Source organism: Denticeps clupeoides, unplaced genomic scaffold (genome assembly GCF_900700375.1).
Source record: "Denticeps clupeoides unplaced genomic scaffold, fDenClu1.1, whole genome shotgun sequence".
NCBI classification, from domain to species: Eukaryota; Metazoa; Chordata; class Actinopteri; order Clupeiformes; family Denticipitidae; genus Denticeps; species Denticeps clupeoides.
In genome coordinates, this window is record NW_021629835.1 from 1 (window position 1) to 72,089 (window position 72,089).

Below are 72,089 nucleotides of genomic sequence, written 5' to 3' on the forward strand. Positions count from 1 at the left end.
AAGAATTCTGCCCCATTCCATAGTGTCGCGCTCCATAACGCGACAACGTCGTGCAAACTCCAGCAGAGCTTCGCGCGACACTTCGCTCCTCTGGCGCCTTCAACTTTTCAGCAAACGATTTTTGGTTCGCGTAAACGCGGAACTTTAGAGAGCAAAGCTGCGAGAACGAAAGCGCCATCCATCACCGTCCGGCCACCGGTTCCTGCGCGCGTCCCACCTTGTCCAGGCAGCTGACTTTCTCCGTCGGATAGACGATCTTCCCGCAGCGGGCGCACGGCGGGTTCATGGTGGCTTCTCCCGCGGATCCCGGGTCCCTCCGGTCGGCACTTAGTTCCCCCGCGGAGAGGTGCGGTCCTGCGTGACGCTGCGCTCTCGCCGGCCGCGCCGTTACATTCCGCGGCGGCGAACCAACGTACAAAAAAGAGGAGAGGAGAGGAGAGGAGAAGAGAAGAGAAGAGAAGAGAGCAGAAGAGAGGAGAAGAGAGGAGAGGGTGGGTGGGTGGGTGGCGAGTGACGGAGGGTCCGCCAGTTCCCACGGCTGCGCCCGTGACTCTGCACCTTAGAACCAGCAGGCAGCGCCAACCCTGCAGCACATGATCCACTTTTACAGCTGAATGGACGAGAGAGATTGATCTATTAAACAGATCTATTAGATAGATAGATAGATAGATAGATAGATAGATAGATAGATAGATAGATAGATAGATAGATAGATAGATAGATAGATAGATAGATAGATAGATAGATAGATAGAGTAACGGGACGGGTGGGAGTATGGCCGGTCGGATGGGTACAGGTCACCTTTGTGTGCAGTTGGCAGGTTGCTGTCCCATTGTACATTGTGAGGCTTCGCTCCTCTCGGGTTTCTCACCTGGAGATGCAGGCGGCAGTATTACTGCTGGCAACGTGCGTGCGGTTCGTATAGCTTTTAATGGGGAAACTTGAAAAAAAAAAAAAGCTTTATCGCCACTTTCACCGTTGCGCGTCGGTTTGGAAACTAGGTTCGGGCGCTGTGCCTGCGTGCTTGGCGCAAAACGCGAAGAAGGAGGTTGCATAACATGCGCTTCGGGGGGAATCACAGAATCAGCTTTCTCTCTGGAGATTTGGAGATTCGTAAATTTGCTCTGATTTTAAAACCACGAAAATATGACCGTACGATCAAACACCAGAGAGTTTGCGAACACGCTATTTGCGTCAAAACACACAAGTTTCGCTCAACGAGTGTAAAAAAATATAGATGTACGCATTGCTCCCCCTAGTGTCAGACCATTACTACAAAATTCGTTCTTTTGTGATTCCGTTGTATTTATTGAAATTCAAATGCGTTATAGATTAACAACGTTCTCTGGTGTTTGGCTATTAAATAAAATTTGGGTGTTCGATTGCATTTAGAAACCAAATACCCGGGTAACCTTTGAAATTCTTTTAGTGCAATATCACAGAGACAGACATAGCACCGTTGCACACGTTCAAACGCATTTAAATGCCACCACAACGCGTACACATTTTATGATAATGAGGACTGTCCCTGTAACTGTCCCTGTAACTGCTGATTGTAAGTCGCTCTGGATAAGGGCGTCTGATAAATGCTGTAAATGTAAAAATAGATTTAAAAGGATGCGCTGAGAAGGATGCGCCGAGGACCACCACGACATATATAACACCAGACATGTGGGCAGATATAATACACCGTTGCAATGTTTAGTCGCTGGCCTTTTTTTTCCTGCCATAGCGCTTTAAGAATTCGCGGTGAATGTTTTGTACGCGCCGAAACAGTCACAGACGGGTGAATGAGGCGTCGCCGACAAGGAAATCTACATATTAACCAGCATGCATTGCGGCGTCCAAGAGCGAAACTGTGAAACGCGTGTTACTTCGATACACCTTCTTTTAAAGAATGTTTAGTAATAACACACCAAAGCGAGGTTTTCTCGACACTGAGCTGAAACGACTTTGCAGAGAAAGTGTGAATCGCCTCACCGTTAGGAATAATTATGAGCCGCGGTGCACGTCATAAATTGAGGTCTGAGTCGCGCTGCATTAGGCCGGTCCGAAAGCACTGGGTTCTCACAATTGATTGCTTACAGTCAGTTTCAGAAATCCTTGTTTCTTCTCTCCCCTCTCCCATTGCTGACTTTGACCGGCCTTTTATTACTCTTATTTTCAATTTACTCTTAATAGTTCACGGTACAATTTGTTTCTTTTACACGATTTACAGCATTTATCAGACACCCTTATCCAGAGCGACTTACTATAGTTACAGGGACGGTCCCCCTGGAGACACTCAGGGTTAAGTGTCTTATTCAGGGACACAATGGTATTAAGTCGAAGTCGGAGCGTGTTACCCAGTAGGCTACTAACTACCACCCAACCTTGAAACAATCCACCTGCATTAACATTTTTGAGGGATGTTCAAAGGATTTTCCCCTAGGGGACTTTAAAATGTAGTCTCTTATTTTAAGATTGTTGTACTAAACCTGTACTAAATATTTCAAACGTACTGAGAAATCAAAGAGAAATCAAATACTTGGGTACGGTTTATTTAAAATTGTAGAAGTCCAGTCTTATGATCTGAAAAATTGTGAAATACAAGTCATTAAACAGTAACATAAACAAGGCATCTTATATAATATTTAATAAAAAATATTATTAGAGCTGTCCATCCATTAAGACAAATGACCATCTATTCAAGAGTGCTCTATTAAACTTTAAGCCTGCTTTGTTTCCACAAACTGAGGGAAAACTGAAGTACACTAACAGAAATGTATTGGGCCCCATGTAGAAACATCACCACCAACTGTTTTGATGACATTTATAAACCATGCAGATTCATGCCCATTGCTCATATTAAGAAATTAAGGCAGTAAATCAAATGTCCACAAGGCAACACTGCTCCTGGCTTTCCATCTCAAGCCACAGCTGGGATGAAGTATTGAAGAGACATGTCTTCCTGCAGCAAAATCAGGTGCACAATCCGATTATGAACAATATCTGAAATGTACAAGGGAAAGCACATTGACTTCAAACATTTCACAACAGTGCGTTTCAGCTGGGTTCCTAGCATTGCTCAGATCTGCTCATGACTTACTGCACATGGCTTTGCTTGGGTTGATCTGCTGGCCAATGAGGAACTGCTGTAGCTTCCTGACGTCTACCCGAGCGTGGGCCATGGCCTCAGGGTCCCAGCTCTGGCTCCTGCTTTGTGATGCACTGTCACCTTCAGAACACGGAGGGTGTGAAAATTAAGGCAGCAGATCACAGTTTAATTCTTTCAAACATTTACCATTTCTTTAATTATTTCTACCATTTACAGAAATCCTGTAAAGAAACCGAAAGGCCTTTAATTCAGAACAACATCTTTGGACTGAATGTTGATAAATTCAAATTCAATTTTAAAGAGAAATTTTCCTTATTTTAAAGTAGCATTGTCATTCTGTAACGTTAATATATATGTATATAGATATTTATGCTACATTTATGTAGACCATGCCATGAACTGATAGTGTGTGTGTATGTATATATTTTCTCCAAAGCATTTATCTAATTTCAACCAACGCGAGACTGCCATATAGGAGGTGTGCGTCTCTCTAACAGGACGTACCCCAGGGTGGGTTTCCCAGGTCTTTGAAGTGTGTAGTAACAGACACCAAGTCTGTTTCAATTTTCAAATTCATCTCACCACCAAGGTTGGCTTCCAATACCTGAAAGAGATGCACGTTAACTCAAAAACCTTTAAAAGCCTGACCGAATCCATGCGGAACTGCATATTGGTTTAATTTCACAATTAAAGTAATACAGGCGTCTCACCAAAATGTTGGAAAGGTTCTTCATTCTGTCAACAACGTTTTTCATTGTCTTTAGAGGTGGCAAATATATGCTGACCTACAGAACAAAAATTGTAGTTACATTCCATGTGAACAAATAAGTATTTTTTTTTTTAAATCATAACGCTGTATGTGTGGAACGTGACTCACATCGAAGTCTGGCACGGTGGGCTCTTTAAATTCATGCCAAAGTCTTCTGGGAATTACTTCAACTGGAATGTCATGTGTCACAACACGGCTAATACTGGACAGTGAAGGCTTGTAAAATACAACACAATGGACAAAAAAAAAAAAAGAGCAAAAGCTTGTGTGACATTTTTAGGTCCATCTATGACAGAAGGATTCTTGGTCGTGCTCAGCTGTGGAGCTTACCAACTCTGCGGACAGGGTAAGACATGGACAGTGCTTCTTCGTCAACTTCACTTTGACAGCCTTGGCATTCTGGGCCGTTTTCAGGGCCCTGGAGATGTTCTCCGGTGCCACCTCGAGGCAGATCTCGTTGGCCTCCGGCGACAAGCCTTCCATTTGGTATTCATCGAAGAAGTTCACCTGCCAAGGGGGGCGTGGGGGAGCCGATGGTTATCACCACCGTATCAGGTGATCGGTGGCAGACACACAAAAACGTTGAACACCTGGAGCAACTCACACCACATGCTGACCCGCCATTGGCAACTTGCCCGAAAGGACAAAGTAAAGGTTGTCCGGCGTGAGCCTAAGAACGCAGCTTTTGGTCAACTTGGCGATTGTGTTGACGACACCTGTCAAGTGAAAGGAACGAAATCAAGATTAAAAATGGATCTTGACGTGGATTTAACTTTAATGTCAGGGTGACTAGAGCAGCTAGAGCTTGGAAGTGATGAGTAAGCTGCCTAGTGGGTAACACACTCGCCTATGAACCAGAAGACCCAGGTTCAAATCCCACTTACTACCATTGTGTCCCTGAGCAAGACACTTAACCCTGAGTGTCTCCAGGGGGGGACGGTCCCTGTAACTACTGACTGTAAGTCGCTCTGGATAAGGGCGTCTGGTAAATGCTGTAAATGTTAATGATTGGTCAGCCTCCGCCACGCAAGCGTCAGCAAAGGTTCACTTCGTCGAGAAAAGGCCCAGCAATCGACCCCTTTCCCCGCCGAAATGCGGCCCCCAACAGACACAGCCCAGTGAAACGTCACAGGTTCGCACGATTAAAATAGCAAATTCTCCACAAAATGGTGTGTGATCGTTGTTTAAACCATTAACGCCCTTACGTGTGAAATGGTTCAGGCAGCCCAAGTCTATCATTTTCGCTCGGAACTTCATGACTAATTAACAAGCAAGAAAGCACAATCTCCGGATAATTCCCTTTAAACAGAATGTCCGTCTGGCATATTGTTAGCCAGAGTTGATTTTAACCCGCGCAACTTGATGGCAAACTTTATTTTTCTTCCCCCTAAAAACAAACGTGGTTAATAAAGGTTCCCACCCGCTGGACCTGCTGCGCTACCAGCTACGGGCGCTAGATGGCGCCATGCAAGTTCTCCGTATTTTTAGTAGAAGCCTGGTTCAGAGCCCAGGTCCCACCGCGACGCCTCGTTCGCTGGTGTGTGTATCTTAACCAAAGACCACTCGGATCCAGAATATTTAAACAGCAACATACACATATATACAAATATATATGTATCGACATTGGTCAACAAATCGAAATATCAATGCTGAAACAGAGCAGTTTCATCCCGTTGCAATATGTCTCACCACTCATACTGCTGATAGAGTTTGACAACTTATCCGAGACCTATTGCATAATATTGCAATAACGGTGTAGTCTGTGGTTTCTTTGGCATTGTGTAATTTTCCCACGCGAGATAATATGAAGCGGGCGCGCGATGCCAATGATGTTACAGTAACAGCTCTCCAGCTCCCAGACAGCGACGATCCGACCAAAGCCAAACCTAAAACATACCGAGGCTTCGTCGTGCGTCGTTGTCTGAGGGCTGCACTGGACCGGCACAGGCAGTATTGGTTCATTTATGCACTTCAATCCGGGTCGGTTCTATCTCTCCCTCTCTCTCCTCTCTCTCCCTCGCTCTCCTCTATCTCTCCCTCTCTTTCTCTCTCTTTCTCCCTATTTCTCCCCCTCTCTCACTCTCTCTCTCCCCCCATCTCTCTCTCTCTCTCTCTCTCCCCTATCTCTCTCCTCTCTCTCTCTCTTCCCCTCTCTCTCCTCTCTCTCTCCTCTCTCAAAGAAGAGAGAAATAGAGAAAAAGAAAAGGGAGAAAAGATAGAAATGATATAAGTAGAGATGAAGTAAGAGATGAAAAGAGAGAGAAAGAGAAACGAGAAATATAGAAATCATTAAAACTCTGCGAAAGATATCGAAATACACCCCGGTCTTCCCTCTCTAATCTCAAGTATCTATAATATACAAAAATCTCTGATCCACACTCACAAATGCTCTCCCAATGTATAGATCCTCTATCACCCTCTCCCCCCTTCGCTCTCCCTACTCTCCCTATCTCTCTCTCCTCTCTCTCTCTCTCTCCTCTCCCCCCCTCTCTCCCCCCCTCTCTCTCTCTCTCTCTCTCTCTCTCTCCCCCCCCTCTCCTCTCTCCTGCTGGATGCGCCTGCCGGGTACGTACTAGTCGCGTTAAAACCGGCTTGACCGCGGTTCTCTCTCCTATTTTGCGGACCTTAACAAGGCACCAAGTTTCTGTTCGAGTGCGGATGAAGAAGATCGATGAAGCGCACGTCAAGTTCTCCCGGGCGGTCCGTCCTGGTTCTGAGATCCCACTGATCCCGACTCTTCTCGTCCGGCGATTATTTCAATGATGGATATAAACGCACCCGCGGGGCTGAAAGTTTTCATGGTGGGAATTTTAGGTGAGTGGCTCATTTCATTGTGTTAATATCTGTTCACAAAAATTTACGCACGTTTAGTAGATATCTATTAATGATCAGAAGCAAGTCATGTGATGTGTCTACATTAAGCAACTTAGTATATTTTAGATGAATTTATATACATCTGTTCATACTCAAAAACAGCACAAAGACATGGAAATCCTGGGAAATTTGAATATTCTTTTTCCAAAGAAGTGTAGGGTAGTGGCCTTGAACAGCCCCATTAATCTTTAATTGACCTGGTTCATTTTCCATGCCTGTCTTGGACCCTGGTTGAAAGAGCATGAGCCAGGGCCTGCGATTTCGCTCGTATAAATCCCTGCTGCTGCTGCTGAAAGCCCTCAGGTCCCGGAGTCACGGTTCACCCCTATCTTCGGCTTCGAGAAGATCATCCCTAATTCATCGAGCGATGACTCCCGTGGAGGTGGGAGAGGCTGCAGTCGATATTGTGCGGCCCCTGTGGGGTTCACCCCGTCCGGTAACGTTATTCTGTGTTTCCCGGGGACTCGTCAGCGTTCACCCTGTCACAGCAAGAGGGCAGAGTTGGAACATGTCGGGGTTCTCGTCCGTACAGCAACCTTGTGCAGCTGCTTGAGACGAGCGGGGGATTTGTGGCAACAAAACCCGTCTAAAATGCCTGATGTGCGTTCGTTTGATGTGAAAGTGGATTGATCGTCAATGTGAAATACTGCAGCACGGCCACAACGAAATGTGTCCTTAGATGGGCAGCCATGTAAGGTGCCCGGGGACCAGTGGGACTTGAACCCGCAACCTTCCTTAGCCGTCTGGTGCTATAGAGTCGGACTGGTGGGAAACACCTAGCGGGTAAGGAATTGGATTCAAACCCCAAACCGCCAAGGTGCCACTGAGGCCCCCTTGAGCAGAGCACCGTCCCCACACACTGCTCCCACGGGCGCCTGTCATGGCTGCCCACGGCTCACCAAAGGTGATGGGTTAAAAGCAGAAGACAAATTTAATTGTGTCACTGTGTGCTGTGCTGAAGTATCGCAATGATAGAAACAATCGCTTTCGCGTTTCACTTTCACTCGAAAACTCTCCCCAAGTTAATTGTGACTGAAGTGCCGCTCTTTAATCTGTCCTAAGTGAATGAACGATGCTCCCTCTAATCCTGGTGTCTGACGTATCTTTATGATATACGCCAGTTTCTCTTCCCAACCCAGAAGTTTCTAAACAGTCAGTTACACCATGCGGACTGTGCACGTGCCACCTGGGCGCAACTGATAAACTGATATAGGGCGCTATTTTCAAACTGGCCCAGTGCAGCTATCTATCTATCTATCTATCTATCTATCTATCTATCTATCTATCTATCTATCTATCTATCTATCTATCTATCTATCTATCTATATATATATATATATATATATATATATCTATCTATCTATCTATATATATATATATATATAGATATATATATATATAGATATATATATATAGATAGATAGATAGATAGATATATATATATATATAGATAGATAGATAGATAGATAGATAGATAGATAGATAGATAGATAGACAGACAGACAGACAGACAGACAGACACACACACACAGTACAGGCCAAACATTTTGGACACACCTTCTCATTCAATGTGTTTTCTTTATTTTCATGACCATTTACGTTGGTAGATTCTCACTGAAGGCATCAAAACTATGAATGAACACATGTGGAGTTATGTACTTAACAAAAAAAGGTGAAATAACCGAAAACATGTTTTATATTCTAGTTTCTTTGCTCTGATTACTGCTTTACACACTCTTGGCATTCTCTCGATGAGCTTCAAGAGGTCGTCACCTGAAATGCTTTTCCAACAATCTTGAAGGAGTTCCCAGAGGTGTTCAGCACTTGTTGGCCCCTTTACCTTCACTCTGCGGTCCAGCTCACCCCAAACCATCTCGATTGGGTTCAGGTCCGGTGACTGTGGAGGTCACGTCTCCACTTTTTGTTAAGTACATAACTCCACATGTGTTCATTCATAGTTTTGATGCCTTCAGTGAGAATCTAAGTGCTAATTAGAAAGTTGTGGCCATGGTGCTTTAGACGTAGACGATTATGATATTTGATGTTTGAACATGAGGTTGATGTTGCTTGATGGGTTGTTACTCCATCTCATCACAGCCACAACTTACTGTCAATCTGCGCTTCCACTTTTTTTGGTGTGTATTTGTTTTAATGAACTTAGAATATGTACTTGATACGACACTAGAGAACATGGTCAGCGTGATGTGTTATTTATGTAACAATAATAAAGTGCAGTGATTGTCACGTGTGATACACAGTGAAATTTGTCCTCTGCATTTATCCCATCACCCTTGGTGAGCAGTGGACAGCCATGACAGGCGCCCGGGGAGCAGCGTGTGGGGACGGTGCTTTGCTCAGTGGCACCTCAGTGGCACCTTGACAGATCAGGATTCAAACCGGCAACCTTCTGATTACGGGGCCGCTTCCTTAACCGCTAGGCCACCACTGCGAGGGTAGCAGTGTTCATGTGTGTGATTTCTATTTAAGGAGCCTTCCTAGCAGCCCCGTGCAATCATGAGATAGTTAACATTTCTTCAGTAGTTAACATTTCTTGAAATGTTAATCGGGGTTGGAAGGATTCTTTGCAAACGAACCAGTTCACGCATCTCATCAGTTTAGCACCCAGGATGCCCCCACAGCAATGAGCTGAGAGAGAATTTAGATCTCGGGAACTGGAGTCGCGGTTCTGTTTTCCTTGTTCCTGCATCGCCTCGCATTTCCCAGGACAAAGCGACAGACGAGGAAGCGCTGCATTAATTTGCCCTAATGGAAGGGGCTAGACGGCTCCCACCGTGCCGTACCCCACACATTGTGAAATCCAAACAGTGGGGCTGACTGGCACCCGCACTTGTAAGCTGAGAAGACGCGCTCCCGCCCTTCCTTCTGCTCGCATGTGTTTGCTAGTGCACGAATGAATTAGTTATGCCTTCCCCCTCACCTATTTCCTCCCCAGCGGTGCCAGCCTCAGCATGGCCCATTCTGCAATGTTACCATGCAGCTGTTTTTGAAGAGCTGTGCAGAGTGCGATGCTTTGGCGCAGGTCACGGTAATTCGGCCAGATGCTCTAGACATTTGTTGCAAAGACGTTGGTGCAGATAGCCAAGGGAGCATGTTCAGAACATCCATAATATCTTTCCTACATTACAGCCATTATAAATCTTTGTGTTCTCCAGCTTTGTGTTTTTATCTATAGTGTACAATAATCAACCCGGCGAAGCAGCAGATACGTGCGGGTTATTTTGAGACGGGCTTGTGTTCCGCGGATAATATGCACCTTTCGCATCAAGCTTCAGCTCCCAGACGGCTGCTTTATCTCCACGTTTGAGGCAGAGTTCTGAAACTTGGCCTGCCACAGCTGTCAGTTTGCTGATGGCGGGGGCGATCTGTTTTTCGACTCGGTCCAAGAGTTGCAGCCTTAGGTTAAAGGTGGTGGGAATGCAGTATTCCTGCTGGAGGAGCCAACGTGACACGAGTTAATGAGCACACCGAGGCTGCTCCGCAGGGCCACGGATCTCCGGGTTTTTAAACACGGTCAGCAGGCCTATCGGCCTCGCTTTCATCGGCCACTCAGCAACTGTTACTACTAACAGAGCTTTTTACCTGCAATGGCAGGTGGAATGTTAGCATTTGTGCTGATTTGCTAAATTTGCGTCATTAAAAAAATATGCATATATTAAACAGCTTTTTATAACAGCTGGCTACTCAGAAAAAATCATAAATGATTAGTCAGTCACCAGCAGTGTGATCACTATCTAACACAGATCTCTACAGATCAGGTGTGTTGGGGCCCACACTCCCTTTCCTGCATTTTAACCCTACATCCTTCTATGTATTACTTGATGTCGAGCGCCTCCCTGGCCTGACAAGCAGCAGCGCAGCTGAATTATGAAATTATGAAAGTGACGTTATTGTCCTTGTGGTGCAGTGCAGCTTGTGGTGTGGTCCTCTGCTTTTAACCATCACCCAGCCATGACAGGTGCCCGGGGAGCAGTGTGTGGGGACGGTGCTTTGCTCAGTGGCACCATGGCGGATTGGGATTCGAACCAGCAACTTTCTGATTACAGGGCTGCTTCCTTAACCGCTAGGTCACCACTGCCTAGGTCACCAGCAGCACAGACATGTCAAGGAAACCATTCAAATTTACAGTGATAAGCCCTAAAACCTGTGCAAAGTTCCCCTTATGCTGTTTAAACAGCCTGTACTGGATGAGCTATGGGCTCCACAAGGTCCCAGAAGATGTCCTGTGGTAGTTGGCACCAAAATGTTAGTAGAAGATCCTTTAAATCTGCCTGGTTGTGGATTTGGTTTGTTTTCCTTACAGATGCTCAGTTGGATTGAGATCTGGGTGATTTGGAGGCCAAGTCAACAATTCCAGTTCTTTGTTGTGTTTCTTTAGACAGTTTGGAGTGTGGCTAGAAACACTGTCCTTCTTAAAGAGGCAACTGTCATCAGAAAATAATGTTGCAACGAATGGGTGTATTGTCTAAAACAATTTTATGTCAGAGTAATTTTCACAGTAGCTCTTCTGTAGGATCTGACCAGACTGTCTAGCTTCTGCCCTCAACTAAGATCAAAGGTTGACATTTTGTCACCAGTACGGGGCACCTAAGCCCTCTGCGGTGTCAATGTCGTGGCAGGAATAAACAGATCTCTGAAATGGCATTCAATCAAAGTGTTACTGCAGTAAACATTTACTACAAAATAGACGTTTTATGATCTCAGGACTCCACATTATTTCCAAACTGACCTTTCGGGAAGGAACAGGTGCTATGACTTTAATCTCACTGGCCCCTGTGCAATTTTCTCTGAAAATTTCTCAGTCTCACACATCTAGGTATCATGATTTTATTTATGCCCCATCGTGGCCATCTATGCACCATGCCTTCCTGCTCTTGATTTCCCTACCTGGAAGCCCTGTGCTATGTCAGAGTACCGAAGCAATCAGTCTAAATTGTAATGGTGACGCAGCACAAATAAGAACATGCTCCTGCACCCATGTTGACCAGCCCATGACCTTGTTCTTCTAGCTTTGCTGCGATAGAGTCCAGTGAGCTCGGCCTGGATAAGTGGGTTTTAGAAAATGGATAGAGGGTTGAAAAGATTATACTGGGGGACCCAAACATTATGGACTGCAGCTCGTCTGGTCAGATAAGTCAATGCGAACGGTCTGATCCTTTTTTGGATTTCAGCCATGGGCTGAGAAGTGGAATGGAGTATGGAGATTGGGCTCTAGAAAGCTGTCAACAGCCACATTGCCTCTGGGCTCAGTGGTATAAATGTCCGTCCACAACCCAAGAAACAGATGAATCGCCCCAACTCTGCACTGTACTGAAACTGTCCTCACTGCCATTGAGCCCCCATAACTGTCACACTGTCTGCAGATTTTTGTTGACTTTGTGCTCATTAGTGCAGTGAGGTGTTGAGCTGTGATAAAGCTCTCAATTCTTAGGTCTTTGCAGAAATTCACCAGAAACTACTGGCTCTGTAGCACTCAACGTGCCTCGCGTTCACTGTATGGTGGTCGGTGAATGTTCTGGAAGCTTTCACGAAAGCCTAAGAGCACTGAATTTACATAAACTATTCTGGTAATGCATTAGGTGCAGCTGTCTGGAAGAATAGGGCTTCTTTGCCATTTCTCAACATTTTATGCAGCTCTTGAAAGATCAAATCAGCAACACTTACAGACCATATTAAATGATTCATCGTGTTGATAAAAATCCATATTCAAGCTTGGAGTTGTATACAGAGAGTATTTTTTACATTTTGTCTGCTGTATGCTCATGGTAAAGAGGGGGTCCAGTATTAGTCATGCTCCACACAATGCCAACCCTGAGTACCAGTTCTGCACTAATGGAGTTCAGAATTACAGTTTAGTAATTACCGTGGTGTACGTTTGAAACACTGCATTTAGAAGATCATTTATGGATTTTGGGACTCAAACATTATGGAATGCAGCTCGTCTGGTCAGATAAGTCAATGCAAACTTCTTATTTCATGGTCCATTACTGATTATGCAAGTAGCCACATTGCTATGAGATTATTGGTGATCATCGAAATGCCATTTTTCATTTTGTGCATTACATCTGATTAGTTACTGTCAATTTTTATTCTAAGCATTTTTTTTTTCTGTCATCAGAGATAAAAACAATAGAAGGTGGCATTGTGACCATATTAGGTTACAATTAGATCGATCTGCTGCTACTAGATCACAGAAATCCCAAATAAATTCAGCCAGTTTATAAAGCGAGAGCAGCACTAGTAAAAAATAGTGATTACTGGCCAGTCTGGGAAGTAGAAAGGACTGACATAATTCAAACAAAGAGCCAGTGGCCAACATTTGTTTTCTGGAGATTGCAGCACGATGGCAGAAGTTCCTGAATGAAAATGGACCAGCTGGACCTGGTTTTGGCAGCTTCAAGGACAATTAACTTTGTTACATTGTAACACAGCAAATAAATTTATTTGCATTAGTTCAGACATCTGGTTGTGTTTTAGGGCACAGCACCTAGTTGAAATAGACTTCAAGCTCTCTGCTGCAGTACAGAAGATAAAAAGAAAATGCCTAATTCCTTTGGATCTGGTGCTAGTCATGCTGCAAGATCACCAGCTGCTGGCTGCAAGCAGCACATGCCAAATATTCTCCAGTTGTCTGTTTCCTTAATGGCTGTGGCATATTGTGCTGAGTGTTTATCCAAGCACCATTTTCATCTGTTTGAATTAGTTTTTATTTGCTGTGCCGATGAAGCATGTTGAAGAAGAATGACGAAACAGGACGTTTTGTGGGTATTCGGATTATTTGCAGTCCCTTGCCAGGCTGGTAGCTTGGTCCCCCAACTCCAATTGAGCCAGCGATTTTCCAGGTAGACCGACACAGCGTGACACTGACAGACGGGTGGTTTTGCCGCCTGTAGGAACAGGGTCACGCCACTGTGCCCTTTCACCCCTGAACTTTCCGTAGCTCGAGGAGATTGCATTCAGGCCGGCTTCCCTTGTGCTTTCACCTGACGTGACATGAAGAAATTGCAGAAGCAAATTGGAAGCGGCTCCATCAGGAATCGAGTGAGGAATTTAATTCCAGTTTTAATTGAGTCCATTAAATGCCTCCTCATTGATGGCATTTCAAGAATAATATTCAGTGTTATCAGGGAGCACTGACAGCACATAGTGCAATCTAATGACTTTGTGGGGCCATAGAATATGTCTTTTACACAGGAACTACAGCAATAATACATTACATATGGCTTACATCCCCATATTTATTTCTTACTGATAGGTACTGCATTCAAAATGTATGCTTAATATACAGTGATTTGGTTGTGGTTTCCTTTGAATAAAACCAATTTGCCGTGGATTTTGTTCCCCTGACATGCTATTCTCACTGGTTTGGTTGCTGACAATGTAACAAAAGGAACACACAAAATATTTAAGCTTTATGCTATATGTAATGTAAGTGTCTACTATATTACTCACAGTACATGAACTCAAGAAGGCACAGAGCTGAAAATGTCTATTCCATCACACATATAATTTACATGTGTTTTCCTCTTCCCACAAGGCACACAACTGCAGTCTTTGTTGCCAAACTGTCCTTGTGGGACTGATAAAGGATTATTATCTAATAAATTAATGATGGCATGAGAACGCCAGTCACCTTTCTGGAAAAGACACAGCTTTGTGCTCTTCTTGTGTCAGTGGTGGTCTGTGGCCTGCTGTAAATACGCTGACTGACACTAAATGGGATATGTGGTAGACAAAGTCAGCAACAGCAGACCAGACGGGAAGTACAAATATCATACATTTATGACCCAAAATACAGTGATATATGACCCTCCGGCACCAGCAGTGGGGATCGGACCCTGGTCACTGCAGCAGGGAGTCAGACCATCTGTTTATGGGTTTGGATTTATGATTGAACTTCAGGTTTGTTCTATTTCCCTTATGCCTGATGGTATATGTTAGATTCTTCGACTGAATCCTAGTAGTGTTGGCAGAAATCCTTCATTGTATGGGTGGATATTTTTGGTGGCCAGTATTTGCTAGAGTGGATTTTAACAGAGACCAAAGCATAGTATAAAAACATCAGTAAATTAACACCTTCTGGGTGATAGAAATAAATACACAAAACAAAAAGATGTCTTCAAACAGTCCTTTCTTTTTTATCTGTTTATTTCTGTAAATCCAAAAGAAATACTTCATATGAAATCAGCTAACACTCCTCATGCACTACATCTGGATGTAGTTGTGAGTAAGTAAACGAACACGTAACCGCAAAATTGCAGATTTGAATCTGGAACTGCCAAGGTGCCACTGAGGTGCCACTGAGCTAAACACCGTCCCCACACACTCCTCCCCGGGTGATGGTTAAAAGCAGGGGACACATTTCGTTGTGTGCACCGTGTGCTGTGCTGCAGTGTTTCACAATGACAATCACTTCACTTTCATCTGAAAAACTCTCCCGTGAACTTTTACATTTTCATTTCACCACATTATCTTATGTGTGCTGCATTCTGTGTGCTTTGACAAATACTTCACTGATACTAACAGCTCTTCATTGATTACAGGCTCATCCGATTGGTCAGAAATTATACATTTTACATGTCATGTCCAGAATTTATCCCTGACTACAAATCATTGTGTCATTCTGACGTGTTGTACCTTCCACAACTAATCTCTTTACCTACATGCTGCATTGTGGGGCTATATACCTTCATTTTGTTAATATCATTTTGCCAAATCAATAATATCTGTGTTTTACCCAAGCAAGATGAGGAGGGTTGTGTTTTGAGGTATATATATTTATCCAAGACCACATAGTGACACCTCAAACAAGTCATGCAGCAGTAGTCACAACCCAATGCTTCTAAACAAAGAGAAGGCGGGTTCCAAAACAGCCCCGTTTTTATTGAGATACAGGAACAACTGTTCCACTATCTGAAACAGAAGAGCCTGGAGTGGGCTGACTTTCTATGCAAAAGCAGAGCATGCATAGGATCTTAAAAATACACATGTACACATAGACATAAATATGCCTTAGTGCAGAGGGTCACATGCACCAATGTGCATGTTAGACACCATACACATGTCACAAAGGACCGCATTCCTGCATTTTTGCATGTTCTCCCTGTGATCTCTATTTTCCCCCTATCTAGAGACATTTGAAATAGGCGCCCTGGCAGTGGTCCTACACTTCAATCATATCAGATCACCCTGCGGTGGAACATTTTCCTGTCCAGGGGGCTGTTCTTCTCTGCATATATGCTATGGATGAATACACATAGAAAAAGTGGTTGAGATTTGTTTGTGTGTGTGATGTTCCCTCTTACTTTCCTTTGAATTTTATTAACAGCAGCAAGTGCTGTTCCTGGAAATCACTGAATTTAGCATGTCTACCTCAAGGGTTTATGGCAAGCCATGCTGAGAATCATGGGATTGCTTTTTTCTGTTTTTGATGGGGTTTTTTTTAGGAGATTTTTTGGGTCACCTGCTGACCCCTGATGTTTTATGTTTGTCAAAAAATTGTTCTGGTTCAAAAATGATTTCTAAACATGGGCAGAGACCACATAACAGTAATAAAGTCCAATAAAGAGAACAGAAGATTCATTGAGCAGCCATCCTGACGAAATTGCATTGTTCTCAGTGCCAGTCTGCAGTGGTTGAGCAATACAGAAAAATTCTGCATTTGCACTGAATCTCTTTTCCGTTGGTCCTTTGAATCTTCACGTCTCTGGCCTTTTAAATATTCATAACTGGACCCCTTGCTGATAGAGCACTAGACTGACAGGTATTGTCCTCACAGGGAAAATACCTGAATAAATCAGCAGCATGTGAACCATGTGACAAAGTCAAGACGAATGATGCCGCTCTGGGTTTTTCACAGAGCGGCAAACACTGACACAACACATAACTCACATAAGCCTGTGATTCTTTCTAAAGCCAAACTATTTCAGCTTCAGGAAATCAAGGTTAGCATATACAGATACAAAGAAGCCTGGAATGATTAATGTCTGAACCTTTTCACTAGAGATTTAATTTTTACATTTTCGTTTGGCGATTGTGTGGAACAACAAAACAGCCACAATTCACCATAGGGGTGATGAAATTAATCTCATAATTGATGCACCAGTCAAAGTTGAAATTTGTTGAACTTATTTTGTTACGTATTTTCACATGACTAATAGAGTCGAGACGGACTAGTGTTCAGTGTGCACACAAAGCAGGACTGGGGGAAAGTCTTATCAGTCTCTGAGTGTACAGAGATCTGCAGCACGACATTATCATCATTTGTTCAGCGCTAAAGTACTTCGTATGTAGATTGAACTAGTGAATAGAAATGTGTTAAGCAATGTTAATAAACATCTTTTAATTTTAAAATGTTACATATACTGTGTACATACTGTGTACCATACAAATAATTAATACAATATATGAATAGCATTTGTCATAAATTATGGATCATATGTACATATATGTAACTGTATAGTTATTTTTAGTAAGCAAACTAATTCAAAATTGTGTGTTCTTGACATTTTATTTTAAAGTTGTTTTCTTTTTACTTACAGTGAACATTTTATTGACAACTAGCTTATCAGGTAAGCTTAATTTATTGAAATAATGTAATACATGACGGCACATTATGTGCAGAATTGAACGGCATGCTGCCTTTATATTGCTTGCATTATTCATTCGGCTCTGTTCCCTCTCTATGGGAAATGACCAATTTTAGCTTTGACAGAGCTTGTGTTCGTCATTCTTGACTGAACATTTTAACGTCTTAATCAGCTGAAGGGCCATTGAAATGTTGGAGAGCTCTCCACTCACCTGAACTTTTACGTAGTTTTCTTTTGCTTCCGCCCAGCGGCGGAAAATTTGGGCTTCCCACACAGCCCTGTGCCTCAGTGCAATGAGACCAGGCTGCTCCTGGAGATCGAGCATTGCGGGGAGATCTTCAAGAAACAGATGGCCCACGTGGATCCTCAGCACTGGTGCAACCTGACGCACTTCATCAGGTAATACAGACCCACTTCTACAAACATCCACATTGAGCCCTTTTACTGCTTTGTTATGAATATTAGACTGCCTGCTATTACTGAAAAAAATGTTTTTTTTTGTGCTCACTGGAGGAACAGATTTAATAATATACAATAAAATTTCTTACATCACATCGCTTGTCCATCCTGGATGATTTGGAGCAAAATGGAGTGTTGCCAGATAACATTGCTTCAGTCCACAACTGTTAAAGAAGTATTCAGAAAAAAAAATTCTTCCTTTCCCCTTCTTTGCTCATAAAACCTCTTCATCATGGTGCCAAAAGCAGGTATTACAAACACAATCTCTGTTGCAGTCATCTTGGCACCTCGTCTATTATCCAGACTAAACAAAATATTTGACTGGAGAATTAATAAACTTTCTACAATATAATCAAAGGTCTAAAGGCAGCAAATGGATGGGTTCCTTGCAGGAACTGCACAGTTTTTACCAGTTGCTTGCAAAAAGTATTTTTCACAGGCAGGTTGGCACAGAGAGTGATGGTGTCATGTTGGCCTGGGGGATTTCTGTGCTGTAGATCTGCATAATGAAAGAAAAAAAAAAAAACAATGGAAAAGTGCGACTGGAATTAACCATTAAGATGCTGAGGAGATTAGAACCCTCAGAGATTAGAACCCCATCCTGATGCAGTGCACTCCTGCATTAGAGGTGCATGATTAGGCCTCGGTGCTAAAAATATTCCGAGCCGTAGAGCAGTCCCACATCACTTTTCCTGCACCGAAAGAAAAGCTGTGTTCATGCCTGTGTTTGTACAGAATACTGGTGTGTGAACTCACTGTCTCAGGTCAGACAGCAGCTGCAGGCGAATTCTGGCAGATATATAGGTCAGCAAGACCTATATTCAGCCAATAGGCATCCAGCGCAGTCACAGCGGTCTGGCAATGAATTGTACATATGTACAAAAAAGATTTGCCATTTAATTTTTTCATCTTGTTTGATGGATGAGTTATATTAAGACCCTTACACACAGAGAAATAAAGGTGCACACAGGGTACAATATTGAACCTCCAGGTACAAAACTGTTCCTTTTAGTTGATTGTACCTCAAAAAGTACATGACAGGTCCTTTGTGACACCATGTTTAAAGGTACATGATTTGGGAAAGTACATAGTTGTACCCATGAACCTGCACCACATGAAAATGATCCCAACCAACCCAATGTACTGACAAAAATGCTTGTAAATTGCTAGATTTCAGCTGTACAAAGGTGATAAAATGGCTAGTGGATCTGACCAATTTTTCCACAAGTGGCTGATGTTCATGTTTGTAAAAATAATTTATTAACAGCAGCATAACAATACAAAGGACTGAACATGAAAATACATCAATGACAGATAAAAAAATATTGTAAAAGACAGACATAGCAGCATATAGCTCAGTGGACTAAGACTGAGTTGAAGGTTGCCGGTTCGAGCCCAGCCTCCCCTTGTCTGTGGTTCCTTATGCAAGGTCTTTAACCCCAAGCTCCCTGGGCAACACAACCAGTGTGCGGCCATTTGCAGACCATTACATCATACTTATATGTAAATATAATTTTAAATTATAGTCATGACAGGTACACAGTTGTGCCTGCGAGGATCGGTACATTATAATTCTTCAGAAGGGTACTGTCCCAGCTACAAGCCATATAGGTACACAGTGGTACTTCCATTTCTCTGTGTGTAGATGGAAAACGGACATTTGCAGACATTTTCAGAATGGACTGAGGTTACGGGATGCGGGACAGTATGGTTGGCACTCTGGGTTTGCGTTGGTTGGATTTCTGCCCACAAACACAAAGGTTAAGTAAATTGGTGAAACTGGTGTGTTTGTGTCTGTGTGTGAGTGTGTGTCTTCAGCCTACAATTGACTGGCATCCTGCCTGGGCCTTGTTCCTGCCTTTCGCCACAAATATTCCTGGGATTTGTTCCAGCCTCTCTGAAACCCTGTCACGGGTAGAAAATGGATGGATTTGTCGGATAAAAAGTGTAGATCCTGAGTGTGTATGCCATGCAACACTGGTGCCATGCAAAATAGAAAATAAGTCTGTTTTCTTGAATACAGACTAGTTAACCTGCATGAAAGGCAGAATGTTCTCCACAGCAGATGTAAATTACGTTTCTGAACTGGTGGGATCTGGGCTGCCATTCTTATTTGGTCAATTAATGCACAAGGCGGCTCTAGTGGCACTTTGTGTGCAAATCATTTAAAAAAGGGAAGCCAATGGAGGTCAAACGCATAGCTGAAAATAGATCTTAATGACGTAACCTTGTTCTCAACAATGTTATTAGAGACCTTGAGGCAGATCTTTTACAAATCTAACTAATGTGGCAGTGACCTTTTTTGAAATCCATGTTTTTAGTTTATAAGCCACAATACAAACTGAATAGCACAGTAGTTTTTTCTTGTTAGTTATAAAATTCCTTTTATATGATACACCGGTATTTTAAAATTGTTTTTAACCTATTTTCAAATACACTATATTGTACTGAAATATTTTAATGAAATCAGGCAGTGCAGCAGGCAAGTCATAATGTTTATATCCACACTGTGCTTTCAAATGCAATTCCAGCATTATCTTTTACTTTTCTTTTTTTGCCCACATTTGCAACACGTTGTTCGTGTAATCGCCCATCAGCTCATGAAAAGAGCTCAAGCATTTAATTGGTACATCAATTCATTATTTCCAGCGCAGTGGGGGGAAAAAAAGCTTCAATTTGCTGCTCACTGATTTTTTTTCTTTTTGTGTCCAAATTATTTGAAATGACAGAAGCAGCCAAATGCTTCAATGTTGCAATGTTTTGCACTTGCAATTTTAGATTTCAGTTCATTTAAATTGATATATCTACCTCATAACTGGTTTAACACATGAATACGTTTTGTGTGCATTCTGTATTAATTGCAAATTAATACTGTTTTTAGACATCCTACTGGCATATACAGGGTTTCTGTCTACTAGTACATCCAGTGAGCTCTATTAAAGCCCGCATGATCAATCACTCCCTAGGCAGTGTTTTTTGGTGAAATGAAAGGCCTCACCAGGTAGCAGCTATACACTGTCTGCATCTGTGGTAAGAGCCTACTAACTAATGCCTCAGTTCTCCAGCTCTGCTGGAAAAGAGGCAGCTTTAAGTGCACTTAAGGGACGGGGGGGGGATGGCATAACGCTGAGTTGCAACTGTTTACAGTGAAGATCAGTGTGAGAGTGTGGCTTTCATGAGTGAAGGCCTCATGGCTAAATGTCCCTTTTATTAAACATTGGCAGTTGACGATATGTGCTAAAGGATATGTTTATTTCTTGGATAACATGTCGTCACATCATTCACTGCGATCATTAGCATGCGCTAAAGCCTTAAAATGTTTACAGATTTCTTGCGAAAGGCCCAATTATGCTGAACGTGGAAGAGCCTTCTATTCATTCTCCATCATGGAGGCAGCTTAGCCAACTCTCTTAATAAATGATTTTTATTGTAAAAAAAACTCCCCCCTATTAGATGTGTTACTTTACATTGGTCTGTGGATGGTTAAAACTTTTGAAAAGACATCCTCATTTTTGTACAAAAATAGAGCATGAATGAGCCTCAATTTATTTTTCATATGACGTATCTCATGAGTACAGATTCCACACCCACGCCTCTCTTCCTCTCTCCCACAGCGAGTACAACTTCTTCTCAGACTGTACTGAGGCCAAGGCCCAGGCAGTGGACTGCTTCTGGCCCAACCCCCTGGTGGAGAACTACATCATCCAGATCCACAAGCACTTCTTCTTCAACTGCACCCTGGAGACTGTGGTGTGGGTGGACCCGTCGGACGACATGCTGGCCGTCCTCATCCTCATCCCCATTCTGCTGACTCTGGCCATGATCGCGCTGGTGGTGTGGTGCAGTAAACGCAGCGACATCCTGGCTTAGCACCCCGGCGCGCCGCTCCCGCTAATTAATCATGACTGGAAAACATTCTTCATCTGGAGTAATGTTCTGGTTGCCAATCCGTTACATCACTGTTTTCGTGCTAAGCCGTTTGAGGGGACAATGGACTCAATGGAGGTGCTATGGGAAAAAAAGACTGTGGCCCATCTTTTCATGAAACAAGCATTCCAATCTAACCCCGTGGAAACAAGCGAACCCTTTCTGATGACACCCCAAATCTCATTCATGTCTGTGAACTGCGATTTAACTTAGTTTCTCAAGTCAACAAGAATATCCATGACAATAGTATGTTAAACTGTACACACGTCTCAAACAAGAAATCGGTGGACGTGAGAAAGTGACAGTATTTTTTCTTTCACTCCCATGATGCACTTTGACCTTGGGGACTTCAGCCCGACATACCAACTCCTGTCTCATGTCTTGAGAACTTCCTTTGCCAAAAATGCAGCATCGTCAGCACACTGTTCTACTGTTCCAAAGCGTTGAAGAGCTTTTCCCTATGTCTTGTCTCCTTGTGGATTATATCCCTACATTATCAAATTATAATTTGAATATGTTGTAAATAATAATAATAATAGTAATAATAATAATAATAATTTAAGTCTTTGCATCATGATGTTTCTTTCACAAGTGTTATGGCAAATCACTGTAACTGAATCATGGTCTGTAAAGCTATTTAAAAACTTGTTGCAGCAGTGTTCATCTTTTCCATAACGGAGCCTCTGTGTGCATTCTGTGAAGACCTGCACGCAAGGTGTGTGTGTGTGTGTGTATTCACTCTAAATATGCTGTGGACCTAACAAAGTTGTTTTGTTGGTAAACAATTATTTTTACTTGTCTTATGCTCTTGAAGGTCATAAGGCACAAGTTCTAAAGTGTGGAGGCATAAATAAATAAAACAGATGGAATGTCCCAAGTTCACCTTAAAAATGAGACATCTGAGGGTCTGAGGAAACAAATCATAGAACCATTTATCTGGGATTGGCAGGAACTGAAATGCCCTGCTGGTTTAGCAAGCAAGCTTTACTGTCACTGGGAACAATATGTATGTATGTATGTATGTGTGTGTGTGTGTGTGTGTGTGTGTGTGTGTGTGTGTATATATATATATATATATATATATGTGTGTGTGTGTGTGTGTGTGTGTGTGTGTGTGTGTGTATATATATATATATATATATATATATATATATATATATATATATGTATATATGTATGTGTGTATGTGTGTATACAGTACTGGGCAACAATAGATGTTGATACCCTTTGTCTATTTGAGTAATGTTTGACAGGATTTTTGTTACGTTAACAAAAAGTATTTGCATCTTACATGGTTGTGTTTTCACTGATTTGTATAGGTGCCTAAGACTTTTGCACAGTACCGTATAGAGCGAGTGAGATCAAGAAACAATGCTGTATTGGAAGTATGCTTTAGGATGTAAACAGTTGTAACAGTATGAAATTATGTCTTTAAAGGCCGCTTCGAAATTCGTCAGGCTACAGGGCTTTTATGCAGGAAGGATGTTAAAGTCGTTCCCAGAGCAGACAAAGAATTATAGGAAGTGGGCCGGCTGTAAACGAATGGCCGTATTTTCCCTTGTTTACATTGTTATGATTGGACCACCGACTCTTACGACTCCAAATGTTTATACAGCCAGTGTCTTGTTTCATAAAGGTATATTTCATAAAATGTATATTCCAATGGATAAAAGTAGTACTATTTGTATGTGTGTGTGTTTTTTTTACTCCAGGTTCACTTATTACTAAATGAGGTTTAATAAATAATTATGCATTATTTTAAACAGTTTTTTGTAGGCTCATTTAAACTATCTTTTATGTACTGAGAAAATAATTTGTGAACTATAATGATTCCGTAAAGGAAACCATTCATGTTTTATTGACATTTTAATTATTTGTGTACAATTAAAAATCAGTGAGGGCTGTGAGAATTTTTTTGCACAGAGGAAACCCCCTCAACCATGGGAGTATTTCATTAGCTTAGGTGGTTAATGGCTTTTATTTTCAAAGTGATTAATTATTAATGAAGCTATGCATCATTTGCTAACCACAAGATAATAAGTGAACCTTGAATTTAGTTACCGATTTAGCTGTAGTAGAATTCTCATGGTTGTAGCGTGTGGGAGATGCAGTTACACAACAACACAGATTAGTCACAAATAAGGAAAGTAAGGAAACTGACTGTTTTGTCATTATGACAGACAGCAAGCACAGCACACTGTGACACAATGAAATGTGTCCCCTGCATTTAACCATCAGCCTTGGTGAGCAGTGGGAGGGGAGGGTGTTCTGCTCAAGGGGACCTTGATTAGACAAACACAGGTGAATACAACCAGGATCAAAAGGTCATGGGGGCCGGAGCAACACTATAACATGGTTCGGTCTGGGACCCCAGGCATTACATAGTTGTTAATAATTACCATTTCTAATAAGCACTGATAGTTATAAAAAATAACTTTTACCTTTAGAACTTTTAGAACTGTCCGTTGTAATGCTAATTAGTGCTTCCAATGTGTTTCCAGGTTAATATACGTGTATTTGTTAAACCAGCATCACATTGACCTCTGGCTGTACTCTGCTACCCTCTTTCCCACAGTAGTGCAGCTCAGCTCAGATGACCCAAACAGGACATGGCCTCCTCTTCCCTTTCCCTGAGCCCCTGCTCCTTCTCATCCACTTCAGATAAGAGCTACAAGTGCTTTGACAAGCCTAGCTGCGCAGCCCCCCGTGAGGAGGACCAAAACCATGAAGGCACAGGCCTTTTGCACAGATAGACTCTGGTTTAAAGGTTGGTCTGAGGAATGAAGCACACATTAATTTACCTTTGAAGTAAACCAATTAGCTTGTTTAGCTAGTTAGGTAGGATAAATGCTGTATTTGCAATGACACTTCATTGCTACATGTGTCTTGTAAAACCAGACCTTTAAAATAATGTTAATTTGTTAACCAGAATGAAATTGGACTAAATTGGACTAACAATCATAGACTATGTGACTATCAAGCTACTCCTGCACGTTCATGTTGAACTGGGCTCTACGCTGTAACACCTAGTGATCTTATTTTCATAAAAAGCTAAATACCACTACCAGTCAGAGCGGAGTTGGACGAACAGCAAACCGATTTCCCTCCCATGCATACATACTGGGACGAGGAAGGAGGTCTGATTAAATGGCCAAGTTGTGCGTTAAATGTGGAAAATGTCCAGCTGCAAAATGAGAATGGAAAACAATTTACACCAAAAAATATGTGTATTTTTAAAAAATATTTTTCTTTGTAACTGAGCCGGATTGCTTCCACAGGAAAACCCGTATCACAGATCGAGTCCCTGCTATTTTTTGCCTTCCGCACGGCACAGGATGACAGGCCTAACAATGACAGGGACAAATTACCGTGGGTCAGCAGCAACATTCAACCCAGCCTCCCAAGGAATGAATCAGCATGTCGACAAATGACAGAAAACAGCACTGCACAGGACAGCAGGGCAGAGGTGGGTTTGATAGACCCCACGCTGCCACTTCCACCGGGCTTGTCCTCACCTGGTCTCTGTCAGTGACCAATAAACTAAAGCTCTGATTGTGTTGCCGGGCAACTAACAGCAGAAGAAGATTTTGCATGCTAATTTCTCTGTTGTCTCTAGACGTTTTTATGGGGGCCATTTTTAGTACATGCTGGTATGAGGGAGGGAACTTTAATATTACACCTTCACCAGAAAAAAGGAAAGTACAGCAAATTTACTTCTTAAGGCCAAATGCTGAAACCACTCTTGGCAGTTAAACTGAGTTGTGGTTCATTAACCTAAACTTTTTTCCAGGTTAAATAAGATTGAAATAGACCCTGAAGGTGTAAATGTTTATTCTTCAAAGCTTCTTACAAAATGGTTCATTTCCTCAAACTCACAGAAGAATTTTAATTCATAGAAGGATAAATGGACGTTTTTTTACCCATGTACGTCAATCTCAGTCAAACATAAGGACGTTAACAAAGTATCCACAGAAACGAATTAGCATTTTGTTTCCTGCTCATAATTAGTCAAAATTTTTTCATGATTTTGGTGTAAAAAATTTAATTTGTTAAAAATGAGTACGGCACAACAATCAGATAGTTTTTAGTTTTTCAAAGGCCATATTGTTATACAAAATGATGCCAGAAAATATCAGCACAGGCCTGAGAATGCACCAGATTAATACTTTGAAGCTGGAAAAGGATCAGAATAGAAATAGAAAGCGAAGGGGAAGACCATGAAAAAGCAACAAATGAAGTGTGGGAAATAACTATCCGCCTAACAGCCTGAGGTAGTGTCATGATCCGGTCCGGAAGGGGCAACTCCGGGTGGGATTCGGACTGGAGTCTCATGTTGGTCCTGTGTTATTATGTTTCCTGATTGTTTTCACCTGTGTCTGATTGTATAAATCTGCTCAGTTTGTGTCGTTGTTACTTGATGTCTCCCCTGTCCTTTTCACTGTGTATTAAACCCCTGTTTAGTGATGTTGTGCGTATTCATCCTTCTTCCTCGCCATGTCCAGGCATCGTTCCAGATCTCCTTTCTTGCCATGTAAAAAACGGCATTACAGGTAGACTGAAATAATGATCCATACCCTCCTGGTGTACAATGCGACTTCCTTTCTGTTCACAGGTTTTGTTACAGTCCCTGGTCAGGCAAAGTCAATAACTGCTGGAAATTAGGGATTTAATTTTTTTTCAGGGTGGCTCGCAGCTACAGCTTGATTTTCACATGAGATATGATTTAGGTTTATAAAAAGGTCCACTGGGCCATTGAATTGAAACAATTCAGGATAAAAACAGTTAAAGCATAAAAACAGAGTGTCGCTAATATTAGGAGCCCATTGTGTTGGCCCTGCAGGAAGCTAGACTCCAAGGGTCAGTTTCCAGTGACAGGGCGGATGTCAGCAACATGACAATGTGCTAGACTGGCGTTTAGCACACACACTTTATGAGTATGACAGAATTCTGCGGTGCCCACTGGACCGTGTTTGTTCTACATCACCACCAGCCTGATGTAATCAGCCTCAAGACACTCTTGTTGCTTGTAGATTCGGTTCGGTCCTGTCCTAGATTACGTCCCCGGATCATAAATAAATTAATTTTGAGCTTTAAAATGTTTCATACTAATAGAAGTGCTGCCCCCTTGACGAATGTCTCGGCAAACCAACTGAGCATCAGAAAACCATCACCTCAGTGATAACCATCTGTGACCTTGATCTTTGACCACCGAATTCATAGTAATAGTTTGAGGCAATGGAGACCTTGACTTTCGTCTGCTAAATTATAAGCAGTTCATCTGAACTTGAAGTTAACATTTGTTGGACAATGTTTCTTTTGCTTTTAAATGAATTATTTAAATATCTTTAATGATGTATTATTATACAGTCATGATCAAAAGTTTTGAGAATGACACAAACAGTGCTGTTTCAGTGTTTTTAGATCATTTTGTCAGTTGTTTCTGTGGTGTGTTGAAGTATAATTACAAGCATTCAAATTCTTTTATTGACAATTACATCAAGTTTATGAATATTTGCAGTGTTGGCCCTTTTTTTCAATCAACTGTCAATCAAATTCTGGGCCAAATCCTGACTGATGGCAACTCATTCCTTCATAATCAGTGCTTAGAGATTGTCAGAATTTGTTGGTTTTTGTTTGTCCACTGGCCTCTTCTTGCTGCCCTTCTTGATAGCAGGCTTTTCTCCAAAAGTCTTCACTTGCACTCACACCTGCCTGCTGCAGGCGCTGCACTGGTGGCACCCTGATCCCACAGCTGAATCATGTTTAGGAGACGGGCCTGGGACTTGCTGGACTTTCCTGGGCACCCTGAAGCCTTTTTCACAACACTTGAACTTCTCATCTTCATGTGATTTAGGTGCAATCTTAGTAGCAGCAATATCCTTGCCTGTGAAGCCCTTTTAACGCAAAGCAATGATGACTGCACATGTTTCTTTGTATGTGACCATGGTTAACAGAGGAAGAACAATGATTTCATGCATCACCGTCCTTTTAAAGCATCCAGTCTGCTATTCTAACTCAATCAGCATGAAAGAATTATCTCCAGCCTTGTGATCGTCAACACTCTCACTTGTGCAGTGGAAATGTTCTTGGAGGGATTAAGTTCACTTTCATGGCAAAGAGGGACTTTGCAATTCATCTGATCACTCTTCATAACATTCTGAAAAATTGCAAATTGCCATAATAAAAAAGAAGCAGCAAACTTTTTGAAAACCTGTTTTTGTGTCATTCTCAAAAATTGACCATAACTGCATATTATTTGTTTTATTTGTTTATTTTGTTATATATTTTAAATGATTCTGTACAGGTCTGCATCTCCATACTTTTTGTGTTGTTGGATAGGGGTATTTTAATAAAAATATATTTGAAATATATATATATTTTGAAAATTCTCAAGATTTCAAGACAAAACAACCGTGTAAGTGTTTTTATACATAAACGTAATCTGCAAATGGGTCATTTCATAGATTTTGGCCTTAAGATGTATAGTGCAATCTAAAAATAGTAAACATAGAAAGGTGTAGGTGTGTCCATACTTCTGACAATTGGCTTTACATGAATTATGAAACTATAAAATTGTGCCATGAGAAAACAATTGAAAGGAGGGGTCAAGCAGCTACATAAGGCCGTCCTGCTTTGGAAATTATAAAAATGATAAGTCATCCTCTTTTTACTTGAATTAGCATAGGTCAGTGAATGATTTAACATTTTGACCGCCAAGGGTTAATAGGAGAGCTGCTGGCTGAGAAACACTCAGGAGAAAAGCGGTATGAGGTGAGTCGGCAAAAAAATAATACCTTAAACATCCAACGAAACAGGAATATATATCGGTAGTGCTCTGAGGGGTCAGATGGGTGATGGTTCTGTAGTACAGTAACACAAACCCTGTTTCAGCACCAAAAAATTGTGGGTTTGGTCATAGACAACATGATCTTTCACTGCTGACTGGTCTCCACAGACAGCGCTGACTGATGTCTGATTATGGGAAAAAAATATTAACTGGCACAGACATTGCTAAAAGGTAGCAATGTTTTTTCATGTGTTCCTCAGCTATTGTTTTATGCAACCATGTTAGCCACAGAGGCCGGAGGAATATCTTTTATCGGCTGAAACATGCTTGTCAGTGTAATAACTGCTGCAAAGTGACCCACTGTCAATTTTCATTGAGGTGGATATTACTTCCACTGTGGCAGTAAAAGTAGGAAATGCCTAAATTGTGTTGCATGAATTTTAAAGATTCATGCCATCTGAGCACACACACACACACACACACACACACAGTGACTTAATTAAATCCCAAACATTTAACCACAGGGCATAAATGCAATATTGTGATGGAATGAACATCTGTGGTCCGGGTTAAACTGTAGTCCCTAGAACTGCACACTAGCGCAGTAATACAGTAATACAGTAAATTAGCCGGTAATTTAATACAGCTGGAACATTGTCCTGGTTTGCGTGGGGGTGGTGGGTGGGAGAAAACACATTCTTATACAATCATGAGTCACTTTTACTAATCTCCCATTCGGCACGCTTCTCAGCAAATGTATTGTCGCTTGCGTTGCCGTGTACTATGTTTTTCTTTACAGCAGTGGTAGCTGGCCTCAGGTAATACCAAATCACTCACTTGTAAATGTCCCTTTGACTCACGTTCCATCATAAAGACCATTAAATCACCAGACAGATGCATAAGTCTGACAGTAATTGTTTGAAAGCATTCCAGGGAACTCTATTATACAACCTATACAAACTAAAATCCTGATCCTAGTAGGTGTGTCTGGGAGTGCACTTTTGCATGTGATACAAGCTTTATGCATGTGGCACAAGCTTTTATGCATGAAAAAAAACCGATTGGACCGAGGGGCAGTCGTCAATTGTTTGGGCTCTGCTCTGGGATTGCTTTTCTCATCTTGTCAGTATTGAACTCCACTTCATTAAGGTGGGCAGCTGCTCGCCTGGAGACGAGAGCAGTCGGAGCAGGCTGTTTTAACCTCAATGTGACTGCCATCCATCCATGTCTGTGTTAATCTTCTTACCCTCGTACCGTTCTTTCGTTGCGTTTCAGACAAAGAAATTGCTTCAAAATTGGTCACCACAGATACATGAGAGCAAGAAAACAAAACTCCTATCTTCTGTGGATCATATTTTCAAAGCTCCTACTGCAGGAGCGGCAGCATTCATTTCAGGATCCAATATTCTTGGAGGCCGTCCAGCCGAAAGAAATGAAAGTCCACGGCTAAAGCGGTCACCCTAGACTGACAATGGTTGTCCTTATAAATCATGCAAAACCAAACTGTAGAGCAGGCACACTGACAGATTTATGAATTTATCTCAACATCCATCACAGGGTCTGTAATGCGCGAGTGTGTCCCTTATATCTCTCCGGGTGATCTTGACTGATTGTGTCTTTATCAGCTTCCCTCTGGGGGCTCCAGGTCGGGAGATAAATCTTTCTTTATTAAATCCAGACAGGTTCTCTGGGAGTCTTGTAATTTGTGATAAGTTAGCGGAAATGAACCTGTTGCCGCGCAGGCCTCTAGATTGTGGTGCCTTTAGTCTTCATGACCCGTTATTCTGTTTGCAGCCGGTCATTACATTCCTGTTCGCCCACTGAGCTCAGAACCTGGGGGATGGCGGGTGGATCAATGTCTCCCCCACTATTTGAGCCCTGAAGCTGTCACACCTGTTATTAGCACAATATTAGCATTTCATGGTCAATTCAGGAACAGCGTCCTCTGCCCTTAATTTCCCTCAGGATCTTTCAGGACCTGGTCCGGAAGGGGTATTCTCCGGATCGGGGCGTCGGACCGGAGTTTCGGGTTTGTCCTGTTCATGTTATGTTTCCTACCTGTGTCTGTCTGTATAAAGCTGCCCTGGTCATGTCTGTTCACTGTCAGGTCGTTGTTTTGGTGACAATTTTCCTGCCGTGTGCTCCATCTATTAAATCCCCTGTCTTGTGACATCGTGCCATGTCGAGCCATCAGGACAAGATCTGTAAAGCATTCTGTTCAAGCCATCATGATTAAGCCATTTTTTAAACACATAATTAAGGATCAAACATCAAGCAGACCAAGAACAATGAAATGACTGAATTGTAGCATTTTTTCTAGAGCTTGTATAAATAAATCAACTTATGATTTTATATCCTGGACATGCAAGTACATTATGTCTGGTAGACAAAACTGCCCTCAAAATGACAAAATATTATTGTAAATTAAATTAAAAACAAGGCTGTGAACATTTGGCTGAATTTCAATTTAGCTAAATTAATTAAAATAAAATTCAGACCTCCTCACTCAAGTATATCATAAATACAAATTTCTTCAGCTCTGTTCTTTTTTAATGCACCGTTGTGATTTCCATCTTTTTCCAGCAGATGCTAAGTGAGAGAGTGGGCAGGGGTTTGCCATGGCTGAATTTCTCATTTTCTTGCTGTATTTTTCTTTTTTGACAACTTGATTTTGTAAAAAAGACCATGTGGTGTTGGAGAAGAGAATAGAGTGTGTAGAAAAAACTCTTTCTCCCTCCACACAAAGCACTGTATTCAACCACTCGAATTTGATGTTACCTGGCAGAAAGAGGCATGGCACAATAGAGGTTAAAAATTAACAGTTTCTAATTTATTAACGCCAGTAAATAATTATTGTAGTTACATGTGAATATTGAATGTAAAAAGGTACCAAGGTTGCAGAGAAAATAAACATGAGAAGAAAGAGTAAAGAGGGAGAAGAGAAAGAGAGGGGGAGATAAAGTCTCAGAAGCCTTCCAGCTTCCGAGGGAAACCCCCCTGAGCAAGAAGCTCAGAGGTCCCTTTTTCCACATGTGAGCAGACTTTTATACCCCTGGCCTACAGGAAGTTGTCACTGGCCTACAGGAAGTTGTCTCTGGCCTACAGGAAGTTGTCACTGACCAATCAGAACCTGTTGTTTCTGATGTCACGCCCCCGGTGCCTCCCATTTGGGGAAGACAAAAAGGGTGGGCGGTCCTGACGGCTGATACTTCACACGTTGACGTTGGACAAAAGGCATGTAAAAACCGGGGTGTCGAATCTTCACCCACGACACAGGAATGTCACACCTCCCCCTGCAGACATCTGTTATGCAAGGCAAAAGCAGGCTCCCGTGATGTCCATTCTTACAATTTTAATCGGTTTTAAGATTTATATCAAACTGTTAGGCACAATATCTTCCTTTCTGAATACGAGCTTGTTGAAACCACATTCTCACTTATTCAAGTCCTTTCAGTAACTGCTTAATCCACATCTGTGTTGTTGGTACCAGTCACAAAAAACAAACAAAAAAATCAGGAACCAGATTCGAACCCCTAACCTTGGATGTGCAAGGCCCGCCAAGCCACTGTAAGAGTCCTATGCCTGTGTCTCAGGCAGTTCTGCAAGTCAGCTTTACATAAATGCCATCGGTGTGGACTATTCAGCTGGACTGAAGTCCATCTCTCCAGTTCTCATTGGGCAGCTGAGTCATATTTCCTTGCATTTTCTCCTTCAACTGTCAAAACTGACAGTTCTCTCAGTTTTGTGAGCATGTCAGCAGACCAAGCATTTGAACACAACATATTTTTTTATGGGGTAAAGTTATACCTCAAAGGTGTATAGCCGCCAGGCTAATCACAATGGCTTTTGGGGCAGTGGAAGCCTAGCAGGGCAGTGGTGGCCTAACGGTTATGGAGGCAGACCCGTAATCTTAAGGTTGTGGGTTCGAATCCTGGTCTGCCAAGGTGCCATTGAGCAAAGCACACTGCCCCCCTGGCTCCTGTCATCGCTGCCCACTACTCACCAAGGGTGATGGTTAAAAGCAGAGGACACATTATTGTGTGATGTGCTGCAGTGTTTCACAATGACAATCACTTCACTTTACTAAAATGTCAATAGCTGTGTAATTACCCATTGGTATATTGGTTGTTTTCTAGGTGACCCCATGTTGCAGCCCCAGCCTGCTGTCTCTTGCTGAGCAGATATTTATCCATCCTACACTCCCCTACACTCCCCTTGGAACTCTCGCCAGATGCTCCTGGCTAAAGGATGTGATTGTCCAAAATCTCAGTCAGCATTAAATCCTCACCAGCAACACATTCACACAAACACTGTCGATAAGACGGCCATGACAATTCTGTAACTTTCCTGTTTTCCACACCGGTATGAGGAAAATGTTTTTTTCATGTATTTTTCCAATTGTTAGGCTAATAATATGATTGCATTTGATATCCAAATTTTTTTCATTGAAAAATGAATTTAGATTGTTTACAGTGTAACAAAAAATCTAACTGCAATGTTCTAATAATTCTAACAAGTTTATACTTACATTTGTACTAATAATACTTATAATAATAATACTTCATAATAATGATTCAACAGACAAAACCAGATGGAATATGAGGGTAATGTCTATTGCAGTATTTCCTAACAATAGCTACTAAGGCTTCACAAATTTGCGTAAATTCCCTGGACATCACACCTCCTGGCAACCTGCTGAGCTCCATTGTTCTCTTACTTTTGTTCTGAAAACACACCCATTACCTGTGAGGCCTGGCACATTTGCATTTGTTAGCTTAAAACCAAGGCAGGCCAAAGTAAAGGAGACACTACCACTTCTAAGTGGAGAATACCTCTTGCTGTTCAGTGTCTTTTGCAAGTAGAGGAAGTTCACGTCGGACTTTATTCACCGTGCCCAATAGCGTTACTTTACGCTGCAGCAGTCTGTCACCTCACACCTGTGACACACGCAGTGACATTGAAGTAAAGAAATTGTCCGTCGTGACAATTGTCCGCATTGCAGACATATTTGGTCTCCAACTCCGTGGACATCCAGAACTTGATCCCAAATTTGTCTGGCTTGGTTGCGATATACTGTGTGAATGGACAACAAACTCGCTCACTTGGTCACATCATCCAATCACATGGCTTCTCCTATCACTCTTATGCTGATGACACCCAGCTCTACCTGTCATTCCCACCAGAAGATGCTACTATAGCAACAAAAATTTCGGCCTGCCTCTCAGACATATCGGCATGGATGTCTGAGCGACACCTCCAACTCAATCTATCTAACTCAATCTATTCTGATCTTTCCGGGCAACAATTCCCCAACAAAACCTTTCAATTCAAATTGGCTCGCTACTGTTAACACCCACGGCATCTGCAAAAAGCCTTGGAGTTTGGATAGATGACAAACTGAGTTTGAACCATCATGTTGCTGCGATCTCCAGATCCTGCAGGTTCACTCTCTACAACATTCGCAAGATTCGGCCTTTTCTCTCACAACAGGCTACGCAGCTCCTCGTCCAGGCAATGGTCATCTCCAAACTTGACTATTGTAACTCTCTCCTGGCTGGAGCCTCTGCAGTCACCATAAAACCACTCCAAATCCTTGATGCTTGCCTACAGGGCTGTAAATGGAACTGCGCCCTCCTACATCAACACAATACTACCTAGCTACACTCCTGCACGCTCCCTCAGATCAGCAAACGAAAGGAGACTAAAAATTCCTTCTTCACGGGGTCTCCGATTCCAATCATCTCTGTTCTCCGTTGTTGTCCCTGGCTGGTGGAACAACCTGCCCTCCTCCACACGACTAGCCGAGACTATCACCACTTTTAAGAAGCAGGTGAAAACCCTCTTGTTCAAAAAATATTACAGACAAATCTAACACTTACACACGCACATGCGTACACATTGCACAAACAATACAAAAATATATAAATACATTATAATTTTTCTTCGTCTAGCACCTAACAATCTCTGAGCATGCTCTTCACTGACAAGTTTGAGCCTTATCAGGGCTCTTAACTCAATATTCTATAGAAATCGAACGAGAATTGCTGGTGTCTTCCTCTTGTAAGTCACTTTGGATAAAAGCGTCTGCTAAATAAAGTAAAGTAAAGTAAAGTAAAGTAAAGTAACAAACCTTGGTAGGGAACAGCTGGTCATGTGTTTTCCTGGAGTGAAACTCTCAGCACAGTTCTTCTTGAAGCGTTCTGCCTGTGTGTCATCAAATCGAAGGTGTTGCATAATTGAAATGAATCTATCTCGGGGCATTGTCTCTTTGATTACTGGCACCAGAAAGTTTTCTGACCAGCAATCCACAATGGCACCAACGGGACAAATGATTGAACAGAATTGAAAGGAATGCCATCAGTTCATGAATTGCCAAATTCCAGTCCGGCTCTGTTCTGAGATTTACATGAACCTCACCCTAAATAGGGTTATATAAATATCATATGTACTATGACAATGACAAACCTTAGCAGACTTGCGCAGTGAAGCACGAGTGATTTGCTACTGCACCGGGCACTCCAATGGTCTCCTCTACCCACACAGGGCCATCCTTTGCTGTCTGGTTCAGACAGGGCTTCCCAGTACCACGGTGTATCTTCCGTGGAGGCATGTTGGGTTCTTGTTTCGTCTCCTTTTCAGATTCTTCAGAGGTATCCATGGCCTGTTGGACAAATGAAATCTCTCCTCCATCAGAGTCTGCTTTGTCAATTTCCTGAAGCAAGACCAAAGCCTGTTGCGTGGAGAGGTTCTTCCTGCGTGGCCGTGATACGGAGGCCATTCTGATGTGCGTTCTTAGAAAAGCAAATGCAAATGTACCAGGCCTCACAGGTAATGGGTGGTTTGCACAACAAAAGATTGAGGAGAATCAAGCTGAAGAACTGGGAAAATCTCAACAGGGGTAAATAACACCTTGGGCCTTGCACCAGAAAAAAAAAGACAGTAATTCTAGTGTTAAAACATTAAGTTGATTAGATCTACAGCTCATCATGTTGAAGAAAAAAATGTTCATGGAATTGTTGCCATGGAAATGGAATGTTATTTTTATTTATTTATTTATTTTATAATCCATCAATTCCATTCCATGATTTTGATCAATGTAGTTACTGCATTTTCATGGCAGGTACTTATTTAATAATAGAGAAGCTGTCCATGGTGCTGATCCCAGGGGACCAATAATTATAACATAAAAGAACATAATAATAATAATTATAAGAAGAAGAAGAATCAAAGTCAAAGTCAAAGTCAGCTTTATTGTCAATTCTGCCACATGTACAGGACATACAGGACAAGGTATAAATAAGGGCACATGGTGGAGAGTGCAAACCATGTAAACAATGTGAACAACGTAGTGCAACAGAGCTTGTAAAGTGTAAAAAGTGTCTGAGTAGTGAGTGACTGGTGCAGGTCAGTTTGTGTGTGTGTGTGTGTGTGTGTGTGTGTGTTAGAAATCAAAAAGTTTGTGGGACAGAAGAGGGGAGTGGGGGCAGAGCCGGGAGAGAGTTAAGCTTCCTGACAGCCTGATGGGTGAAGCTGTCCTTCAGTCTGCTGGTCCTGGCCTGGAGACTCTGCAGTCTTCTCCCTGATGCCAGCAGGCTGAAGAAGGTTTGCATTGGGTGGGTGGGATCGGCTGCTATGAAGAGGGATTTTTTGGTGAGACGTGTGCTGTAGATGTCTTGGAGGGAGGGGAGAGGGACACCGATGATTCTCTCAGCTGCTCTGACTATGCGTTGGAGAGTTTTATGGCAGGACGCATTGCAGGCTCCAAACCACACAGTGATGCAGCTAGACAGGATGCTCTGGATGGTTCCTCGGTAGAATGTGTACATGATGGGGGCTGGTGCTCTTGCTCTTCTTAGTTTGCGGAGGAAGTGGAGATGCTGCTGTGCTTTCTTGGCCAGTGCAGTGGTGTTATTTGTCCAGGAGAGATCCTCAGTGATGTGCACACCCAGGAACTTGGTGCTGCTCACTCTCTCCACAGATGCACCGTTGATGGTCAGAGGAGCATGCTGAGTATTTCCTCTCCTGAAGTTAACAACAATCTCCTACGTCTTCTCCACATTCAGAGAGAGATTGTTGTCTCCGCACCACCTGGCCAGGCGGTTCACCTCGCTTCTGTAGTTAGACTCATCCCTGTTTCTAATGAGACCCACCACAGTCGTGTCATCCGCAAACTTGATGAAGAGGTTGGAGCAGTGTGACGGAGTGCAGTCGTGGGTCAGCAAAGTGAAGAGAAGGGGGCTCAGCACACATCCCTAAGGAGCCCCCTCAGGGATAATGAGAAGATTTTTTATTTCATGTCTTTTTATGCTATGTGTGTTGTATAATAGACCAAAACGAAAGCTTCACTCTTTTATGTCAAACGGCATGCAGAAACACTCCTAAGATTTGCAGCCCCAACAGAGACCACTTGCCTTAACACTCTTTACTAGTTTTGACTCTATAAATGTCAGAGATTTTAAATGCAATTGGTTCTGAATGCTTTCCAGACTCTCACCCTGCCTCTTTGTGCATATGAAAATATTTGTTTTGCAATATAGATCATTCATTCAGTAAATAGGTAACAAGCTGACACTGCCACAAGTTGGTGGCAAATTTGCAAAAACTGCCAATGTCCACATTTACATTAATTGTGAAGTCCCCCCATGTGGATTCTAATGTTCAGCATAAATATGCCATGTGTGTTTAAACAGATGGTGGTGTGTATATTTACAGGACCAAAAGAACATAGAACAGCCCAAAAAACAGGACATATTTGCAATAAATTTCCTTGTGTTATTTATTCATGTATTTATTTTAGCCTCAGTATCTACCCTTATCAAGTTGGTTCCACCACAAGTTCCATCATCAACCTTGTCAATGTGACAGTGGCAACAGAGGGGAAAATTACTTTACCAGCCTGTTTCAGGCACCAGCACATCTCTGAATGGTTCCTGTCGGAGTGAAAATTTCAGCATTGCTCTATCGCAACTCTGTTGAACGACTGTCCCCCTTTGGCTGAGATTGTGGGTGAAGAAATAATCATGAGATTAAGCAGAAAAGCCTTCAGAGGATGCATTCACTCCCCACCAGCCTGCTTTGAGGCCTGCCTACTATGCTCAATCCATCATGTGGCTTAAAGCATAGAACATGTGTCTCATTCAAGGGACTGTGTATTAATGACCCTGATCCTAACAGAAGGATTGTTACCGAGCTTGGTGCAAAACCACATTTTTTGCCATGTATGAAAATTGCTGTAGATGTCCATTTTGTCCATATATAACTCATATATATCCACTCACTTTCTAAATAAAAAGTAATTTGTGCATATGGAGAGGTTTTCTGGGTTGATTCTGGGTTGACGTGAAAAGTGAAACAAAACTACCGGAGGATCCAGCCCCGTTGCTTCTCTGTTGGGAAGGGGAGACATTTGCTGCAGCGGGTTGGGATGCTGTTGCTGTGCTGCCAACCTGCATTGGATTATCTGTGCAGAGGGGGGATGTGTCTGTGACTGGCGCTAGAGAGACAGGTTCCCCTCGAGACAGGACCGGCAGACCATCCCCTTTGCCCAGCTCTTACCCGCACAGCCGTCTTTCTCCTCCTCGCCATCTGTCTGTCTCTTGCCATCTTCACACACCTGGAAGTCACATGGGCTCAGGCAGAGCTCGTGACAATCCAGAACATGCATGATGGAAGGCGAAAATCCTTGTTGGTGCTTGTTGTCATTGTCGGTTTTGTCCTAGTCTGTTTGGACGTGCTGAAGAAGAGCACAGAGGTCCCATCCAAACAGAACATGCACGATGGGGGACGCAACCTGCACCCAACGCCCATGAAGCCTCCACACCACTGTCGTCATCCTCATACTCTCTCAACCAACTCACCCAAAGACCGAAGGCGTGTGTCGATTGTCAGGAACTGATAACACTAAATATACAGTAAGCGTCCAGCCTAAACACAATCAATCTGTGGAGGAGCCATGTTCTGTCTATTTGAACAGGTCATATTTGCCCTGTCTCAAGTAGTCTCAAGTGGGAGCAAGCAGGGTGTCACAAGACGCGTTTTTCTTTCCTCTCAATTTGAGAGGATGGCTTTTCACTATTGCCATGAACAGAGAAAATGGCCATGGCCCACTCGCTAGAATTTTATTTAATTCCATGTACCAGCCACCGCCTGAAATCAGTGTGGAATTACTGCTCTTGTCTGCTCTTTGTGTTGTTGGCTTCTTGAGATTTGCTCTGTACACAGGGAGATAAAACTGTCTTGGTTGACCATTGACCCACATCCTGCCTGTGTGGCTTGGCCGCAATAAACCAACATCATGGGAGAAATCCTTGCTCAAGAGAAATATCACATTGCTGGCAGACTTGTCATCAGTCTGCCCGGAGTCTCTGGGTTGCGGATTCATTGTTCTTCCATTCTAGGGAAATACACTTTCTTTACTATTGGAAGGGCGGCCCATCTTTGTCCAGTAAAGATGCATATACAATCAAAATAAATAAATGTACATAAAAAGTGTTCCTTTGAAAAAAAAACATAGAAACATCACTTGGTTTTGAGAGTCATGCAATCTTTGGCCTCTTTCCTACTCCCATCTGTAAAATTCTGTTGAATGTGTGTGTGTGTGTGTGTGTGTGTAAAGGGAGAACTCCCAGAGATCCAGTGCAGAACCAGTTGGGCTCTCCCTTCAGGCTCTGCCCTTTTGGAGCATGAATCTCAGCTCCATCCATCCCGTTGTTCCATCCTGGGGGGATGGGTGAGAAGAAATTACTCCCTTTGTTCAGCAACTTTAAAGTAACTGATTCTGCACAGCTATTGGCATTAATGTCTGGAATTTGCACAATTAACAGGATTAGTTAATTAATTTTCCTGCTTCTGAAAATCATATGAGTACCTGACCATATGTGGTTCCATATGCTGAACATTTACATATTATTTATGCAACAAATGATTCATAATAATGCAATTTATTCTTTCCGATTACAGGTTTGTTTACTTACCCGCTAGGCCAACCATTGCCCCATTTAGAGTTTAAACCAACTGTCATGCAGTTATGAAATCATATCTTACTATCTTACTTAAACTACTATATGTCATATCTGATATATCATTATGTGTTACAATTCACTCAGTCACTTTGCATAACTGCTTAGTTCTATACACTTACAAGACTCCGGGCTCTTTCTGGTATTAAATCTTACTGGTAATTAACAAATTCTCAGCAGGTGAACGAGCTGTCTGCTAAAAGCTCCCCTACTTTGGAACAGCCTTCCTGCTAATGTTCGGAACTCAAAAGTTCAGACTGAAGACTAATCTTTTTAGTCAAGCATTCCATATTAGTTAAAACATACATATACTATGATGCTCATCTCACCTAGGCTGTCCTAGATTGTCCACTCGTGCATCTCTTTGGTACCCAGGCACCTACCACTCAGTCCCAGCCACCCGAGTCAAATCTGTTTCTCTCAGAGTTACTCTAGATCCTGGTTCCTGGCAATGAGCTTCTGACAAGATGTCCCAGCATGAAATGTATCAGAGGGTCACCACAGCGTTGTAATGACTACAGCTCCAGGGATCTTCAAATGGACCAGTAGCATTATAATGGACGTACAGTGTAGACCATGGCACTGGACTACAACCTACTCTGCACTCTTCAGTACCTCCATACCTGGACACGTGCTGTATATAGAACTTTGGACTTTTCCACCACTACACCTGTTGGACTATTTTTTTTCCTGGACAAATCATCACCAACCCTGCACTGACGCCAATTGCAGGCTCACTCTACCTGGGAAGGACATCCCTCTCTGTATCACTCCTTCCTAAGGCTTCTTCCTTTTTTTTCTCTTTCCTGGAGTTCTTTAGTGTGAGCTAGAAGTGTTTCTTGTGTGCAGAAGGGTCGAGTGTGTCAACTGTATGGCTCATCTAAGTCCATTGAGACATACTGTGTGTGATTTTTGGCTATATAAGAAATAAATGTTGTTGTTGTTGCTGTATACAGGGTCCTGGCTGCCAGAGCTCATCCCGGGACAATTCAGAGTCAGCAATTCATTCCTTGTGTGCATGCTTTTGGATGAAAGGAGGAACCCGGAGAACACAGAGGAAACACGCACCATCACGGGAGGTTCATTCAAAATCCGCGGGATCCAAACCCACAGCCTTGGAAGTGTAACGAATTGTCACATTCAAATTAAATTGTCACATTCAAATTCAAGTTCAAGTAATTAAATGTACAGAGTACAATGTACCATGCACGATGAAAGTAAGTAAAGGTTTGTAAAATAGTAAGCTACATAACATAAAGTGTAAGTCCCATGTAAAGTGTTGAAGTGAAAGAATTTTTATTGCTTAGAACAGAGAAAGAAAAGCTCATCCTATGACATCCTACGTTTCTAAAACGTGCTGTGCATGTGTGTCCTTCCAGATTGAAGAAAAGTAGAAAAGGACAGTGCAGGGTGGCTACAGTCCTCCATGTCTTGTCTTTCTGAGGCAAATGTACTTTATTGCAGAGAGTGGTGTCCCAATGGTCCTCTGTGCCGTCATCAACACTCTCTGCAGAGCCTTTTTGTCACATGCAGTTCAGCCGCCGTACCAGGATGCTACGTTAAGGTGGATTCCACAGCAGTTGGTTTTGATTGACACATGGCCATTACCTGCCTTTTGACGACTATTTTGGATATTCCTTGACTATTACAACGATCTCATATGTTGTCGACTCTTTGCCCCGCAACTGACAGACTCAGATACATGCACTCCAGAGTAACCCATGTCTCCTGTTCATTGCTCCCGGCCCCGTTCCAAGCGCTGGGAATCTGATTCCCCTTAGTCTGCGCCATTTTCACCACTTTCCTGCATGTCTGCAAGTGAGTCATATCAGTCATTGAGTGCATTTACAGGACAGGCCAAAAGTTTGGACACACCTTGTCATTCAATGTGTTTTCTTTATTTTGACCATGACCTTTTACATTGTTGGATTCTCACTGAAGGCATCAAAACACATGAATGAACACATGTGGAGTTATGTACTTAACAAAAAAAGGTGAAATAACTGAAAACATGTTTTACATTCTAGTTTCTTCAAACTAGCCACCCTTTGCTCTGATTACTGCTTTGCACACTCTTGGCATTCTCTCCATGAGCACCTGGTGACCCCTTTGCCTTCACTCTGCGGTCCAGCTCACCCCAAACCATCTCGATTGGGTTCAGGTCCAATGACTGTGGAGGCCAGGTCTCCACTTTTTGTTAAGTACTTAACTCCACATGTGTTCATTCATAGTTCCTTCAGTGAGAATCTACCAATGTAGATGGTCATGAAAATAAAGAAAACCCATTGAATGAGAAGGTGTGTCCAAACTTTTGGCCTGTACTGTATTTATGAGGTAGTCGACTCAACTCACTACTGCAATCCATCTCTCCTTGCACCCCAATTCATCTTCTCAGCCTCATCCAACCTCTGGTTCACACTCTCACCACAAACAGATAAGATAAGCCATCTTCCTCCCCCTTAATGTCAGCTCAAATGCAAACAGGGTGTTTGGTTATCAGTTCGCGTTACTCCGCAATTGGGTTCACCGATCTCGCAACAGCAGTTATTCCGTGTCGGTTCCCACTGACATAAATAGTTTGAAGTTTTTTTTTTCTTCTGAAAGCAACTTTATATGAATTAAGTTTATTATATAAACTACATATCTGCCATAAGTAGTTATGCAAACACTGATAATACTGATGAACAGAAATTCAATTTTGCCACTAATCCTTTCCTGGAACTCAAAGTCATCTGTGTGCACGTGTGCAATTTCATCAATATTCCGTCAAGACGTTCTGGTTTTAAAATCCACCGAGCAGTCTGCCTGCCTCCTTCGTTAATTGTGTTCCATCATATTGAGTGTGTAAGTAGATGAGGAAATGGGGGCGTTGGATCAGGAAATTCATCTGTGGCACATAAAGAGACGGCAAGACCCTCTCGTCTGAAAGCTCTGGACAGATGGTAGGCAGGAATTTCATCCGTTTTTCTACAATGGGGGAGGCACCACAGCAATTATATTCATTTTAAAACAGCGATGTGACCTATGAGTTTGAAGAAAGCAAACAACCAAAAACGAAAAATGATCCTCTTGCTTTCTAATGCAGATTAGAGTGCAGTGCAGATCCAGTATAGGGCACATGGTATATATAAAAATCTGTTGTACATCCTTAACTATAATTGACAGTGAAGCTTTTGATAAATTACCAGCAATGACAGTCCTCAGAAGTGCCAACTGGTCTGTCCCTAGACACTCTACTTAACCGTCTCTTCTCCAAAACGGTTTGTGTAAAACGAACAAAAATACAATATATTATGAATGTAGGTGGATGTAGAGCTTTTTCTTGTTAATGATTTACTGGACTGGAGACTATTTCCAGTCCGCCTCATTAGTTTGAAGCACAAATAAAAGTAAAAAAAAAAAATCACATCGCACACTCATTACAGAACAGAAGGACAGAGTTTTTCCTATCACCATAAGAATTACACCAATCGTTGCAGCACACTTTGAGCTTTTCCACTCTACAGCTGTGGCTGCCAGTCAGATTCATTCTCCATCAGATATGTGGCAACTTGTAGGAAACTGAGGGACAATTCCTGAATGCTTGTACAAACTCAATGATTTCATTCATTCATCATTGAATCAGACCTCCTTGCATCGAAGCGTCATGTTATGATGTTCCTTCACTGTTCTTTCCTAATGAGCACCATCAAGAATTTTGTGGGAATTTCATGTAGTAAATGAACTTCACTGATTAAATGATCAAACCCTTTGTTTGTCTCAGACTCTAATATCATGTATTTATTTCACACAATTAAGTTGCATTAATTACTTATTAGCAGATAAGTGGTTTCTGGTGCCAATCCCCAGAAAACCTTACCATTTATAAGGTAAAAAAAAGAAACGGCAACCTTACGATTAGGGGTCCACTTCCTTACCTGCTAGGTTACCACTGTGTCATGACTTGAAATTTATTCTAAGAGGTTTTTGCTGCCTGATCTGTCCAATTAGTTCTTAAAATCCACAATGAAATGCTATTAATTGTGAATATAAACAAGCTGATTTGCTGTTATTCTTTCATGATGGGATTATTCAAATTGTTAAGAAACTTTCAAACACAACAGACTCCAATGGCCTTTGAAAATATACAAAGCTCAGCCTTTCCAAAATAAAAGAATACTGTAGTTTTCTCATTCAAAATGATATTTCCAACAACAATAGTCATAATATTATAATACAAAAATAGTCCTGGGCAAGAGCTGCACGGTGGCATGGCAACATGGCCTCAGACCTCCAAGGTTGGGAGTTTGAATCCCAGCTTTGTGTGTGTTAGGGAAAAATGTTGGTGTGTTTTTGCCCTGCGCTATGCAGGCACCCTGCCCTGCACCCAGTGTCCCAGGACAGGCAGCCACCCCCCTGAGTAAGCGGAGTGGGGGAGAGTGACTGAGTGAGTCCTGGACTACGTGGCATGTAATCAAAACTTCCTTTTGAAGCATTCTTCTTATGCAACGCACACCTCATTAAAACATCTTCAAGTAATTAATTAAATCTGACCCCCACCGTCTTGGCACATTGCACCAGCCAATTATTTGCCAGCATCAGAACCCCTTTACCCCTCTCTGCCTGGCAAAATGAATGTTTCCCTGTGTGACGTTGAGCTTATCCTTTTCATGCAGCCAAGTGTTTGGCAATACAGCGAGAGGTTAAATTTTCAACTGGATGCATCTGCCACAATTTAAATCCTCACCCCAGTGTCCAGTTGCTGCATGTAAGATCTGCTGCTGTTGTTACCCAGTTCCTGGCACGTCACTGCGGGGAATGTATAACTGAGCCTCGATATGTGGTGTCAGTCGGAGGTCACGTGTGAAGATCCAGGACAGGAAAACAGCAGCAGATGCCAAACAATCCTGAGGACAACAATACAGGCCACTGCACTCATTTGCAGCCCTTAGCATTTCTACTTGGTACAAAGGAGGGGGGCCTGACATGAACAACATCACGTGAGCAGAAGCTTGAATGAATCTTCAGCATCTCTGCAAAAGGGAGCACTTAGAAGTCAGAGACTCATTTGCAAATCCCCGTAGCACCTACTCATAAAATCTAATGGTGGCGTTAACCTCAGAAACGACAACTTCTGTTATGACATTATTACCATCACAAATCCATGAACTTTTTACCTTTCCCTTTGACTCTGAGCCAAATGCCTAATTGGACTGCCCACGGGGAGTGCATGAAAAAAGTGCATTTGAGTGGAAAATTTGCTTTGGCATCAAGTCTCACACTAAGCTATGGGGCAAACAGGCTTCCTGTTACAATGCAACTTTTAAAACAATTGCAGCGTTAATGAAACAATAGTTTGAAAAAAAAAAAAAACATCAAGGCCAGTGCCAAATGCTATAAAATGTGACACTTAACAAGTAGACCAGGCTTCACAGCAACAAGAACCTTACAATAAAAAAAGCCACAGAACTCCAAATATGTGACATGATTCGGTTTCATTATTAATTGTATTTTCAGTATGATTTATTTCCTGTCATGCAACATTAACTCTCTTCACTGTGACATAATTTCCCCGCCCTGCCTCATATGGCCTATTCCATTATTAACAGGAGTCTGTGAGGATGTTCACCCATGAAGAGAGTATTTATTCACCTGGCTGTTCATCTCTGAGATGCTCCTTTTACCCCCCCTCAGTTGCCGTCCCATCTCGACATCTACACGCTCCCTCTGTGGGAAAGTTCAAAGCCCGGAGCAGCGTGTTGCACGACCTGGATTGTTTCCCACAGATCGCCTTCAACTCGGGCAGCTCAGCTTGAGACGTCCTACTGCCTTATCTCCCCAAGATGCCGAGGACATGTTTAGGTAATCTAGCTCTTTGAGCAATGATGTCTAGTTATTATGTGTCCATGTGCATTTGTGTGTGTGTGTGTGTGTGTGTGTGTGTGTGTGTGTGTGTGTGTGTGATAAACAGTGATTACTATACAAAAGAATCTGTGGCTTCACATACACCTCCTGGCACATTTTGACATAAACTGAGATAAACACAATGAGCACTATTTTCAAACTGGTTCTAGGTGCAGTGCTATGTGGTACACACTTTGTGAACATTGATCTATAACCATGCATTTTCCACGGAAGTCTGCGATGTCCTTCTGTCGGCTGAGCCTGTTATCTTTCTGGTTTGTTCAGAAAATTATTCCGGCTGATTAGAATCCCATGTCTATGTGCAAGAGCAGCAATAATTTCATTAGATGTTATTCCAAAATGAAAATAAAACTTGATTAGCTGAGTTTTTAGAGATGTAAATAAATTTTGATTACATTTTTTAAATAACTTTTTGCACAACAGTAGCATCTGTAACATCATTTCTGCCCATATGCAGAAATTTGGCTTTTTTCAGTGCAAAACAAAAAAATGCTTTGGCATTTTGTGTTTCTTTACTCAAGGCAACTTTGAAATTTAGCATTAAAGCATCAAATGATCTTTAATAGCAAAAGGTTAGCATTGACATTCCTCTGATGACATTCTCTTTTTTAGTTATGCACAGCTTTGAAAACCAAATGAAAACCTTGTGCATTTTTTGGCAAACTTAAAAAATAGACAAATTAAATAGATAATGTTCATGAATTGGTTGGTTCTAGCTGTAAAATCTGATTATATTAACATGACATTGGTTGCATATGGGGAAAAAAGCTCAGCATGTATTATTACTTTTTCTGCCCTAAAACTCAATTTAACTATCTCATGCCGAACAACCATAAATATCCTTTTATTGTGTAACACACAGCCTCTCACATTGCATTGCTTTATTTAAACAGTATATTATAGGGCTGAATGCTTCTCTTGATAGAGCATGGAGTCGAGAGAGCAGCAATAACAGGGTATGGCAGGATTAGACAAAATGAAAGAAGTGATATGGATAGAAAAGTCGTCATTGGCCACACTTACAAATTGTAAGAATCTGTTGTTTTGTAAGAAGAGAGGGATGCAGCTGATGCTGTCATAATGCCAGTGCTGGGGTGTAAAACCATTAATCATCACACTGGGGGCCGGAGGGAAAGTTTCTTCACATGGAGCATGAAGAAGGGATGTTGACTCTGCATCCATGTGGGTCCTGTCAAGAATGGATGGATATTTTGAGAGCCAGGAAGTCGGCTGGATGTAGACAGCTGGTGCTCAGACACAGTGAGGCAAGAACCATAAAATACAGGGAAAAACTCCCCACCTCTTAGAAGCACGTTTTATTAAGCTAAGCTATTAACAACATCCGTCTTTCAAAATAAATGTAGTTAATTCACTTATTATAACAAAGAACAGCTGTCTATTAAAATGCGTCATTAATCTGTAAAACAATATTTTTACAATGTAGAATGGGATATCAGATTATACATCTGCTGGATGACGGACAAGTTTAGCGTCCCAGGGGCATGGAGCAAGCTAGTCACCATAACCTTCAGTATTAGCTGTACTGATACAGTGGTCTCTGCATGTGGCCTGATGTCATTTATACTTCACATTAACCATAAAACCCACCCGGATGAAATGAAACAAGATGACCACTACTGCGGCTCTTTCCCCATACACAGGCAGTGAACTGCCCTGATCTCCAGGCCAATACAGAACATGGTGTACAAGATAAACAAAACAAAACTGCGGCCACAACCCAGCCCCTATTTCTTTTGTCCTGATTATTAGTAGCCTGATTATTGTTGCCCAATTACGTTGCTCCTTGCCACCTCTTCCATATTTCCGTTTCATGCCTTGACATTATATTTTCCTTGACATCTTTATTCTATATTTTACATCCTGGAATACTGCCTTTTGGGTCTCAGCCCCTTTTTTGCAATCTTTTTATATCGTTTTGAAACATGTATTATGAAACATCTCTGCTGCACCCTGACAGTGTGACACCCGCAAAGCATGCTGGGACACTAACCTCCAGGTCAGTGAACCAAATTTTATTTTAATGTATGAATTTTTTTATATCTGTGAACATCTTGGGGCCTCAGCAACAGGAGAGCTGCGGGAAAGAGACACTTTTAAGTCAAAATCCAGGCCCCTTTACATGGTATTTGCACTGTAATTATACATCACTGCTGGATTACTGTAACTCCGAGACTGCTATCTGGCACTTCAGTTTTACCCACTCTACATCTCTGACCTCAAACACCAACACACGGTCTCCAGGTCTCTCAGGTTGTGTTGTAAGGGACTCCTGCATATGTCCTGTTCCCGTGTGAGACAAAAAGATTGAGGTTGCTCTCGTTTATGGAATCAACTGATAAAAAAGACACTCCCACCATTTCATGGTATGATATTAAAATATCTGTCTGTTTTGCACTCTGTAGCTAAATGTGCTCAGCAAAAATAATTTTACTTACTTTTACTAACCCTTAACCCCAACCATTCTGAGACAGAGGTGGCCACATGACCATGGCATGTGTTGACTTGTGTAGGTGTCCATTTATGTCTTTCCTTTCAAGAGCCACAACAGCTCAACTTACAGTCTGTTTACAGCCTTTTGTTTTTAGAGCTTTAGGAAAGCTTGACCCAGTTAGCACAGCATCATAGAGCAGCCATGTGGCAGCAAAGCAATTGTCTTTTTTTAGATCAAAGGAGTGGAAGTGACTGAGGACTCATCAGCCAAGTTCTTGGTGGTTGCAAGAGAGAGAAACTGAATATTAACGGAATGACTCAAATCTGCTTCAGGAAATTCTGCAATTGTGATGCCCAGCTGCCTGGCAGATTGTGTAAAACATTGCACTTCACTGTCCAATATATTAGACTGGATTAACTACACAACTGGATTAACTACACATCTAAATTGCCTTTAATATCAGTTTAAATTAGCTAGCTCAGATGAAAAAGACAAAAGTAATAATGCTGCCATAAGTGATTAACCCACTTGGCCATGAACCACAAGTTGCAACATCCATTGTGTCCTTTAACATTGCTCCCATAGGGATTTTCTTTATAACCAATGATTTTATGTTGCTCTGTGTCAGACTGTCTGCTAAATTCAATGTAACGTAATACCAGCTGTCCCTTTTCAAAATGATCTTACAGACAGCATTAATAATTTGCTAATTGTTGTGATCAATTGTAACAATCATTCAAATTAGCCATTTAATTTGTGGCATAAGCCATATATGTTAATCACATTTGCAATAGAATGTACAGAAAAAAGTTAGTTTATAAGTGAAACTATTACAGAATTGCAAATTTAACAGTGAAGCATTCAAACCCTCTCCGGTGTTTTGGATTTGACTGGTTTCTTGGCAAATCATATGGGGAGGAACAGCAGATAATTCTGGGTCACTGTGATCCAAAATAATAATAAAAAAAAAAACTCAGTCGCCATCTGGCTTGTGTTTATGACTTAAAAGTCAGAGACACTAAGCGCTCAGAGACGGTCCTCATGACATTTCAGTTCAGAGACACTGATTCAGCTTACCCATCAGCGTAAAAACAAACCGCTCCTCCTCACTAGTAAAATAAATAAAACCCTTTTGACCCCCAAGTGGCGGGGGAAAGGGCACTGTCCCACATGTTACTCAGTCTCTTGGGAAACAGGAAGCCGCTCTGGCAGCTACCAGCTGTGGCGCCGATTGAATCGTACAGCTGTGCAGCGACGGCCCGGGCCGTCTTTTCCAGAATCCAGGAGAGACGGGACTCTGAGTTTGGGATAGCCTTGATGTGATATGCATAGATTTCCGATCTGAAGAGCTTCAAACTGTGCACAGCAGTGGAGCCGTTGCAAAACCAATCCACACAATCACGACAACGATGTCCTTAGCATGGAATAAGCGCAGCGCTTCATGCTGACAGTGGGACTACATCACCATAATAAGCTCATCATCTCCCCAAGCTGAAGGGACCTCACACTAAATCACGTCAGTGGCGTAATGAATGGGGACAGCGCCCCGGTGAAGTCTGACACAGGCAGCGTGGCGCATTAAGCCGTTCTGCTGATGCATCATGTCTGCATATGCAGGTAGAGGACAGCTGCATTCACCTGACAAAGCATCATCTCATTTTTTCCCAAAACACACCCAATATGGATAAAGAACATATTGAAGGACAGTGGTGCATTTTCTGGACATGTCAGTGAGCTAATCTACAAGCTCACTCTCCAAGAATCTATATTCATATGTTTTTCCTCAGTTTTTTTATTAAATCTGTCTAAATACAGTTATCATTTAGACACACAGCTTTTGGTTTTATCACTGCAAGGACACAATGTGGTGTTAAGGGTGAAAAAGTAGGCTTTTCATAATAAAATCCTATTTTAAATCATTCCATAAATAAATGAGCACCATGAGAAATGTGAAGACGAAGGCAGCTATGGTGCATACGTTCAGGCAATGCATAATACCTCCTCCTTCAATCTGAACACGGCCCAGCCGTCCACCATGCATCATCTCCCGCTGCGTCCCGGTGGGAGCCGCTTCCTGTCAATACTTTCCAGGCCTCGGAGAGCGCGTTCGCGGAGCAGAAGCTAGCTAAATTTAGCGGCCCTTTGCACATCCTCTCCTCTTCGCCTACTTTTTTTGGTCAACCACGGTCAAAGAAAGGCGGCCAGCATTGTTCTGGGAAGTGCCGCGGGGTCCGTGGTCGAGACCCGGCTGTGCTGTGGCTCGGAGAGGAAATCTGTGTTATAAATTCAGGCCTGAAAGCAACGCGGAGATGTTATCAGTACAGAGCAGGGGCCTTGGATCAGGATGCAGACGTCTGCACGTGCCGCTGACGGCCCTCTGGACTTTTCCTTCTGTCTTGCTAAACAGGGCAGAGTCTCCATTAGCGTGGATGATGAAGGGTTGCTTCTGCCAGAGGGAAGGTCTCACCCCAAGGAAGCGGACAGTGCGGGGGAAACAATGCGAACGAAATGGCAAATGGCAACACAAAAGTTTGAGATTACAGAAACATAATAGGGTGGAAATGAGAGGTTTATGGAAAAATGTCCACAGGCTGAGATGCAGAAGCACTTTGAAATCTTCCCCTTTGGGGACTTAAGAAAATAAATGTCGGCAATTTCCTGTGTACTCCTATTAGAGCTGCAGCGTCAAGAAGGGAAATTGAGACAAATGGCCTGTTTTTAATTTTATTTGTGCGCCGAACTGACAGCCTGTGGTGCTGAGTTTTTTCCTCGGAGCAGAACAGGAAGAAATTTTGATGCAACACGCACCCATGGGAGCATTGCAAATAAAGGACTACATTAAAATGGTGAATCAGTATGGCTGTGTGCTCCCAAATAGCTCAGTGTAAGGATATGCTTTTAACTTTTGTCTTTTTATGTTTTTTTTTTTTAGTTTTCACTTTGCCCAGTTCATAATAGAATTAAACTAACAAAAGATCAAGGAAAACTTTATTTCTGCGAAATTAACTGAGTAAAATGAAAATATGAAAAGGGAACATAGTTAATAATATGTATCTATAATGTTGAATCTTTAATAATGTCTTGAATAAATGCATGACATTTACCAATAGCATAAACTCATGAAGCCACTTTTATAATGTGAATTTAAGTTTTAAAAGATTTCACCAGCCTTTTTTATGATTTTGTGTAATTAGATTTACCTGCAAATTGCACTTTACCTGCAAAATACTGGTTTTCCAGTTCATTTTTAAGCTCGATTACTGATACAGTTGCAAGACAATCTAACCAGAGCTTTGAGTTCTCTCAACTTTGCACTCAAAGTGGGACAGACTACCTGAACTGCTGAATTTATCTCAGAATGGGACTACAGGAAGGGTTGGTGCACTCCGGGGAATTGGCAGGGGGTTCTGGACGGACATCCGGTAAGTCAGTCATTGTCCTTAAAATCTCCATTGACGTTTTGCAAAGGAATGTGGGTGGTGCAGACATCTTGAATCTAGTGTATGTAGTTTCATGGGATGACCAATGACTGTGGGTTTGACTGGTGAGGATGTAAGTGAAGTGATTGTCACATGTGATACACAGCAGCACAGCACACGGTGCACACAGTGAAATTTGTCCTCTGCATTTAACCCATCACCCTGAGTGAGCAGTGGGCAGCCATGACAGGCGCCCGGGGAGCAGTGTGGGGGGACGGTGCTTTGCTCAGTGGCACCTCAGTGGCACCTTGGCGGATCGGGATTCGAACCGGCAACCTTCTGATTACGGGGCCGCTTCCTTAACCGCTAGGCCACCACTGCCCCCACTGGATGTATGCAGGGTGGTTAGGAAAGGAGGAGAAATATATCACCACCCTAATCAAGGGTTATATTGCATCTTTAATGGGATAGACATCAGTTAGAATGTTATAATCAATGGAGTACTTTTAGGAAAAGGCAGGCTGTTAGAGGCTTGATGTATAAATTAAGCATCAGCTGAAGCTCTAGCAGCAAGGTCACATTTGTTAAAATTCTAGCCTGGAATTAAAAGGTATCCCCCACTGTCAAGAAGATTTAGTGCCTTTATATAGACAGAAGACTGCGATAAACGCCTTAAATCACAGGATTTATCTAAAGTAAGGTTGTGTGCGTTTCCTTAAGTATTCTAAAAGTTTGATTAGAAATGCACCTTTTATCCATATATGCTTCAGAAGCCTCTTTCAAGAGAAATGTATTGTCAGTACAACAGTATACACATTATACTACTGAGGGCAGTGGTTGCCTAGCGGTTAAGGAAGTGGCCCCGTAATCAGAAGGTTGCCGGTTCGAATCCCGATCCACCAAGGTACCACTGAGGTGCCACTGAGCAAAGCACTGTCCCCACACACTGCTCCCCGGGCGCCGGTCATGGCTGCCCACTGCTCACTCAGGGTGATGGGTTGAATGCAGAGGACAAATTTCACTGTGTGCACCGTGTGCTGTGCTGCTGTGTATCACATGTGACAATCACTTCACTTTATTATTTATTTATATTTATCTTGAATCACATGAACCCCCCATAGTGAGATCAGAAAGAAATTGTAAGATGGGACATTCTGCAGGACCACGATACTTCTGCAGCTTTTGTCATGTGGAGTGGCCATCACCTCTTCTCCATATCTTTGTCAAACGGCATTACAGCATTTAGCAGCCTTCCCCCGACCAAAAGGTGTGAAGCGCAGCCATGTGTTTGCGAGATCCCCCACTCTCTATGTCTGGCCCAGACGGGAGACACCGGGGGCGTGACATTTATTCACCTTCCAGTTCTCAGGATCTCATTTCTCAACCACACCATGTCGCTGAAGCTTGGTTCGGGCTTTTCTGTCTTTTATCTATCTTTTCCTCCTGTCTTTCATTTTGGTTTTCTCTGTAACATTGGTACCTTTTTTACACACAATATTTATATATGACTGCAATAATAATTTACTGGTGTTAATAAATTAGAAACTGTTAATTCTGTTAACCTCTATTGTGCCATGCCTCTTTCTGCTAGGTAAAATCAAGTTGTAATGGTTTTAATACAGTGCTTTTGTGTGTAGAGAGAGTTTTTGTACTATTCTCCACAGTTTTGCAAAATATATACAAATATATACAAATATTATACATTACACACGAATTTACAAAATAAAATGTTTAACCTAAAACTAATATACCGGTACAGAATATAAAAAATACTGTAAACATTCCTGTACACTAAACAAGGACAAACTGAATAACATGTTTAAGCAATTCAGTCATATTCCTGCACAAGCAAGATTCAAAATATTGAATATTCTTACAATTAATTAGCCCTCCACGTATCATATCAATGTGATAACAATGACAAAGTATTTTACACATTTTTTATATTTACATTAAAGATTCTTTATTAAAGATTGCAACATACATGTAAGCCCATTATTAGGTATGTGGGCCCATGTGGACCTACCGAAGAGAATCAGGCTGGGGTGCAGAATGCCTGCTTTGTTATTATGAGCTCTGGATGCCAGTCATGCCTCAACATTCATCATGTCGGATCTGGATCCTCTCTTTGCTTGCTTTGTATTTTTCCAGGCTGCAACATATTGACAGAGGACCATATGCTGCTAGCGAAAGCATATTTGGCCTGTGGTAGAGCATATTAAATCAAGTTATAAATTCACACATTTCCAAGGCCTTTTTTGAACCCAACTAAATGAACTAAATGAAAAGTGAATTTCCCAAGTTAATTTTCTTTTATGTGCAATATATTTATGTAAAATTTCACAAATATATATTTTATGTAGATACTAACATATTTTTTATTTGTACAATTCAACAGGGTGGTAGTAGCCTACTGGGTAACACACTTGTCACTTAACCCTAAGTTGCTCCAGGGGCGGACTGTCCCTGTAACTACTGATTGTAAGTCACGCTGGATAAGGGCATCTGGTAATTGTAAATGTAATTCTTTTTTTCTAGGACTATTTATTTCCTTATTTGTACATTGAACTGTTATATTATACAGTTGACATATTGTCTGTGCTATTGTTTTTTTGCTGCTTTATTTTGTACTTTCCACTTTCTTTCAATGTAAATTTTCTATTTGTGGGACTAATAAAGGATCATCTTATCTTACGTTCAAATTATATGTCATATGGTACAAAAAAAATCCTCTCTACTTCATTGTCTATAGAGGTACAATATATTTGTTCTGTAATACTGTTTAAGACCATTTTTAGAGTGCTTTCTTATATAGTTCTTATATTGCCAGTTCCAGATATTGTCAGGAACTGGATCCTGCAATAAACGGCCTTAAAAAAAAAGAAGTAGACTGGTGTATGAAATAATAAGAACCATCCAAGCTTACTGACCCACAATTTCGCCATTTCTTCCTTTAGTCATCTCTGAGGTTCTGCGCAGGAGTCTTGCAGAATGACTGATTTCTCCTTTCTGTGTCAGAGTCTCCAGAGACCAATGACTGATGCAGCAATTCTGTCCCTAGAGGGATTTATGATTACAGTTTTAAAGGTTCTTTTTGCTGCAGTCATACAGCAAACTGCATGTGTGAAACTGGTGGGAGAAAGATTGCCTTTCTGGTTACTTTCTCAGACTGAAGATTACTTGTGACACACAAACACTGCATATTATCTGTTTTAGAAATGCAAATAAGTAATAATTTAGTGATTCTGGATTTTACAATAGCTGCAGTAATAAAAGCATCAAAATAACGCTAAACAATTCACTGGATCATGAAGAAGACATGCTGAAGTAGACATTTTATATATCTTTATATACCTTTCAGCCTTCATAGATCCTTCCAAAATGTGCAAGCTGCCCACAACGTATGCATTTATGCACCCCCAATACCATCAGATATGCTGTTTTTTTTATTATTCTTTAATCAAAAGGCTAATGACTGCAAGAGGAACAAAATCTTCAAGTCTGGTCAAGGTCATCTGACCTTAGAAGTGACAGGAGAATGGTGGCTAAGCTGTCATCCCTGTTGGACACCATGGAGTCACTTAAAGCATTGAGCAGCTCCTTCAGTGGCAGGCTGCGGCACCCATGAAGTGGGATGGAGGGATTCAGAAGGTCTTTTCTGCCACACATACATACATACATACACATCCAGTACACCATAGTGTTTTTCTCATGTGCAATATGTGTTTGTTTTATATTTGTATCCACTGTGCACACTTACATATATTGCATGTATTCAGATATACACAAATGTATTTTTATACATACAGGTATTTTTAATACTCTCATCCACTGGTTTTCACTTTTTCTTCTACACTATTATTCGTATAGTGAACTTTTTATATTATACAGTCGGCATATTGTCTATGCTGTTTAATATTTTTCTGCTATTATCTTGTACTGTCCACTTTCTGCCCACAATGTACCCACAATGTACCATGACTATTACCCACTTGTGGGGCTAATGAAGGATCATCTTTTTTCTTAGAACAGTCCGTTTGAAATGAGTCTTGGCCCACAGGACACAATGGCACCTCTAGACAATGTTCAAATATGCCTTCCTTTTTGCATTATAAAGTAGAGTTTTTTGCTTCTGGAAGTATACTTTTTACTTAACGTCATTGACACAATAATGCCGATGAGTAATGCAGCGTCATCTGAGGGCCTGAAGACTGCATGCATCCAATAAAGGTCTCCAGCCTTGTCCCTTATGCACAGAGAAATCTACAGGTTCCATACATTTTTTATTATATTCTTCAATGCAGGTTATGAGATTTGCTAAGTTTTCCACAATCTTTTTTATGCCCTCTTTCAAAGATTGGTCAGCTGTACTTTTGAGAGACTTTACTTCTCTAAGGCATTCCTTTTATATCTAATCATGTTACAGACCTCATATCAGATAAATATAGGGTGGTAGTAGCCTAGTGGGTAACACACTCGCCTATGAACCAGAAGACCCGGGTTCGAATCCCCCTTACTACCATTGTGTCCCTGAGCAAGACAGCTCTGGATAAGGGCGTCTGATAAATGCTGTAAATGTAAATGTAAATGTAGATAAATGAATCAGTTGCTAGAAGAGTGTCATTCCTGCATGGCGTACACAACTGAATATGTTCTCTGCCTTTAACCCATCACCATTTGTGAGCAATGGGCAGCTGAGGAAGCCACCCAGCGAGCAGTTTGGGGACAGTTCCTTGCTCAAGGGGACCTCAGTGGCACCTTGATGCTGCAAAATCCTTCAATTATGAGTCCGCTTCCTTACCCACTATAGGCTACCACTGTTCTTTATCTCTCGGGCCTGGGGATGGGGACATCTCTCCTCTGTTAAAGTCAATGCTTCCCAGGAGTGATGAATGAATGTCCATGAGAAGAGTTTGTAAGTCAAAATGTCCATTTAGTCGATATTGATCTGCATTGATAATATGCTTATGATATGTAATACAAAAAGGTACAGAACCTGAAGAACTATAAGTGCTCTAGCATGAATTAGATATTAGATATGCATGAAGATCATCTGCCCTGTCTGCTTTCTCTTTCACTTACCCCTGCTCTGCCATAATTGTGACTGATGTTCCGTAATATAAATCCCTAATCATATTACCTCCCAGGCCTCTACATTATTCAAGACAATGTGGGCAAGCCTCCCACCCCTGGACACGTAACGCTGATGGGCTCATGATTTATAGAGAGGGGATGTCAAGTGGTATCAAGAGCAATGCCTCCACAAGATGCCCATCTTAATCTACTCCCTCTCCACTTTCTACTTTCCACAGTCAACATGCAATGGAACAATGGAGCAGTGTGCACACTTGGTCATTGCCAATTTACATAATTACAAATTTGTAATTACATAATTCCCACATTTATAATGAAGGAGAAATGTGTAACTAATAATCACGAATGACATTTATTCACCTTCCAGTTCTCAGGATCTCATTTCTCAACCAAATTCTTGCAATGTTTCCATCCATACAGTCCTTATATATTTCTAATAAATTAGTTGACAATATATCATAATGGCAATTAAATGCATACATCTGAAAATATTATATTGTAACTTGACAACACCTTAGATCAGTTTTATAACTTCAGAGAAAAACACGTAAGATGGATGATATAAAATGCATAGAATATTTTTGTTTTGACTAAATAATGGAGGAGTCCCATCCCACTAAACAATAGACATCTTATGGACATGCAGATCATGTCTATATTGTGTCCTTTGGTCCAAGACCAATTCTGGACTTTGTGCAAACTATGTCCACTAATTTGACATCTAATTATAACCCCCTTTGGACATCAATATGCAGTCAAACCCTTGTTCTTCTTTCGACAGCAATGGGACGTCTAACACAGGTGCAAGAAATTGACATTTCCCACTTCACAACGACCTATATGTCTTGTCTGTAAAAATGGCACTCAAGTAAAAATTTCATTGTGCTGCATACATTGTACTATGTACATATGACAATAAACCTACTTGAAATTGAACTTAAGGTTTGCTCCATATACAAGTTCCAAAATCAGCATTGTGAACCGAACAATGTTCATGTCACGGTACCAGAAAGTGAGTGCGTCTTGAAAGAAACGAGAAACCCCGGTGCAATTGGACCCAAGGAAGCAGGTACGTTTCCTCCAGTTTAATATGCGAACTAGAGCCGGCGTGTGCCGCAACACCACACGGATGTTGACGTTCGCATTCTACATTGACTATGGGAAGGGGGAATAGTTGAGAGGTGTGGAGATGAACAGAGTAAATCTTACGTAGTTGAGCTGGAAAAAGATCCGAGTTGAGTTGACGAATGCCAATCAATGACTGAGCAGCTGACAGTGGCCATCTTGCCAATTAATGGGAGTTACCTCATCTCTGTGTTGCTCCCAGTCACATGGATGGACTTACGTGACAGCTCATGCTTACGTGACAGCTCCGCCCCAAATATTTTCAATCACAAATCAAGCTAATCTTCTTCCCTTGTCAGCTGCTCAGTCATCCCATCTGGTTGCACACATGATGTCACTTCCGCAATATGCGGGACACTTGTGGAACATGAAACAAATCAGAGCATCTATCTGGAATGAATGTAGTGTTTTCTTTAGTCTATAAGGTATCAATAATATAATATTAAGACAACTTAATTATGAAATTAGTTTGACTAAAAGAAAATGTTGCTTTTGTCTGTTCGACTAGGTGCTTGTACTATATTGACTTGATTAAACAGAATTGCATTACTAAAAAAGAAATTAAAGTACAATTTTTATTGACTAAATGTGATCCGTTTTCGTTGACTAAAACTAGACAAAAATAGTCATGGATAATTTTGACTAAAATGTGACTAAAATGCTCAGACTTTTAGTCGAGACTAAAGTCTACACTAAAACAAAAACTAAGTTAACTATACACCAGTATCTGTGCATCCACAGCTATGTGAGTGACATAGAACATATATTTGAAATGTCTTCAGATTGAAAACATATAAATATAGACGCGAGCAGCATCATGGCAGTGTTAATTCCCCTCAGTATTCATTATGCCAACATGTCTGTGCTTCAGAGCGCGGTGGTGACTCATCTGAGCCTGGTGACTTCTACTTCACTGAAGTTCTAATTATCTTTGTCACGCTGATGCCTAGAAACACTTTCTGGTCTTATGGTGACAAAATGGAAGGACATAAAAAGGAATGAATAATTGATATTGCCCTCAAATCCCTTAACTGATTTGTCAGGCTTTGACTTAGCTTTGGACCAACAACTGTACAAAACTGTACAAAATAACATTGTAGGGCTGAATCATACGTCTTAATTATCACTGAAAGTGTGACATTTCATAATGAAAATGTTATTTGCAATGTCATTGTTGTGTGACAACAGAGGAAGGATAAATTATTATTCCTATCAAAGAACCTTGTCATTTTGTATAGTCATAAAGTGCATTAGAGATCACGGTATCAGAGACTTAGTCATTGTGACACCATGGGTAATTATCCTGAATGTAAAAAAAAAGCTCCTATCTAGATAAATTATTGACTTATAACAGAAAAAGCCGTTTTCCCTCTAGGGTACTTATGTTGGACTTCAGAACTCTAAAAGTAATTTAAGAATAAGTCAAGCAATTGACCTAAATTTGCACCTGACGGCAGGCTGCCAGGTTTACACTGAAGGCCTGATTCTGTCATTTGGCTGAGATGTGAAAGTGTCTTAACAAAATCAATTTTCAGTCAAGTGGCTTCAAGATTCCCAGGTCCGTACCCCTTCATAATGCTAGAGTGCCAAAGTCAACATGTGTAAGATTCTAATTTGCATACAGGAAGGGGGGGGGGGTGCATTTAAATCAAAACCCATGACCTCCTGTACACTGGTTTGTCCAAGTCCTTCACTAAGATGCTGTAGGCATAGAGGGGAATTTGAAAAACTATTTTAAAGTTAGAATTAACAACAGAAAGTAATGAAGATGCCTAAATTGACCAGAGAGATGTAACTCATAAGAATATCTCCATATTTGTTATTATTTCACCAACCTTGGCTGACAGTGACATGTAATGGTCTGGACTGGTGTTGAGTGTCCACATCTCAAACTTTGTCTTTCTACCATGCGACATTTTCCTGCCGCCTTGTTATATCAAAAACGCATTCACTGCCTAAAGCATCGCAAAATGCTCAGCAACTGTGATTTTACTTCCTTAAAAATAAAAAAGAGCAAGCTGCTGGGTGATACAATAGGAGGATAATCAAAGGCGCCTACTCACAAAACTGTGCCTAAGGTCATTGAAAGAGATGAGAGGGAAAGAGAGAGAGAATAAAAGGGGGGCTTTTAAACATCACATCAGAGCCTTTTCTCCTTTCTGAAAACCGTATGACTCTCCAGAGCCATCCTTCAATTTGAAACCACCTGGACCTGTGACCACACAACTGCATTCCAGTTCAACAATAAGCACAGCGTGAAAAAGCTTTTAATGTCCTGGACAGTGACTTTCATACAGAAGCCCCTTGTGAGTGGTCGAGTATTCAAAGGAAACAAAGAGCCGCTGAGCAAGACTGGAGTCTGAAATGGGCGAAAGTGCTCACACTTATCCTCCCTGGTGGTCATGACTACATTTATACTGTGACACAAAATGTGTCGAAGACCCTTCCAGAAATAGAGTCAGGCTGAGGTTATCAGTGGAGTTATATAGAATAATCAATTCTATATAGCTGCTTTAAAACACAGAATATGAAATCTATGGTTTTGTTGAACCAGGGTCAACATGTAATAAAACTGTAATAACCACGACTTGTTTCCATTGTTTCGATTAGAAGTAACTAATATTTACTAAATACTTGAGTGAAAAACAACTTACATTCTAATACCCTTCATCACCTGGCTCAAAATTCAGAATAAGGTTCTAAATTTTGTGTGAAAGCACAATGACTGCAGATGGAAACTGGAAGATCCAGTGGTGTCTGGCTCCACCCTCACTGCCAAACAGAGAAGCTCAGAACTCCAACCGCCTATAAGAGTGGATACAGACTGACAGATTGTCAGTTCGCACACAGTTCCACAAATACATACACACACAGGCACTGTTCTGTTACTTTTCTTCTCAAGATTTGATACAACAGAATTCTCTCCATTATTAAAAGGTCTTTAATTAATTAACTTAAAAAGGTAGTAACATACAGTTGTAAAGAGTTTTGTTCAATAAAAGTAATTCCTATTACCCAAATCCAGTTGTATTTGTGTTCAGTGCTTCATTTGAGCTCCATATAGAAAAGTTTCACTTTCAAAAACCTATAGATTGCATATTGTTGGTGCATACTTATTATATGCTAGGACAGAATCTTTGAGGACTGCATTTGTTAAATGAGACAATGCACCCTGCAGCATCTCAGCCACCTAACTTTTCTGTCACCAAGTGCACCCTTTAAAATCCCACCAAGGCACAGTGTTCTGAAACTGGGATGCAAGGGGATATGAGGGAATGCAAAGGATTCCTCAGAAATTACTTAATAGGATCTTTAAAATAGTCTCCTCCAGTTATTATATGTATAGTCTACAGGGTTTTACCTGGGACTAATCAGTCCAATTTTTCTAATAATCAGTGTGTTTTTTGCTCACAACACCAATGTGCTGATGTAATAAAAGTCCTCTATGGATCTATTTTTTCACAGTTCATATGTTCCCTGAGGGACTGGCATATCTACACTGACCGGTCTGTTTGTTGTATGTCCTAATCCCTGGGTGGGATTTACATGATCTGGGATCAGATTGATAGGAGTGCCAGTGGACTGGAGGAGAATTACATTAAAATGGCTCAGGTAGGAAATAGAAATAGCAAAATTGCATCTGAAAAAGCCAAAGTTATAACATAATTGCTTTCTGCCAATAATCACTCGTCTGGTGCCTAGATAATAAAAGCATCAACTTACCCTCTCAATAGTTTGTTGCCGATGATCTTGTGTTGTTTGACCACATTAGTGTCAAGCAGAAGTGTCTTCTGTGTCTGCATAAATCTGCAGAATTATTAACACAATGAACCACTTTGTTCACTCTAAACCTGGTATGCAGAGAATAACACCCGTAAACAAGAGTATGTCTGCACTTTATAAACAGGCAAAAGCTTCGTTTTGCCATTGATTTCTGTGATTTAGCCGGTCTCTGGTCCAAGGCTAAGCAGTCAAATTCAGCCTTGCACACAGCTTTCAGGATTCAGTTGAGTGGAAAATGTCTATGGATCGATATCAGATGGACCACCAAGATGCCACTTGGGGTTCTTAATCTGTCAGAATAAATAAATTGCTGAAAGAAATTAAACTTCATGTTTTGGGCAATATCTGGGAATGTGATAAGCATTTCCAAAAGGTTGGGATTTGGATTTGTTGTAATAACATTGTGTGAAAATATCTCTTAATTCATAAATCTCAAATAACCCATGTAATGGAATACCAAATAAATACATGGAAAAGCAGAATCCTGAAATGGTGAAAGATATTTTTGGATAAAGGCAGCTATGATAGGATGATTAAATGTTAATCTCTGAGCTACCTTTAACAAGCAGGACACTCGAGCTGCATGTGCTTAAGACATTAGCAGATGAAAGGATGTCCACATGCACGAGGCCATTCACCCTTCCTGGGGAAATGTCAATGGACCCTGGAGCATGAGGACGTAAATAAATATCCCCTGAGCCAATCCCATAGTTCACCTGTTGAAAAGGCATTACATTAACAATGTTGCAGTAACATATGCAATAATTATTTAAAAAAAAATCATATCCCAAGTTATGAATGAAGTGGCTTTACACGATATTACCTTTGTCTGAAGGAGTATGTGGATTCTGGGTTCCAGTGTTTTAGCCATAAGTTTAAATAATGGCAAGCCACACGTCACAGAGCAGCATTCTTCCTCTTATCTACTAAAGTTCATCCAGAATTCAAGGGCCCTTCCTCTATAATAAGTCACATGGTTCTTTGTCTCTGTGTCTTGCCCACCCCTTTGTGGATTATCCCTTATATAATAAATTATGGAAATACCCGAGTGGTTTCTTCCAATTCTTCCACTGTCTTATAGTGAAATATCAGGATTTTGTCCTGGTTGATTTTCTGTGTGTCCTGTATGAAAGACTTCCAAATATAATTTTTATCTGTAGCAGTGTAAGCTGTTGGTTTTGATGGTTTTGAATTTGTCTGGGATGTGTTCTTTTCCATGGCAGCAACAACACTAAAAAATCCACCATAAGAACTTAATTGGGATTTTTTCATTTAAATTTTTGTCAGTCTGTTCTCTGCTATGGCCACTGAGCTAAATAAAATTCGACATTCAATAACCGTTATCACTCAACACAATGGGGGGGAGAGCATCATTAATAAGCTAATAAAGGGAAATATCTCAATGTCCTTGATGAAAAAAAGAACAATGGATAGGAGGGGCTGCTCCGTACCAGCATTCTGACATGCATCACGACCGAAGTGAGTTGAGGAGCAGCTGTGCAGGGTGAAAGGAAACATCTGTTCCTCATGGTCCGCTCAGCCACCGGTCCATTTTACCCACCACACTGCTGCAACCTGCTCTAACCCCCCAAAAGAATACTGACAAGAAAATAAGGTTCTGACACCATTTTCTTAATTTATGGTCACAGCTGATGAAAGACACATTCATGTAACAAATTTCTTTGTCAACTCTCAGCAATTTTTTCAAGTTTAATCTGGAGCCAACAGCTTAATAGGCTCAAGGGGTTATTGCAACAAAAGATCAGTCCTAAGATTTCCCAATCGCAAAATGAAGTAATGTGAGTTTAGTGTAACCTTGAAATTTGTCCAGTCACTGCAGTCCTTGCAAACTTGACTGATAAGCGAGTCTTGGGAGTTTTCCCCAATAATAGAAGCTGCTGTCACTACTAAGGCATTAACAGAAAAAAACTATTTGTCAAAGTGTCGACATCAGATGCCTCGAAAAGTCGACAAGTCATAGAACTGTAAGTAAAAGTAGAACTTCAAGAACAGTTGAAGTGGAACTGTAATTAGGCATGAAACATTAGGCCTGACCCAGCCTGAACCCAACCCAACCTGGCCTGACAAGTGCATTCTTTTTAAAAGCTTTGTTTGTGTGATGGGAGTCTAGCATCTATTTTACTTCCACAATGGTGCCCAAGAATTGCAAATCAAATGAACATTTCATTAAAAAAATGAACATTTCATAAAACAAACATACGAAACACTTTAACCAACCAACCGAAACAAATTTAACAAGCAGCATCATACAGAAAGGATAGGTACTATAATATATACTATACTATATACTACAAACCAGAAGTGTTTTCTGACCGCACAGTTACCACACAGGTCAACCCAACCCAACCCAACCCAATATGACCCACTCCTGACTAAAGGAGCTTTAATTAATCATAGGAAACTGTGAAAAACCTGAGAAAATGACACCGAAATTTACCAATAATTTACTGTTAGCAAATCATGTGAGAGCATTTGGTCCTGTTTTGGTTCGGTACATGTTCTCACCAGGCGGACTACACCAGAGTGTTTGAATTTGATTTTACCTCTTTTTGTAGGTCTCAGCGAAGTTGTTTTTGATGCACATCTGAGTGTGACTTACCGTTTTCACACTGGACGAAACCAAACCACACCAAGGGTAAAGTGAAGTTGTGTTCGATCGATGTGCACCAAAGCCTGTGATGAAAGCTCTTTTAAATTATATAAATTAAGCTTGAACCCGACCCGGGTCTGGCAAACATTTACAGCTCTAGTCTGAGGATACCCACAAAAATGTGAGCTGATGTGTTCAAGGTCAAAACATGTTCGCTATGAAGGGGTACAGAGGTGTAACATTGACCCAAGTACGTCACTCTGGAGCATCCTTGAGATGTTTCTGCAGCTTAATTGGAGTCCAGCTGTTGATTGGACCTGATCTGGAAAGGCCACACACCTGTCACAGTTCATATCAGAGCACATATCAAACATGACGGGAATCAAGGGAATTGTCCAAGACAAGATTGGAAAGGTTACAGAAAAATTTCTGCTGCTTTGAAAGTTCCACACTTTTTGCCCTGTGGCCTCCTCATCTGTAAGTGGAAGAAGTTCAAAACCACCAGAAATCTCCTAGAGCTGACCTAAACTGAGAAGGACCGTTGTTAGGGGAGGTGACCAAGAACCCGATGATCATTCCAGTGGTCCTCTGTGGACAGAAGAGAACCTTCTAAAAGCACAACCATCTCTGAAGCAATCCATCAATCAGGCCTGTTTCATATGATTGGCCAATACCATCCAACAGCATTTTAATCCATTTTGGAGTATAGCTGTAAAAAATGTGAAAAAAGTTATGTGCTGTGAATACTTTGTGAATGCACTGTTCTAAAATGCAGTGAACGTATTTGCTTTAGGTCACTATTGGAGACAGTTTGATTCCGAATCTGCCACAAGTACTTGGAGAGTCCTAAATGATTTATGATATAATTCCCCTTTTTCAAAAGAGCCAATTGTGCTTGTCAGACTCAGTATTGGGTCATGGTGTATCAATAGATTCCGCCCATAAAAAAGCCTCTTGGCTCTTGCAGAGATTCAGCGGCAAGTCCCAATGGATGAAGGCATTTGAACCTGTCTAGGAGTAAGATTAACTCTGATGTTTTTTCTTCAAATATTTGTGCAAAGTATAGCTCTAGCGCTCGATCCACTGATACACAACTGCTGCTTCGTTGCCTGAATTAAACCTGAATGCCTGAATTATTACTCTTGGCTAGAGGGCAGATTGAAATAAATCTAGGGTCTAGTCAAACATGTCACGTCCCGGCCTATTTGTTAGCAGTGCATTTCGGGCTGGACAGCAACATGGGGATATAGGATCATCCCTCGGATGGATGGACAATTTTTTTTCTCTACAGTATGATCATTAGAGGTCGGCCAATAAACACAGTCACATAACAAGCCCTAAATCAAGTGTAATTTCACAATCCCTACAGGGATTATGACAAAGATTATAAAGATTATCTTGAATGATGCACAGTGTATAAACATATCAAGAGTAATGCCATCAATATGTTTATTGTTAAAGCAGTTTTGATGTTCAGTTTAATCATACATCAATACATGATGTGAGTAATGAATTGGCCTAAGCATGGTTTTATCCTCTGACTGGTGGTTTTAACAGATTAGTCACTTAGCTTTCAGGTCAAGAAAAAGCCCAGCATGCAAGATGAAACAGAGTTTATGTTGTTTCTTTGGCGGATAAGAAATTGCCACTGATGGGAATCAATATGCTTCTTTCTAGCTTTTGTAATGGATTGCATAGTGGCAGTTGAGCCCATGAATGCTAAGCGCTTCTTATGTTTTTGTTTTATTTTTAAAAATCAACATTTTACATTTACAAATGATTAACACTTGGATGGTCTTGTTAATGAGATTCAGAAGCAGTGCAGATCTTAAATAATCTCCAAATAAACACTTAAACAATTCAAAGCACACACACTTTCAAGGCTGCTGTTTCAAGGCTTCTGCTGACCCACTTTTGATGAGTAAAAGTGTGGGAAAAGTGTATGACTGAAGCCAGCAACATGTCAATAAATATTAGTTACATATAAGTGTGTGTATGTGTATGTGTGTGTGTGTGTGTGTGTGTATGTATGTATATACATAATAGTTACATTACAAATATGAGTATCTAACTAACATCTCTCTCTGTCTTGTGCTCCTGATCACCTGGTTGTGTGTATCTGTGATTATTAGTATAAATGGATCCTTGCCGTGTCCCAGCCTCCTTCCGTCATTCGCTAGTTTACACTTGTTTTGTGTCTTTATGTGTAGTGTTTCTTTTGTGAGGTTTCTGTTTAATTCCTGTTTGAACTCTGTGTTTGTGAGTTTGCGTCCTGCTTTCTTTTCCTGCCATGTGACCCTGGCATATTTTAACAGTTAACACATAGTTAAAGGTTATAGTAGTGGGAGATTTGTCTGAGCTGATGAAGCGGAAGGTGTGAATGGCGGTGGTAAAAGCCAAGGGCATGGAAAATAAAATGATGCAAACCCTAATTTTTTACATGTTGCTAGAATTAAAAAGAGTTTTACATTTCCACCTTTTTCCCTGCAGCTGAGCTCTAGCTGTGGACCCATTTTTTCATAAATTACCAGACAGAGACAGACATGTTTAGATGTTGCTGATACATGTCAGGATCTTGCTATTTACCTGGACAACTCACAGCTCTCTCCTACTACAACAGCCCGCAACCTGGGAGTAACAATAGACAACCAGCTCGACTCACATCAGCAATCTTTCCCATTCATGCAGATTCCTTCTCTACAATATCAGACGAATCCGCCCTTATCTGTCAACACAGACCACCCAGATACTGGTTCAGTCCTTAGTAATCTCACGACTGGACTACAGCAACTCCCTTCTAGCTGGTCTACCACTATGCACCATCCGACCTCTACAACTCATACAAAATGCAGCAGCACGACTGATCTTCAACCTTCCCAAATTCTCCCACACCACCCCTCTGCGACACTCCCTCCACTGGCTCCCAGTAGCTGCACGCATCAGGTTCAAAATACTGATGCTGGCCTACAAAGTCAAACATGGAGTAGCACCATCCTACCTCACAGCCCTTATTACACCTCGCACTGCACCTCGTTTACTCCGAGCCTCCAGTACTGCTTGCCTGGTCTCCATCTCTGAAGGTAAAAGGAAGACATTCATCTAGACTCTTCTCAGTCTTGGCCCCTCGGTGGTGGAATGAACTTCCCCTTGAGGTCAGAACAGCTCAGTCACTGAGTATTTTCAAAAGGCAGCTCAGACCTTCCTCTTTAGAGAATATTTAGATCAGCAGAGATTTGAGTTTGGACTGAGTTGGACTGGACACTGCTGCAAAAATAATAATAATAAACAATCACCCAGCATTTGCGGGAACTCCTTCTGGCGGGGAAGAATCCCAGGTTTCTGAGCAATTGCCAAGAGTCTACAAAGCTGTTGAGTCAAAAGGTGGCTGCTTTTAACAACTCTAAAACTTAAGAGTTCTTTCCCCTGGGGTCTTGTCAAATAAAAAAAGACCTACTAAGTATCCCCCAAGACCTGCTTCATATCTCAGACAGCTGTCTCTGTAGCTTCCCTGAGATCTTCCCAACCGTGTTTACCACTGCTGACAGCCTGCTCTTGATGTCAGCCCCAGTTGTAGGTCAGGATGTTCTCGATGTGAAACTCTAGTGACTGAAAGGCATTTCATCTTCCTCAACAAATGATATAGACCCCTGCTGAGTTGTAAATCTAAATCCAACCTGCTTGACTGAATGGGACAACTTTGGGGTATTTCACTTAAGTTTTTGCAAAATTGAATTTTAGGATTTTGGGAAATTTTTTTACCAAATCGCTACACAATTTTTGTATTCATTAAACCTGTTTGGGGCCACTTGACCACATGAAATCTGTCTCAGCAATGAGGGCAGGGACAACCTCTGAACATGCTACTACGTCACCCCACCCAACACCCACTGTGACTGTGTTCCTTCCTCAACCACTACAGGCCACAGCAGGAAACGTCCACCTCCTTTCAGTTTTCTTCAGTCCCTCCATGGCTTCGTCCACATCTCGGTGTGTAAATGTTTAAACGATCTGCACATTCCTGAGTCCCGGCATTCAGCCTTTTTGAGAAATTTCTTCTTTAGTTAATGTTTATTGCAACCCTGCATCTTACCATGTGACACACACACTTACACATGCACATCATTAAAATTAATATTGTCCCTATCCTGACAGTGCTGTTGGATGTCATGTGACCATCTAGAAACTGGATTTTTGGTTTGTGTAAGGGGGTGGAATGGTGAATCAGTTGTTTCACTAAATTTGAATCCTTGAGCTGATGTTCTCCAACTTAAGTTGCATTCTCCTTTCTTAATTCAAAGCACTTATGCATGTTATCCCATTGACACAGAAAAGTCCATTTCTTTAGGTCATAATTATTTTCACATGTTGTTTTATTCCCACATTGGTGGGAATAAAAGTGAGTACAGAGTTGCCACAGGACAGTCAATTCTGCACAGATTCCCAGTTGTCCCTGTGGTATCGGCTCTTACCTTTTATCATAAATACCTTCACTTTAATGCGTGGTTCATTGTAAAATGAAAATGTAAAAATCATGGTAAAAAACAATTTAATTATCCTTTTTCTATTCATTTACACCCTTATACAGAACGACTTACAATCAGTAGTTTCAGGGACAGTCCCCCTGCATGGAGCAACTTTTGTATTCAAATTATTCACATTCTTTCTTTCTTCTCATGACTGGCTTTTGTCCAGAAGGAAAAATAATGAAAATTCAGTGGAGACAATGGGACAGATTGGCGCTGGGTGCCATAAGCTTGCCTTCTGGTTGCTTCAACACCATCCAAGCTGGGCTATCTTTCCGTAAGTGCAAAACAAATCCTCAAGCATTTGTTGCATGGAATGACTTCTCAATTCTGTGGCTTACGGCAGCAGCATAAAGGAAAACATGTTTCCCTGTATCTGCCGTCAGTGGCGTGACTTTCATTTAGACAAGATTTTCCCCCTTTGAGGGTTTGTAGCATCATGCATGGGTTGGTAATGTTTCCAGGATAAATCAGGGTTTTCTTATATCCAGGAGAAAGTTTTATAAGCCGATTTGAATGGATGCACAATGCAGGACAACTTTCCCTCTTTTTATTTCTCTCATTCGACTGTTTCGAACTGGTGTGTGTGGGGATTGCATGCTAGTGGAGTTTAGGGAATCCTCAAGATTTAGTTTAAATAAATAGATGCAACAAGAAGGAAGCACAATCTTTAATGATGTTTGCACATGGTAAATTAAATTATCCCGAATGAGGAAGTAACATGTGTGAGAGCTGTCAGTCTTCAGGTTTTTCTAATTTTGAACTCTCAAGAAATATGTAAATGCTCTCCTTGCACTTGTGAACAAGTCCCTTGCTAATAACACAGCACTGATCATTTTCAACTCTTGCAACAATTTGCATTGTCATTTTTACATTTGTAGCTCAGCCAAAGTGATCTTTGGGCTTTTCTTACCCCTCTCACCAAGGCTCTTCTCCCCCAATAGCTCAGTTTGGCCAGACAGCCAGGTCTAGGAAGGGTTCTGGTCCTCCCAAACGTCTTCCATTTAAGGACTGTGGAGGCCAATGTGCTATTAGGAACCTTAAGTGCAGCAGACAGTTTTTTGTAAATTCGGCCAGATCTGTTCCTTGCCACAATTCTGTCTCTGAGCTCATCAGGCTGTTCCTTTGACCTCATGATTCTCATTTGCTCTGTAATGCATTGTGAGCTGTAAGGTCTTATATAGACAGGTGTGTGGGTTTCCTAATCAAGTCCAGTTGTCACGTCCACGAGCTGACGGGTGAAGGAAGCGCAGAGGCGGGACATAATGGTAACAGTGATTTATTAAACAATACAAATCGGCACGAGGGCTGAAAACAGGGGAAACAAGAGAGGAGAAGCACCACTACATCTAAGTTGTATGGTACACAAAAATGATGCAGCCGCCGATGGGCGGTTCAACAACACCTTATAACTGGTCCCAGGTGCATCTCCAGGTGCACCCAATTCTGACACCAATCAGTATAATCAAACAGAGCCGGACTCAAATGAAGGTGTAGAACCATCTCAAGGATGATGAGAAGAAACGGACAGAACCTGAGGTAAATATTGTCACAGCAACGGGACACTCATATTTTTCACCCACTTCAAGGGTCTGAATACTTAGGACCATGTCATATTTAAATTTTAATAAAGCAGCAAAAATTTCAACAATTCTGCTTTTTTCTGTCAATATGGCTGTTGTGTGTAAATTAATGAGAAAATGAATGAACTTTTTGATTTTAAGAGTGAAGGAGTGAAAAGTTTAAGAATAATTTCAGTACACACTGAAATATATGTGTGCATATATTTATGCTTTTCAAAAAAAAAAATACATAAAGGCCCTTGATTACAATGATCCATTATTCAACAAAGATTGTAAGTTCTTGCATGATGTTTGGAACAGATGTATGTATTGAAGGTCTCTTTCTCCTTCTTTTTGGCTAATCATGTCAGGGATTTTATGAGTACCCGTTGCATGCTGAGATATGGAGAGTACTGCATGCCTGAGACAGAACAGAGAAGTAGTGACAAATCAGTGATGACAGGGCAGGGATCCAATGTTGCAAAGATGGGTTCCAAAGCAGATTGGTGCAGAAATGCATATTACAGATTTTTTTATCAAAAATAAAATTGAAAACTGTACAGTTTTGTCTGTGAACATTTTTACCTTTTTTTTATTACTAACAAGCTACCAAAATTACTAACAAATTTACACTAGAAAATCATACCCATAAGCACACCCAAAATTGGAATTTTGCGGGTTCGAATCACAAACCGGCAAGGTGCCACAGAGGTGCCACTGAGCAAGGCACCATCCATACACACTGCTTCCTGGACGCCTGTCATGGCTGCCCACTGCTCACCAAGGGTGATGGTTGAAAGTGGAGGACACATGTTCACCACACTTCACTTTTTCACACAGGAAGGAATCCAGCAGCTGGACCCTGATTAGGAATAAGCAGTTATGGAAAGTGAGTGTACTTCAGAATAATTGTATGTAGTTATATGATAATATAACAAGGAGCTGTCTGTGGTGCTGATATCTGGAGTTCAAGGTGACAGTTTCTAAAGGACTTAATGAAGGGAACCTCATCCATTACTACCTGAAGGCCTTAAAATGCTTCAATTACCCTCCCAATTACCCTAAGCTATAATAAACAAATACTTTTTTTGACTGAAAAAATAGGTTCTATGTGGCAAAGAAGGAAAATGTTTTTTTGTGCTTCATTTTTCCTTGTATATGGACCAGAGAACTGAACAATAGTAGCAGGTTTATTCTGACATTTGAGAGGTGTATGAGGTCAAAAAACTAATTTTTCACAAACTGCTGGGCTGAAACTCAATTTTTACTACCCTTGCTTGGTGAATTCACATTGGTGGCACATGTGCCTGCTGTACGAGGTAATTTGTATGGACAAAAAATTTTGCTGAACAGTACAACATCCATTTATTTCATTAAACTAGCTGTGTTGTATCTAAAAGTAGAAACTGCTGTTTGTGCATCTTCTGGCCCCGAGAAAGAATCCATCAGCATCTGGGGACAGAATGCATTACTCTTAATTTATACATTCCTCCTCCAACAAAAGAATCTGTTTAGATGACAGTGAATCAGGCATGCCATAAAAGTGGTCTGACAGCAGAGTAATTGCCTGTTAAACCTGCATTATCAGAGTGGTGTAGCATCATTACAGATCAAAAGTTGCTGACCTGAGACAGGACACATCGCTGCATAGGGACATTGGGAAGGAGGGGTCTCTGTTGCCAAAATGATATCAATCAACTGAACTTTATTACTCTGGGGCCACAGTAATATGGATAAGTGCCTCAAAAATGGTATTACCTTTTTTTTATTACTCCACTTTGATAAAATGATCACTGCCACAGCTTGTAAATTTGTGGCAAGCAGTTTAAATAAAACCTGAATGAATAAACATTTAAAACCATGAAGTTAGTAACATTTCTCTGCACTAGTGAGCAAGCCCTGTGCATGTTTTTTCCTGATTGCCAATAGGTGTCTTTATTTGAGTGTGTAGTTGTGAAAGGAAAAGGCAGAGGCAAGGGTCATACACGTTGGCGTCAGATTTGGGGCAGTGGTGGCCTAGTGGGGCAGTGGTGGCCTAGCGGTTAAGGAAGCGGCCCGTGATTACAAGGTTGACGGTT

The 72,089-nt window shown here is 41.4% G+C and overlaps 2 protein-coding genes and 1 long non-coding RNA gene across 4 annotated transcripts; 1 reads left to right on the forward strand and 2 right to left on the reverse strand.

Annotated features, from left to right (window-relative positions):
- Positions 1-503: 503 nt before the first annotated feature.
- On the reverse strand, positions 504-2,049 carry LOC114775554 (uncharacterized). 2 transcript variants are annotated; one of them, XR_003745064.1, is made up of 3 exons: positions 1,981-2,049; positions 802-871; positions 504-610 (listed from the first exon to the last, which is right to left on the reverse strand). It is a non-coding gene; the product is annotated as an uncharacterized LOC114775554 (long non-coding RNA). The 2 variants fall into 2 exon arrangements; XR_003745063.1 differs by lacking the exon at positions 1,981-2,049 and having other exon boundaries at positions 802-933.
- A 475-nt stretch (positions 2,050-2,524) lies between these two features.
- Positions 2,525-5,160, reverse strand: LOC114775553 (checkpoint protein HUS1-like). Its single transcript, XM_028966556.1, is given in 9 exon segments — positions 2,525-2,991; positions 3,089-3,217; positions 3,602-3,701; positions 3,808-3,882; positions 3,975-4,082; positions 4,197-4,373; positions 4,457-4,481; positions 4,483-4,582; positions 5,072-5,160. Coding segments are annotated over 9 exon segments (849 nt in total). The 5' UTR covers positions 5,124-5,160; the 3' UTR covers positions 2,525-2,908.
- Positions 5,161-6,385: 1,225 nt separating this feature from the next.
- Positions 6,386-22,805, forward strand: LOC114775552 (receptor activity-modifying protein 3-like). The gene is made up of 4 exons (XM_028966554.1): positions 6,386-6,680; positions 17,300-17,329; positions 17,596-17,746; positions 21,421-22,805. Exons 1-4 carry the CDS (start codon positions 6,626-6,628, stop codon positions 21,674-21,676), a joined length of 492 nt encoding a protein of 163 aa, XP_028822387.1. The 5' UTR covers positions 6,386-6,625; the 3' UTR covers positions 21,677-22,805.
- Positions 22,806-72,089: the final 49,284 nt, after the last annotated feature.

What these genes read in the sequence shown, in the direction of transcription:
- LOC114775552 (XM_028966554.1), top strand. Translation starts at nt 6,626, where the DNA reads ATGATGGATATAAACGCACCCGCGGGGCTGAAAGTTTTCATGGTGGGA. An exon ending in ATTGACAACTAGCTTATCAG is followed by an intron (nt 17,330 to 17,595) that starts GTAAGCTTAATT and finishes GCTTCCGCCCAG; the next exon opens with CGGCGGAAAATTTGGGCTTC. An exon ending in AACCTGACGCACTTCATCAG is followed by an intron (nt 17,747 to 21,420) that starts GTAATACAGACC and finishes TCTCTCCCACAG; the next exon opens with CGAGTACAACTTCTTCTCAG.